Below are 72,089 nucleotides of genomic sequence, written 5' to 3'. Positions count from 1 at the left end.
AAGTACAAGAGAAGCATGTTGGAAGCATGAGGAAGAAATGAAAGCCAAATATCCGGAGTTATTCCTACCAATAATATAATAAATTTTGAGAAAGAAATTTGTTGAATGAGAGAAGATTGTAACACCCAAAAAAAAAATAAGGTGGAAAGGTAACACCCCCACTTTACTCCCCCCCCCCCCCTGCTGCACCAATAAAAGGTGTTATGAGATTCGGTAAAAAAGAAAACTTGAGTACCCATTATGTCGGACCATTTGAGATTTTGGAAAAAGTTGGTCCACTTGCACTACCACTCGCCTTGTCCAGGATATATAACGTCATTCATATTTCAATACTTAGGAAGTACATATATCCGAGCCCTCTCACATATTAGATTATGAATCATTGCAACTTAGAGGACATTTGTTCTATGAGGAAACTCCAATCAAAGTTGTAGATCGCAAAGAGCAAGTTTTACGCTCTAAGGTAATACATTTTGTTAAAGTCCTCTGGAAAAATCAAGTACAAAGAGAAGCATGTTGGAAGCATGAGAAGAAATGAAAGCCAAATATCTGGAATTATTCCTACCAATGATATGATAAATTTTGAGGAAGAAATTTGTTGAATGAGAGAAGATTGTAACACCCAAAAAAAAAATAAGGTGGAAAGGTAACACCCCCACTTTACTCCCCCCCCCCCCCCCCCCCCCTCCTGCTGCACCAATAAAAGGTGTTATGAGATTCGGTAAAAAAGAAAACTTGAGTACCCATTATGTCGGACCATTTGAGATTTTGGAAAAAGTTGGTCCACTTGCACTACCACTCGCCTTGTCCAGGATACATAACGTCATTCATATTTCAATACTTAGGAAATACATATATCCGAGCCCTCTCACATATTAGATTATGAATCATTGCAACTTAGAGGACATTTGTTCTATGAGGAAACTCCAATCAAAGTTGTAGATCGCAAAGAGCAAGTTTTACGCTCTAAGGTAATACCTTTTGTTAAAGTCCTCTGGAAAAATCAAGTACAAAGAGAAGCATGTTGGAAGCATAAGAAGAAATGAAAGCCAAATATCTGGAATTATTCCTACCAATGATATGATAAATTTTGAGGAAGAAATTTGTTGAATGAGAGAAGATTGTAACACCCAAAAAAAAAAAAGTACAACCGTAACTCCCCCACTTTACCCCCCTCCCCACTTTTCTCTCCCTCTCTCCCCATTTTTCTCTCTCTCTCTTGTAACACCTCTCACCCCACCTCTTCATACACACAACTCTCTCTCATTATCTCTCTTCTTCACCCATATGTTACACACGGATTCTCTCTCTCATTTGTTTCTCTTCTCCAACTCTTTATCAAAATCTCTCAAATTAAAACTTTGTACTAGGAAGCTCTCTCTCTCTCTCTCTCTCTCCGTTTTTTTTTTTAAATCAATAAAAATTTTATAGTTCAAATGGAATCAGAATTTATCATAACTAAAAATGTGGGACTTGAGCCGTGCCACTTACGCTGGACTAACTCGACGAGAACGTCAGAAATTTAGGAGGGATAGATTGTGATATCTCATATGATAAAGATAAGGGTAGGTAGTGTATGCAATCTCACATTATTTCGAAATGAGAAATTTTTACTCTTTATAATATTCTAATAAGACTCTAATTATATTATTGACTAATTATTTTAGAGTATACTATATAATTTGGGTCTTTGAGGAGTTATAGGAGAAGTGAAAACAATCTTGTGCACGGATTTCTATATTCGACTTTAGTGGAGTTGTATCCGTTTTGAATAAGTATTGTTTTTAAATGGAAATAATGAGTTTATGGCTAGGATCCTTAAAGAGTTCGAATTTTTTTTCTTTTACATCATAGGAATAATTTTCATTAAATAATTTTTATTTATATTACGAGACCCTAATTTTTTTTAAGATTAAGATTTTCGAAAGGGTTCCCATATATAATTTTCCCCTAATTATGTTGATGGGTATATTTACAAAAAAAAGAAGTTGTCATAATTAATTTTACAAATATTGTAGTAGGTGCAATGGTAGAAAGTTTCGCACCCACTCAAGTTAATGTGGCTCTTCCACTGACTCATGAATCATGGCTGCATGTGCATAGAGAAATTCATTTAAAAAAAATAACAATAAAAAAGAGTATATAAGGAACTTTGGCCCAGTCTTGTTTGTAGTATTTTGTACAGTGCTGAATATAGGCTACTCATGAGATCTTCAACTCATACTTTTGAGCAATCAAAAGAAAATATCGCAGATGAGATATTCAACTCTTATATTTTTAAGCAATCAAAACAAAAATGTAATTAACAATGAAAAATGGAGCATATATGCTAATGTTATGGCTGTACAAAATGTGATAATTTTATCACTTTTGAAAAGAAGCATCAAAGTGGAGAACCAGTACCTAAGATAATGATCTTCTTGGCATCTTCCTACATAATTTGGAGCAATGTTATGCATAGTCTCTAAATGAAAATTATAATGCAAGTCTGGATAATTTTATCTTTAAAATTTTTTAAAATTATAAAAATATCTCTTCTAAAATGATATTTTTTTCATTTAATGAAGGGTCTGTACATATAATCTTTAAGTGAAGACTGCAAATAGAATTTTTCTATAATTTACTTGATAGTTCAACAAACTCGGCAGTGGAATGAAGATGTCAACAGTTCAATCAATGAAAACCCTTGCTTTTTTACATTAAAGAAACAAAAAGCATTCTAAAAGAAATACCCACATTATGCGGCCAACAGAAGCCTCCCCCCATTCTAAAATCAGAAGCCTTACTATTTTTGAAGAAGAAAGGCATATATAATATGTTCCACACGAATTGTACCCATCGGTTCACAATGCATCCAGCAATAAAGTATTTTTGAAATGGTCAAAAAGGGTGATCGAGCTTATTTTATATATATATATATATATATATAATGGCTAGGTTCCTGAATTGACTTCAGAGCATATTAACAAGATTATTATTATGCTCTCCAACACTTTTTCATTCATTTGTTTTAAAATAATGGTAGAAGAGTTTTGCTATTTATAAGTTAAAAATGTCGTAAATTGCGAGTTTTATTTCAGTTTTAGAAAGAAAATGTCGTAAATTGTGAGTTTTATTTCAGTTTTAGAAAGTAAAAATATTAATATTTTTTATTCTAACATCAATAAATATGATTAAAAACAATAAAATTCAAGCATTGCTAACTTCTTCGAAGAAATTAAGGATTGATTCATGGAATTTGTGGATGTCCTGAGATCAGGGATATAAAGTTTCAAAGTAATTGACATACGAGAGAATTATGGGGTCCCACACAGGTAAGTGACCATTTAATTTACATTGGGAATTTGGGATCGGTTGAAACCATGAAATCCATTGAAAATTTGCATACTTGTTACCTCTCATCATGATAGCATGTCTCACACCACAAGTGGTGGTTGTGTTCTAAAAGGGTATGCGAATCTTTTTTTGTATTTTAACTTTGGTCGTACGAACATGACGTGATGCTTTTCTCTCCAAAGTGGGGTTCATTTAAATATGTCAAATTACGAAAGGAAAAAAAAAACCTTATAATTTTGATCTTTTTCTTCCTTTTTAAAATCTTGTCGCCCTTAATAATTTGTACTATTTGGGACCCCACGTGGCTTGAATTCCCAATAGAGTACATATATGCTTGTAGTATTTTTCTTTTTCTCTTTTGTCTTTATGTGATGATTGAGAGGTGATCGCGTCCAACCTCTCTAATTGTCGAATATAATTAGTTCTGTCTTCACTCAACTTTATCCTTTGATTTTATTGGCAAGCAGAGGGCCGCCACAAAACACCAACCACAACACAGGCATATATACCAAATCAGCTGAAACGAAACAGGTCAACCATCAACTTTCCATGCATGTTCTCCTTCTGTACTCAATGTTCCTCACCCAACACTCGTAAAGAGAATCTGTCCTCTCCTTTCTTTGTCCTGTTTTCAGGGAATTTGGAGAAGAGTCTATCACTTTTCTTCCTTTTTTTATCTTTTTTTATGCCCACGCCGAAGGCCCTGCGAATTAAGGTTCAATATTATGGGAAACTTTACTAATCATCGCCTCGAAGTTTTGTATTTGAGGTTAAGAAAATTTAAAATTAATACTTGTGGTAAACAAGTAATGATCAAATTTTCAAATGGTTCCGACGTCAAAATTCTGTTAATCTTAGTCAATCTCTGAAGAAAAATGCTAAAGTAGCATTTGGTTGCCACGTCACTCTCAATACGAGAAAGACGAGCCATTCATCATAGAGGAATATATTTTGGTCATGTTTTGAATTTAGATTGAACTAAAATTAATTTAGTTCAGTCTAATTTTAAGCTCAGTCTAATATTTAAACACATAACTCTCAAATCATTAAATTCATCTCAACTCAAAATCTTTTTATACACAAGACGTACAATTTTTTTCAACTCAACACCTCTTTACATGAGAGACTCACAACTTTTTTCTCAACTTCTTATAAATATATTTAAATTCATCTTAACATCCAAACACAACTTAGGTGGGCCTACACAAAACCCACTCCACCATCTCAATTCACTACTATTTATAAAGAACTGAACGCATCTTAGGTGTGCCCCTACAAAACTCACTCCACCATCTCAACTCACTACTATTCATAAAGAATTCGACTCGACTTCACATCTAAACAGGGCCTTTATACTTTCCTCCGAGCTAGGCCCAGGTTGCCTCTTCAAAGCCCAAGGACAGAATGTAACGAACTCAACCTACAATAAAGTGGGGAGCAGACCCAAACCGGTAAGCAATTTGACAATTGTCACACCAGCACCCCCATGTCCAAAAAATACAGTGAGAAGTCACACTGCATTAAATGCGACGTCATGGGATACAAGGAGGAGATCCTGCCCTGACAAGGGCTACTGCATTAAATGCGACAGCATGGCATCATGAACAAGGCGCAGGAATCCCAAGATTGGGAGATACAAAAGCCACCACAAAGATAAACAAGGAGCAAGTAATTATTTCACATCCAAAACACACACACACACACACACTCTCTCTCTCTCACTCTCTCTCTCTCTCTTTCTCTCTCTCTCTCCAAGGAATTATTGACTTAAACATTGGAGGTGTCCTGGACACACCCCAGCCCTCACACTTCTTCTTTTGTAGGTTCATTAAGTATGTCAGATGTGGTGGAGCAAAACACGTCCTCAACAATTGGTGTCGTATGTGGAGAAGGCTTCGGACCAAGAAACGCCAAATCTAGAGAAGGCTTCGGACCAAGTCAGAATGATCAAAACAAGGGCGAGTCACAAAGTGCAGGCAGGGTGGCTGCCAATGACAAGGAAAGAAAGAGGATGCACAACAAGTTGCACAACAAGTTGCACAGCCTTGTGGATAAATACGAGGAAATGACCAGAAGGATAGGAACATCATCCTCTGTTGACCAGTTGCTCAGTAGCACGAACATGCCTTATAGTGTCAAAGTGATGGCCACCCCCTCCCACCAAAGTTCAAGATTCTATAAATGGAGATATACGACGGACCCACTTGAGCACTTGGAGACATTTAAGGCTCATATGACATTCCACGGTTTGTCGAGCATTCCCCTTGACACTAAAAGGATCTGCTCAGGCATGGTTCGGGAGATTATAGCTAGGCACAATCTACAATTTTGAAGAACTGGGTAGACAGTTCTTTACACAATTTATGGCTAGAATGAGAAGGAGAAGACTAGCCTCCTACCTCCACATGATAAAACAATAAGAGGATGAGAATCTAAAAGCTTATCTCTCCCATTCAACAAGGAGCATATGACTGCAAATGATCAAGATGAGAAGATCACCCTAGCAGCATTCTTGGGCGACATCTGGCCATGGAGTCCCTTTATGGTGGAGCTAGCAAGGAAGACTCCTGCCACACTACGAGAATTCATGGATTAGGCCGATGACTTTGTTATCGCAGAGAACACCCTCTATGCCTTAACCACCAAAAGAGTTAGAGCTAAAGCAAGCAAAGAATAAGTCAAAGGGAACCACCGGAAACAGAAGTAGGGAGAAGGAGTCCAAAGCAAGAAGGGTACATTATGACAGAAGAACAGATCGAGGAACACTACACAAAAAAACCAAACTCGAGCATGAATCTGCAAACAAGAGCAGAGGGACGGCCCCAAAGTGAAGATGACCGCATGGAAAGGTTCTATAAATATTGCATGTATCATGACTCGAAAATACACCGAACAAAGGATTTTCACCATTTGAAAAGTCATATAGAAGAATTGCAAGAAAGTGGGGATCTCAAGTAACTGATTGCCCAACACTCCACATCACCTTGGTGAACGGGAGAGAGAATGCATGAAAAGGAGCAAAGGCCTCATAGGAACGAGAGCCCAAGAAGAAGAAGGACAACGAGGAGAAGTGTGGAGAACACCCTCCGCAGGATTCAAGACAATGTCCCCTTAGGCAAAATTCAAACCACAGGGGTATTTGTCGCGAGGCGCATCCACTTCCAGCCGAAAGGCATATACCAGGAAGGCAAGGTATGAGGAAGTCTTTAGCATCAAAAGGCTGGCCAAGCAATGTGGAGCCAAAAGGCCACAACAATATCCTTTGATGAGAGCTACCGCAAAGGGGTGTATATCCCTATGATGATGTTCTCGTGGTAACAACACTAGTGATCAACTACACCACTTGGAGGCTACTAATAGTCGATGTGAGTTCGACCGACATACTCTTTTGGAGAGCATTCACAAAAATAGGGATCAACCAAAGCCGATTGCATCCATTGCCAACAACCTTAAAAGGATTCATGGGGGAGGGTGTACAGCCTGTAGGTTCCATAACCCTACCGATGACAGTCTGGTTAGGCACATGCAAGGTTACCACCATGACGGACTTCTTGGTGGTCAAAACTCACTCCTTCTACAACATGATTATTGGCCAACCAACCTTGAACAACCTAAAGGTCGTGACCTCTATGTACCACCTGAGGATGAAGTTTTCGATCGAAGAAGGTGTTGGGGAAGTACACAGCGAGCAAGTCCTGTGAGAAAATGCTACATGTAGGAACATAAAGACGGGGGAAAGGAGGTGCGTGTGACAGAATCGCTCATAGCTTAGCAACGAACCCCGCCCCCGCCCCTGCCTCCTGAACTCATCAAGTGGGAAGTGGAAATCAAGGATGAACGAAAGCTGAAACAAGGAGAGGTCGATGAGCCCTTCGAGTTGGTTTCCCTGGATAATACACGCCTGGAAATGAGGGTGAGAATAGGCAGCAGGATGGAGCCTAAGATGAGATCACAGTTGATACAATTCCTCGCTGAGCACCAGGACATCTTCGCCTAGAGCCATGAAGACATGCCCAGAATCGATAAAGTGTGATTGAGCATCGTCTGAGCGTGAATCCTAATGCTAAGAAGATTTTGCAGAAAAAGAGGAATTTCAACACCGAGAAGTATGCCACAATAGTAGAAAAAGGTAGATCGATTGCTTGCATGGGGTTCATTAAAGAAGCCCATTTTCCGGAATGGCTCTCCAACATAGTCTTAGTCCAAAAATCGAATGGAAAGTAGAGGATGTACATCGACTTCACTAACTTGAACAAAGCATGCTCCAAAGACAGCTTCCCCTTACTGTGCATCGACTAATCATAAATTCAACAATTGAGCATAGGATACGGAGGTTCGTGGATGCTTACTCTGGATACAACCACCTCTGAATGAATACTGCTGATGAAGAAAAAAAAAACCTTCATAATAGACCAAGGACTGTATTGTTACCTGGTAATGCCCTTCAGGCTCAAAAATGTTGGTGTAACCTATCAAGGGTTGGTTAATTGGATGTTCAAAAACTAGATTGGGCGCAACGTGGAAGTCTACATCGACGACTTGCTCGTCAAAAGCAAGGAACTACAACAGCACATTGACGACTTGAGAGAAGCCTTTGTGATTCTCCAAAAATACAAAATGAAGCTTAACTTAACAAAGTGTACCTTCGGAGTAGGGTTGGGAAGATTCCTTTGCTTCATGGTCTCGAAAAGAGGTATTCAGACCAATCCAGAGAAGATACAGCCATAGTCAACACGAAATCTCCTCAGACCATCAACGAAGTGTAAAGACTGGCCGGAAGGATCGCGACACTCAACAGATATGTTTCAAAATCAACCAATAAATGCCTGTCATTTTTTCAAGTGTTGTGACAAAGTCCACAAGTGGAATGAAAAGTGCGAAGAAGCATTCATTCGGCTCAAGGAGTACTTGTCCAACCCGTCCCTGCTAAGCCAAACCATGTAGGGAGAGCTTTTATACCTATACTTATCTGTCACAATGGTGGTCGTGTTGGTAGCATTGGTACGGGAAGAGGACAAGACATAGAGGCCGGTTTACTATACCAGCCAGGCATTAAGGACAACTAATCAGATACCCGCCAATGGAGGATTTGGCATTTGCATTAATAGTGGTCGTCCGTCAACTAAGATCATACTTTCAAGCACATTCGACAAGGGTCCTAACAAAAGCCCCACTCAAGAAGGTCCTACAATGCCCAAACACATCCAGGTGCAGGGTGAATTGGTTGATCAAACTTAACAAATTTGACAACGACTATGTCCTTAGAACCACCATAAAGGAGCAAGCACTGGCGACCTTCATCTTTGAGTTGACAAATCTACCCAAAGATGTGGCCACCTCACCTGCCGATAGTAATTGGCATGTCTACGTTGATAGCTCAACTTGTCGATTAGGCAAGGGTGTGGGGGTACACGTAATATCAAAACCTGGAGAGGAAGCTTATTATTTGATAAGGCTCAAGTTCAAAACCACTAACAATGAAACAGAATATGAAGATTTACTAGCAAGACTCGCTGTGGTGAAAGCTCTAGGTAAGGTGAATGTAGAGGTGAAAGCGGACTCTCAAGTGATAGTGAAACAAGTAAAGGGGTATGTGGTGAAAAATGAAAAACTTTGGCTCTATCTACAACCAGTTTGGGAAGAACATGACTATTTCCAAAGTTTTACCATTGAATAGATTCCCCCAAAGGACAATTGGAAAGCAAACCGGTTAGCACTCGTCTCGTCAGGCATGGATTCTTATGGAAGTTCTTTAACCCTTCACGACAATAGTGGCCACTGGTGTCACCAGATTCTTATGGAAGGCCATAGTATGCCGGTTCAGCATACCTTAGATCATAATCGCAGATAATAGGCTACAATTTGATTCTGATCACTACCATTACAGAAATTGGTGCGCAGAGCTAGGCATAAAGGCCAAATATTCCTCTCCGAGTCATCTCCAAGCCAACGGAAAAGTTGAAGCAACTAATAAAACTCTAGTAGGAATCTTGAAAAAGAAGTTGGCGGTGAGGAAATGAGCATGGGTTAAAGAACTACCCAGGTTTTGTGCGCATACCAGACCACAATTAAAATCTTGACCGGGGAAACCCCTTTCACACTAGCATATGGGAGTGAGGCAGTAATCCCAATGGACATAAGGATGCCAAGCTACCGAGTCCAGTATTTCAATAAAGGAACAAATGAAAAGGAGCTGCATATGATTATGGGCAAAGTAGAAGTAAAGACAATGACCAGTAAGAGGAAAATAGAAAAATATTTCAACCGGAGAGTCAAGCTCCTTCAAAGAGGGCGACCTAGTACTAAAGGAAACATGGGTGATGATGAGTGTACGAGAGTGTACAAAAGTGTATCCTAAATACCCTATTATTGGACTAAAATGCTAAAATATGAATAGAAATAATAGGAATTAATATGTATTCTTGAATTGAGTTTCTATTTATTTTGGAATACTTCTGAGCAGATTTTTATATTTAATTACAGCGTCTATAAAAGAGCAAATCCAAACCCAGTCAAATTCAAAGGACTTTCAAGTGGGCAAGACGTTGGAACAACCTAAGAACTTTTAACGAGTGTAGGACTCTTCAAATAAGGATAATGATGGGGTTTGAGAGTAATTCGGATTAAGAGAAAAATCAGTTTGAAATTTGCTAGAAGACATAACCTGTACATACTTTAGTATTTTGATCATAATTTTCCGTTCAAATATCATATTGATACGATTCTTAATGCATTGGAAAGCTATCTTAAAGGGATACAAATTTGTCTCTAATAAGGATTTCCAAATTCGAACTCTTGAGGAACGTACATGGCTGCCAAGTTGAGTTCTAAAATTTAGACGATTTTGTATGCGAGAATATAAAAGACATTAGGATTTTTTTCCTACCCTATATAAGTATTTCTTTAGCATGAAATTGGAAGTGAAGAAATGAGAGACGACTCAATTCTAAAAAGGGGGAGACGAAATTAATTACCATGGCCACTGTTTGCTTTATTTTTCTCTTGAGATTTTTGTTGTCCATTATATTTATGAGTAAGTAAATTCTCATGAAGGGTTAGGGATAAACTTGCACATTAGATGGTATTTTTAATTTATGTATTTAACTTTTAATTATTAAAACTCTTTTATTTTATCATTCTCAATTCATTGTTGATATTTTCTTCTTCGAATAATCATAGAATTTATTTTGTTTACAAATTCAGTCATGCTTTTCTATTGAATGAATTGGTTCTTTGATTATATTTGGATCAATTATTTTTTATATTGATTTAATTCTTTGCTGGAATATTACTTCCTAAGTATATTGTCGTCATTAGATTTTCTCAATAGTGATAATAATTTACATATTTTAAAAGTGGTGAATGATTTTTCAAATAGTTACATTTGATTTAATCTTGGTTTATAAATCTATACATTCCGATTGAGAATTCTTAGAATTGAGTTATTTAATGAATTAAGAATAATTAAAATACCAGATTTGTGCAAGGGATTCTCGACGCTTTACTATTTGTCAAATTTGAGTACTTTTTTCATTAGTCACTTTATTTCACTTTAATTGCATTTAAAATAATCTATGTTCTCCATTAATCATTTAAAATTTTTCTTTAGTTTCTTTATTCCTTCTGCTATCTTTGAATTTGTCTCTCTATGGAGTAGATACTCCAAAGTTGTGCTACAACTATCGCGTTCTTCTTTTGGCGTAATCAGGTGATTACCCAAGAAGAAGAAAAGTTTAGACTGAGATGGGAAGGACCCTACATGTATAAGGCCTACCGTCAGCCCCGGAACCTACTGGCTACAAGATGTCGAGAGAAAAGAGCTGAGGCAACCATGGAATGCAAAACACCTTAAGAAGTATTTTGTATAAAACCCTCCGGGGGAATATCTAGATAGATCCTGTAAGCCAACATTTTTAAGAAAAATACTTCATGATCAATTATGTCTCTATGCTTATCATAATATAGGAAATTGCTCGATCGAAGTCGATCGCCACTTAAAGTTGTGCTCCATGCCCACCCGGCGACAAAGGAGGAAATAACTTCAATAAGCATTTTTGTCCTCATTTGGGGAAAGAGTCGTACCAAATCTTCTTTGGAGGAAATCAGCTTGTCCTCCAAGGTAGCTATCTGCAAACCCTGCGAGGTTACTTCTCCCCTTGCAGAAGCAATCTAGGACCTTAGAGTCACAATTCGTTGGTCCCGAGATTTGACCTCTTCCTATTCGTGCCAACAGGAATTGTTGAGTCTCGCAATTTGCCAATCTTGACCTCATCCTCCAACTGCCTTCGGTTCCCCCACACCAACGCATGTTGCATGCTCAGGGCTTCCTTCTCACCTCTGAGGTAGTCGCAATTCAAGCGCAGGTCTCGATAGGCTTCTTCGACCCTCTCTGCTGTGATGACGTGTTCCTGGCAGTGCTCCCTGATCTCCTCCAACTCTTTTTCTTAGCAGCTTAGCCTATCATTCCTAGTATCTTGCTCCTTCTCTATTAGTTTGGCCTCAAGGTAGCAGTGAGCTATCTCCTCCTTTGATTTTTCGAACTAGCCACATCGTAACACAGACGGGAGGCCTTCCTCTTCTTCCTGCGCCATTTGGCGTGTACATAGATAAAGGCCTCCTCAATCTTATATCTCTTGGCCCGTGCTCTGATGACCTCTTGATGGGCTTGAACCGCAAAGGATCGTAGCCCACAGACTTTCTCTTCCAACTCATCCCTCCCATCGACAATCCAGGCCACCAATTGATCAACCCCCTAACACATCAACAACGAATCGATAAGGAATAGAGAAAAGAAGTGAAAATCAAAGGCAGGCTACAAGAAAACTTACTGAGGTCAGGAACTTCCTAAGCTTGACAATCATGTCACAAACAAATTCCTCCCAAGCAGTGTTACTGGTCAAACCAGACTCAGAGGGATGGGTACTAGAAGGACTGGGTAACCCCAAAGAGTTTCGCCTTCCTCCATGTAGGGGACGCCGCATGTAACACCCCGCTCCTTCCTTCTGACGTAACGCTACTTCTTTCTGACGTAAACAAGTTCTGAGGACAGAAATTATGTAATACTCTACCCTTCTCTCCAGCGACTGCGAGGTCTCGTTATACATGCTGAATCTAGATGGCATGTTTTTAAAGATATTATGTAAATTCTAAAGTACGCTCAGTGTTTTAAATTCACTAGAAATTTTTATATGAGGTATTTCCTGTGTTATTGAACTAAACTTAATTTTAAATAAGACAATTATAATATTTTTGAAGAGCTCCATAAATATTATAATTGTCAGAAATCATTTTAATATCAATTATTAAAATGATTTCAATTATTTAAAATATTATGAGATTTGAATTATGTTGAAAACTCTAATTTATTTAAATGGTTTTATTCTTTTAAAGATATTAAATATGACTTCATCATTTTATTAATGATGAAGGAATATTATTTTATAAACTAAAGTTTAGTTTAAATAACATTCTACCTTAATTCCTCTCAGTGCTTTTAATTAAGTTAATGTTTAGCATTTTCAAATCAGTGTTTTAATCATCTACCGTTAGATCGTTTTGAAGATCCCAAGATGAGGAGTCTAGATTAAATACACAAGCCCTCTTTCTTCTCCCTCACTTCCCCCCCCCTCTCTCTCCTCCCTCTCTCGTACGTCGCACACCTCCCTCTCCATTTCACCCGATTCTTCCTCTTCCAGCCCGATACCGTCGCGCGCCACCCAACCTCACTGCCACCACCAATAGCCCCCGCTCACGCCGGTGACCTCCCCACCTTCGGAGCCAGCCTTCACCTCACAACCCTCTTTCTCTTCTCACGTAAATAACCGAAATGGGTAAAACCCATTTCTCCTCCTTGCGACGCCGTACGCGGCCAACCACGGCCACAGAGCACCACCATGAGCTTCCCCTTCCCTCCTCCCTTTCTCCTTTCCTTGACCCGAAGTCCATAGCCCTCTCTCATGCACGGGATCTTTCCCTCCCTCACGCACGGGTTTATTACCCTTGCGCCGCCATGCTCGGCTACCCAGGCCACCACACCACTACCGGAGCCTCCTCTAGCCACCGACGACCTCCCCATAGCCTCTCGATGCCCAATCGAGCCCCCTAGCCTTCACACGCTTCCTCACTCTCCCATGGCTTCTCCTCCACCTCGCGGCCACATCTGCCGCCGTAGGCCACTGTACCACCTCCCAAACGCCACCACTTGTCTCTCAGCACCTCCCTCAGACCCTCCATGCCCCACCATAGCTGGCCAATTTCCCTATCTATTTCCATAGTTGAGACCCACTGCCTCAACACTCGCCGTCATAAGCCGCCTTCAGCCACCACGAAACTGCCACCCCGAGATCACCACGATGCCACCTTAAGTTTCCCCTAGCCTAGCCCAATGCCCAAACAGCTCCCAAACACCCAAACAGCCACTGTACATGGGTTAGCCGCCACGTACGACCCTTCTAATGCCATCGACTATGACGGTCAGCAAGCAACGCACAGGTTATCCCATCGATGGTATAACCCTCTATCCCTCGTTATTTATGTTAGATGTTAATTAGTTGATTAGGTTGTGGATTGTACTGTTAGTATTGTGGAGTTCGCTGTATAGTATGGGGATGTGATGTGCTGTGTAATGGAGTGTTGGGCATTCTTTTTAGTAAAGTGTTGGGCGTAGTTGGCAAGTCTACTATATAGTGTTGTGGACTGTGTTGCAATAGTGGCATGGCGTCGTGTGGATTGGGAAGAGAAAGTGTGTACTTTCATGGCGTAGTGTGGGATAAGGAAAGTATATGTAAAATATACCCTCCTAGAGTAATGTGGAATGGGAAGAGTACATGCGGAGTGTACTCTGTGTGGCGTAGAGTGTGTGAAGGGAGTACACATGGAGTGTACTCCATGTGGTGGAGTGATGCACCATATGGCATGTATGTCGTAGTGGTGATGTGGCGTAGCGTGTATGAAGGGAGTATACGTGGAGTGTACTCCATGAGGTGCAGTGATACACCGTGTGGTATGTCGAAAAGATAAGGATGGTTGTGTGGTTGATAGGTGTAGAGCATGGTGAATAGTGTCAGGAACTGTGGAACAGTGTCTCGAAGTAACTGCAATGTGGCCTATAGTTTGAGGTGACAAGTGTCACCGTGATTAACTTATGGCTGGGAGTATATGTGAAGTAGCAGAACAAGTGTAAGAGTGCGTAGCGGAAGCATGACTGGAGAATGTCACAAAGTGACATTCGTGACATGGTTACTAGCAATCGTGCTTGTGATGGGTGAGGAGTTAGTATAGGAATGGCGTAGCAGGAACGTGATGAGATGTCACGATGTGATAGGAGTACGTGAGGGACCGTACTCATGATGAGTTAGGAGTTGGTGTAGAAATGACGTAACGGGATGTCAGGTGATGTGACACGGTCACGGTGTAGTTTGGGAGTAGTCTCGAGCTATATGACATGATGTAAGACATAATTGTGAATGGAGTCTTGTCGTGTTAAGTGTTGGGATAAACTATCAAAAGAGACAAGTAACATGAAAAGTCATGTTAGCCGGGTTAAGAGAAGGTTGGTATCGGAGTATGGCATTTGTCTCTATGAGCATGTGATCAACGTGTTATATGTGGATCTTAGGTGATAAAGGGGTAAAGTACATGTGTAATCTGGTGAGACACATGTGCCGGACGGATTCATCGTATGTAATGGGTAATTTGTCCTAAGCATGGTTACACAGTGCTTAAGCCTCAGAGTTGGCTTAGAGTTGTGTGGTGTGTATGGATGGAAATGAGGATTTAGTCTAAGCTAAAATGCATGGAGACTGTGACGGGTATATTGTCTAGGATTGGGATACGTGATTCCGTCGGTCGGAATCATGCGTCAAAATGTGGTCAACAAGAAGAGTAAGACGAAGGTCTTAGTGTCTTAATTTTAAGGTGAATTATGGGTTCACCTTAAGGATGAGCACTCGAAGTAGAACGTTGAGTTTGGAATAGGTAGTGACCGTAAGTAGATTCTAAAGGTTTTAGCATAGTAAAGGGCACGTAAGAGCAAGGAATAGAATGAGAGTGTTCCAAGTGATGTGTAACTCTATTTCTAGTTTAAGTTGCTTGTGCATTAGATAGAGAATGACATTAAAGTTATATGTATGCATGTAGGTTGTCATCTAACACGCACTGAATGGATTACATGATATGAAAGAAGCATGGAATCCAGGTAACTATTGCGTTCATACTCTTCTAGAGCTTTCTAAAATATAAGAACTGAAAAGGAAATGCTTTTCTTTAAGATACCTTACGAAACGACACAAAAGATGTTTTGCGAAAACATGCTAAGTGCTTAAAGATATAAGCATGTATGGCCCTTCCTTGGCAGCCCCTTTCTACGCACCCAAGGTATTAATTGTACGCATGTGAATAGATGACTATACGCAGTATCTATTATATGTATTTTCCACAAAAGGAAATGTCGAGGCTTATGCCTGATGCTTTAACTGATGCTTTAAACTAAAAGGTTCCTATAAACTGATGTTTTTATGGATGCCATGAACTAATGTTTTACGGATGCCATGAAAGATGATGTTTAAGCCATGATTTTAAACGATGTTTTTCCATGAATAAACTGAAAAGATAGAGCTAAAATGAACTGAAAAATGTCTGGAAGGACTGAACTGAAAGAAATGACTAAACGTTTAACGCATGAAAATACGTAACGACCACATGAATGAATGAAAAGGGTACCGAGTGCTACCCCCTGACTGAAAAGAGATTCTCAACCTGTGGCTGCGGGCGGAGTCCGGGTCCAAAGGAAGATCACTAATCCCAACACACGGGCGTAACAGTGTGTACTGACTAATGAAAGTGATAAGAAAGAATGTATAAATGTATGAATGCATCGCATTTTTTAAGAAGGCACTAATGGGAGAAACGTTTACGAAAAGAAAGCCCATTTTTAAAGAAAAACTCCGTCTAGTGATATTTTCAAACGAACGAACGCATGCATGCATGCATGTATAGTGTGTATAAAATGATGAATACATAAATGAAAACCTATATTATTATATTTTAACTATATGAAGTAATTCTTACGAGTCATTGACTCATTTTAGTTTTTATGCATGCCCCTCCTCCTTCAGGAACTGAATGAGCAGTACGCGTCAAGACGGACACTGCCCAAGGGGAAGAGCACGAAAGTCTAGACATAAGAGTTTTAACTATATGAGAGGCATTTTTATTGTTAAAATTGATGTTTTCCGTTGTAAACCTCTTTTATTATCAAAGCACATTTTATGTTATAATGTAGAGTCTTGCACCCTGGGTATAGAAGTAAAAAGTTTTAAATCGATTGGTAATTCCCGTCATCCTTTTCTAAAATCATTTTATAAAAAGTCCCACTACAAGGACGGGCATTACACTGCAAGCCTTCCAACGGGCCCAGTTGAAGGAGCCTGGGGAGGAGAGCCCACGTTCTAGGCCACATCAGTCACCACCTCACCTGGGGACTTTGTAGTACCCACGTCGACCGGTTGCTCGACCAAAACCTCTTCACCATCAAGGGGAAGAGTAAATGGCACGGGCTCCTCTAGTGTCCCCAACCAAACAACTTTTGGCTCAGATTAGGAATTGAATGGCGAGGATGGTATAGGGACCCTTTCCTCGCTCAAATCCATGACTAAAGGGTCGTCTTGGGAGAAACCCCTAGGATCGGGAGGAAAGGTAGGTATCTTAGCCAAAGTTTTGAATTTCGTTCCGGTTAAGGTATTGGAATGGAATATTTTGGTACTAGTCTGTTTCGGTGTACCATTTTGAGACAGTCGTTATATGAATAAATTATATATATAAACAATTATATATAGAGAAAAACTATATTCTAGAATAACATCAATACAAGTCTTAAAAACATACATATTTGAAAAACTTAATAATACTTCTAAGTTCTCAATCTAACCGTAAGAAAATCACACATCTTCATCGCAAAGACAGTAAGCGCACCTCATTGAAAGTCATCTATCATCACTAAAATGATTCAGGAATAAAATTAAGCATGCTAAAACAATAAGCTGGAATTTCAAATGGAAATCCAACTTTACGTCATCCTCAACATGTAATCTCAGAAAATTCCTGGCTATCACACATTTCATTAAAATCCAAACAGGGCTATCTGTATCAAGGATTTCACATACAATATGAAGTATTTGCTAAACTTTTTAGCATTCAATTCTTTTGACTTTTTCAATCCAAAGGAAGTTTTATTGTCAATTTGAACCCTTGGGGGAGGGTGTTAAGTTGCTAAATTCTAAGTGGCGTCAAACTGTTGGCCAGGAGATATTTTCTCCACTTCTTCTAGCCTTTGCCAAACAGGAATATATGCATAATTTCTTCCCTGAGACAACATACATACGTAAAATGTACAATATAAATTTTAGAAAATTTAACTTGCAAATTTAGAAAAAAGAAAACGATTATTCAGAGACTGAGGAATAGTCGAAATAGAGGGTAAACTCACTTTTGAAGTTTTGAGAACTAGAGATTCGACTTTGCCAGAAAGGGGGAGAAGTAAAAATGGACAAAAATGATAGCTTTGTCCCTCAATCTACAAAATAATTATGAGACTGACATGTATATAGATTTCGAACAAAAATAATTCGGTCGGTACGGACCGAAACCGATCGGAACGGACGAAATTTGACCAGGTATGGAATAGACACCTAAACTATGCTGAAAACTGTTTCAGCACGAAAAATCCCAACCGCTTTGGCACTGAATAGAACTCAAAACCTTGGTCTCAACCCTTGGAATCGTTGATGGAACAGAGCGTGATGAATGATCACTCCTGTCAACTTCACCTGGCGACATGCCTGCAACTGAGATTGGTGGCACCTCTTTGTCCTGCACGACAGGGTCAAAAGAAGCGACTCCAGGAAGGCCAAGAAAAGGGCTACATCAAGCTCCTCCTCATCCCGACTAAGGGCATTTGTTGGCCCTTGACCTCCTAGCGGTGTAGAAGATGGAACCATTAAGAGTGACGAGGCAGAGTGTGGTCTGGATGAAGGGAGATCAAGACCCATCGTCATAGGTTAGTCAACCTCTGCTGACGACAGACCTGACAAGGAATGACCCAGGTTGTCAAACTAGAGAGGAAACTCCTGTTCGAACTCTGAGCTGCTACTGCATCCCGATGGCTCATGAACCACCTCGGTGTGAGGCCTCTTCCCTTTTCCTTACACCAATGGGACAAGGGGCCTCTTATGACCACAAAAGGCAAACAACTCCCTCATAAAGTGGCATCCACTGACCCTCGATCGGTCTGACGTCATCAAGTATTAGTCAATGTTGGCTCTAGTCAGGGAATCTCGGTCTAAACCTCCTCCTGATGTCCCTCGACACAAGAGCAAACCTTCTTGAGACAACCATGCTTGAGGTCAAACATATTCAGGGAGAACTCCTTGTCATCAAGAATGACACCCCACACTACACGAGCTGAGAACTCCTAACAAGCCTCCTCACTGGCGAGAAACTCCTAACCATATCCCGACATGAAGAAGAATATTTTGAACCAATTCTTAACACAAGAAAACCAAGGCTCTAAGCGGGCTAACTGGTACTTGGCATGGGACCGGAAGCTGCACAAGTTGCCATCATGGCCCTGTATCCCGTTGGTGTATAAAAACTCTCTAGCCGTCAAGTCAGGTTACTCCTCTCCTTCCCCCCACCCCCCCCCCCCCCAAAAAAAAAAAAAAAACCATGCACCAAACGACATAACACGACAACAAGATCCTTCAGGTGTTGGGGTGGAGTTGCAATGGGGTCAATGCAAGGTAGTCCAGAACGTCCTGAGCGGGACAACAAAATGGAAGCTACAGGACATTTGAGAACATCAAGGGGTATAACGCGACCTTCTCTCTGTATCCCTCTTACCTTATCTACGTTTCCCAAACATACCCCAGCTCTCACACTTCTTCTTTGATAGGATCATTGAGTACGTCAGAGGTGGTGGTGTGAAGCATATCCTCAACACATCATTTAATTTTTTCTTAACAAAAATGCATAATCAGTATGAAAATGACATAAAATTAGATGAATAATAAATATTAGAAAAACTAGAAATATAAAACAATTTAAATAAATGCATAAAAAATAGAAAATGGCATTTTATGTTAAACTGATTCAAAGAATAATAATAGAAAAAAATATAAAACAAAATAAACTCACATAAAAAATATTAAAAAACTGAAAATTATAAACTGATTTAAGTAATAATAATAGAAAAGTAATATAAAACAAAATAAACTTAAAAATAATTAAAAAATCGACTAAATTAAAAATAAGTAAACATAAACATCAGAAAAATAACATTAATTTTTTTAAAGCGTATGAAACTGAAAGAAGTCGTGAATTTTATAAAAAAAAATTAAATTAGAATTAAATTAAGATAAAATGAAAATAGTAATAAGAAAAATATTGTAACAATATTTACTAAATGAGAAAAGAGGGACGAATTGACCACCCACGAGTGGTCGTGGGTGGCCTGCCGAGGCCACCAACCGAGATGGCTCAATTTTACCAAGAATCTCAATAGAGCTATCACTGTACCTAATGCTAGTTCAATAGTTATTCATTATTAATTATAGAATTATTGTAAGTGAATTTGGTGAATGATTATCTTAAAATTTTAATTCATCTATATACTAATTAATAAGATTTTTAAATTCATTAATGCTATTTCTTAATTCACGCACATATTTTCATATTATTTATCCTCTCATACCGATAAAGAGGCCTATAAAAAAAAATACTTTTTTCACATAAAGTGGTCATCGACGGTTGTCACCGAATTTTTTTAAATTTTTTTTACTTAAGTATTAATTAAGTGTTTTAAGATAAATATGTGATTTTTTTTTTATTTTTAAAAAATATCTAAATACTTTAAAAAAATGGTCAAAGTAAAAGTAAAAAAAAAATAAAAAAATATTTTTAACATTCGGTAGAAAATTTCGGTAAAACTTTTCTGTGAACGTTGCACCGTCTTATTTACAATATGCAAAAAATTTTAAAATGAATAATTTTGAACAGCTGGAAAACTAATTTCATATACTAAAATCTTTCAATTTCCTACCATTTATCTTTAATTTTACCACTACAACATAATTCTGATTGATTTCGTTTGTTTTTTTGGAATGAATGGTCCTCGCTGTTTTTGACTTTTTGTCCTTGAAATCGATTGGCCCAGAAAACGAGATAAATAAATAAAAAATGGTTTTTTTTGTGTTTTATATATCATATTATTATTTTATTTTTTTTATATTAATTGAGATGTGATAATTTATTATGATTGAATGATAATTTATTATATATTTATTTATCATCTGATAATAATACTTGCATACTATGATAAAGTAGGACGAGAGTGCGGCCGCTATACATCACTTTCAACGGCTGCTATCGACCACATTCCCGGCTGCAAACACACTCGCCGACTCGGCACTAAACCATAGCATCCGAGTGTTCACTCTGGCATCCCAGATAAAACCTCTCTTTCGCCGTCACTCTCATTCCCATTTTATCAGTCCTTTTTCCACGCTCAACGCTAACAAAAGCTCAAAATTTGGTATTGGATATTTAAGCCTTTCAGGCCCTGCAAAGCCCCCATAGGCACTCAGAAATAGAGCTTCTACAGATTGGTTTCTGAATATTTTCTTATTCTCTAAATTGGGTTTTTGACGAATATTTCTTCTTGGTTGCCTGTGTTCTGTGGAGAAGTAGAAGAAAATGATGAACTTCAAGGAGTTTTGGACCAAGAAGACGTTGATAGGTCTGGGGCTGGGACAGCTTCTCTCGTTTTTGATCACTTCCACTGGCTTCACGTCTTCTGAACTCGCCAAAAAAGGTGTAGTTGCTTTCGTATATGTTACATCTGTTATTATTTTCCGTCTTAACCTGAACTTATACTTCTATAATTCTACTGGTTAATCCCCTATAATTCCATTCTGTTCGTAATGACTCAAAGAGTAATCTTCTAATTATTTATTGCATGTTTGCAACTTACGTAAATGCCTGGAATAATTTTGTTACCTCTGTTGTTACATTTTGAAGTGTGCATTTGTCATTTGTTGTTTCAAGTATGCTATAGTTAACGTTTCTTGGAACATCCGATTAATAATGGGGATTTTAGTTTTTTTTTTAATAAAAAGGGATGAAGAATTTGTTAAAATTGTATTCCGTTTTTCACATTTTATGCTTTGAGGGATTGCATTATATTCATATGTAAATATGTGTTTAATTTTCTTATGCGCGTGTGTGTGTATAAATATGTGTGTTTGTCTCTTTTCACCCCACCATAAAAGAAAAACAAAGAACAGGCAGAATATAGATAGCATATATATATATATATATGTGTGTGTGTGTGTGTGTGTGTGTGTGTGTGTAGAGAGAGGGAGTGAGGGGGAGAGAGGGAGAGATTTCATTATTTATACAGGTTTCTGATATATAGTGTAGGATAACATACTGTTACTCTCTGTTTCTTGGAATTTATTCCTGAATCTTTCATGGTTTTGTAGGAATTAATGCCCCAACTTCACAGTCTTTTCTAAATTATGTGTTCTTGGCAATTATATATGGAAGTATTGTGCTTTACCGGAAGAAAGCACTCAAGGTAATCCTCTATGCTTTTATTTTTTATTTACTTTCATATCTATGTCCGAAACACCTACATTCAAATGATATCAAATCAGTAAGTGTGAAGTTTACACAGCCGATTGATGTGATAAGGAAGTAATATACTCAGTTGGATACACTTTGCTGGAAAGAGATGTTGAGATGGGTTTTCAAACGAGCAAGATGTTTACTGTTGAAATGGTTACATCCATAACTCTGGAAGTCACTCCTAAAACGACGTGGTTTAAATGTAAATCAGAAACCACGGGCCCTTACTTCTAAAGCAACTGTCTACTGGAATCCATGATTAAATAATTTTACATGTGTAGTTATCCAAGCTGTGGCCCTTCGGCTTAGAGAACATGCTTAGTTTAAAAGCATATAAAAACCGTCCTGGTGACGTCCTGGTGATGATTTCCTAGATGAGTGTAAAAATTACACATACCAAGAATCCTAACCTTCTTTATTAGTTTTGTGTGTCCCCAATTACAAATTAAAAAGACTAGTTGTGATTGCCAGAAGTCATGGTAATGGTTAATGTTATTTGGGCTGAAAGCCTTTATAGTTTAAACACCAAATATGGGTTTCATCTTAAAAAGGTATCTTGATCGAACCAGTTCAAAGGAATAAATTATTCTCCTGCAATTGTAATATTACTGGCGGATATACAAATAAAACGATATATGGTTCAATATGCATTACAAAATGTAGTATCAGTAAAAGAAACTTGATAAAAGAAAAAACAGCATCAAGATGCTAAAAAGTATTAAAAGACTATAACAGTCAGCTTTATATGTGTTGGTTTTGAAATTTGGTGTCATTATGTTGTTTCAATCTATTTGCTGCATCCGTTTTTTTTTTTAATAACGTAATGTGAAACAAACTGTAAAGTTTTAAAAAGAGACAACGGAATTATTCGTGGTAGTCAAGGTCCAGCAATGGGTGATACAGGCTGAAAAGACTGGGAAAGGAACATTTTTTATACCACCCTAATAAGGTCACTTCACACTTGGATTTATGATAGCTAAATATCATCGAATCAGATTTGGAGAGTTTGTGTGAATATGTGCTTTCTAATGCAAATATTCATGGCTGTAATTGAATTAATTCATCCGCAAATTTCTATTAAATTACCAAAACTTGAGCCTTGCTTTAGGGAGCAGCATTTTTTAACACTAAGGAATTACATAGTCATGACATAACTATTGTAGTTTTCACAATTTTTTTATAGTGGATGAGTAGAAGGAATCTTGATTAACCTGGATGATGAGGAAGTGAACTAGGTTAATAGTATTTGTGCGCATGAGATGTTTTAGGTTGAGGTGAAGAGAAAGGACCAAATAGCTCATTAATTAGTCCTCCTTTCATCGTTGTTTGTACTTGTTTTTTCTTATGTCAATATTTAAAGACTAGCACTTCAATCTCTTTTCTTTTTTTTTTTCTTTTTTTTTTTTTTTCATGCAGGCAAAATGGTATTACTACATACCTCTTGGATTGGTAGATGTAGAGGCCAATTTTCTTGGTGAGAATAACTAATATAGTTTCTCTATACTGGGTGTGTTTAGCCCGATCAGTTGTATGCATGTGTACTGCTCATTTTTTTTTTTTTTTTTATAAGAGATAAATTTTATTGATATGAATGAAATAGGCGTAGTCCGTATGCATAGGAAGTATACAAAAGAACACCTAAATACATTCTAGGATCGATAGATTAAGGCCGGGAAGTCATGACCATTGTTTTCATTAAGCACAATGGCTGAAAACCAAAGCAATAATGTGTATGCAAAAAATTCTAAAGCTCCTCCATTGTGTGCTCCCTATCTTCAAAGCACCGCTCAATCCTTTCCGACCAAGTACACCACATAATGCACAACGGAATCATCTTCAACACTGCTGCCACTTGAGGACAGCCTTGAATCTCCTTCCAACAAGTTAGAAATGAACCACCCTCAATGGCATTACCCAAGCAGCATCGACTCTTCTAAAGATATAATCTCACAACACCCTTGTCACCTCATAAAGAGATTTATTCTCACGATGAATATCAACTGTTCGAGACAAAGCTCAGAAGAAAAATCAGACTTTTCTATTCAGTGTTTTTCTTACATTCTATCAACTATTCAGTCTATATATAGACAAATATTACAGTGTATTATTCTAACAGATTTCCACAAGTCTAGGACTAGATGACACCTGTCCTTTACATTTAATTCTAAAAGAATCACTATGCTTCTGCTGTGCGTTCGAGTTCTCTGCTGTGGGAGTTATTCTCCTCTGTTTTGACAGATTGTATATTAGCCTTCTCTTCTTCCTTAATAGCCCCCCTCGATGCAAGCGGCATTTGTGAAACAGTGAGGCTTGATCGGAAGCAATAAAAACCAAGCTGTTGACAATGGTTTTGTAAGTATATCAGCCAGCTGAACTTTGCTGGAAACAAACAAAACAGTGAGTGTTTTGGCTACTACTCTATTCCAAACAAAATAGTAATCTAATTCTACATGTTTTGTACGAGCATGTAGAACTGGATTTACTGATAAGTATGTTGCACCCAAGTTGTCACACCAAAGTGTTGGAGGAGTTTGTAAAAAAGTGCCAAGTTCCATTAATAGATTTTGAATCCATAAAAGTTCACAAGTGGCATTAGCCATAGCTTTATATTCTGCTTCAGTAAACGATCGTGCAATAGTAGATTGCTTTTTGGAGCCCCAAGAAACAAGATGAGACCCAAAAAATACACAAAATCCACCCGTGGATTTTCTATCATCAGGACACACAGCTCAATCAGCATCAGAGAAGGCGGAAAGGATGAGTTTGGAAGATGGGTTGAAGTGTAGACCAAAGGTAGGAGTGTGTCTAGGGCTGTAATCGAGCCTAGCCGAGCCGGTCTTTGGCTTGCCGAGCTCGAGATTTTTTTTTATTCTTTGTTCGAGCTTGGCTTGATAAGTTAAACACTCAACTCGAGCTCGAGCTTGTCGCACAAATGAGTTCGAGTCGAGCTCGAACTATGTATTTTTTTTATTTTTTGAATAAGATTTAATAATTAATAAAATAAATAAATAATCTAATATTAAATTTATACAACTAACAAGTAGAACCTCTATTGAATTATAAAATTTTAAAAAATTTATAAGTAATTAATATCTAACTAGTTGATATTTATCCAAAATAATAATATATTATATGCCTACATATATTACTAATACATACACTTAATATGATAGCATATATGTATTTCATATATGGTTCCCACATACTAGTATATGAAATTATTAAATTTTATCTACTAATTATTATACAAATTATAAAATATACTTAAGAAGTATATTCACTATATAGACATAAGTAATTAGATTACATATTATATATTTAATTATAAAAGTGATATGCTTATATTATTAGTTACTACATATATATATATGTGTGTGTGTGTATATATGCATAGGTGTATGTATGTATGTATATATTTATCAATATATGAATGAGTTTTAATCGAGTCGAGCTAACGGGTCGACTCGAGCATAAACGAGCAAGCCTTAACGAGTCTTAGCCGAGTCGAGTCGAGTTTTGTCAGGTATGTGTCATTTACGATTCGAGCAGGTATCTGCTTTCACGAACGAGCTTTTTTTTTGCACGAGACGAGTTTGATTCGAGTTTAACCGAGTGAGTACTAAGTGGGTTATCGAACAAACTGGTTCATTTACAGCCCTAAGTGTGTCTTAAGGTATCTGAGAATTCTTTTGACAACTTGCCAGTGGGGAATTTTTGGACTATGCATATTCTGACACACTTTGTTGACAACAAACGAAATGTCAAGACGAGTGAAAGACAAATATTACAAGCTACCAACTATGCTACGATACAGGTGAGGATCCTCAAAGGAAGTTCCTTCAAAAGCTGAAAGTTTAAGAGATGAAGACATAGGTGTAGAAATTGGCTTTGCATTGTGCATGTTTGCTCGTTTAAGAAAATCCAACACATTTAGATTGACTTAGGTACAAATCTTGATTATTTCTAGTGATTTCAATCCCTAACAAATAATGAAGTTGTCCTAAATCTTTGACTGGAAATGGCATGCCAAGGTCAGAAATAAACTTAGAAATTAACTGAAAACTGGAACAAGTTACAATAATGTCATCTACATATATCAAAACAAAAATAATATGAGATGCATTACGGTAAATAAACAAGGAAGTATCTGATTTCGACTCTTGGAAACCCATTGAGAATAATTTGGCACTGAGTTTGGAAAACTAGACCCTAGGGGCCTGTTTTCGACCATAAATGGCCCTTTTCAGTTTACATATATGAGAAGGAAAGTCAGGGTGTACAAAAACCTTGGGGTTGTCGCATATAAATTGCTTCCTCCAGTCACCATGTAAGAAGGCATTCTGTATGTCTAACTATTGCAGTGGCCACTTGAGCGACACAACTAGGGAGAGTAAAATCCAAATGGTAGTGGGCTTGACTACAGGAGAGAAAGTCTCATTGTAGTCAGCCCTAGCTTGTTGACGGAATCCTTTAGCATCTAGACGTGCCTTACGTCTTTCCAGTGTGCCATCAGCTTTCTTTTTGTTTTAAAAATCCATTTAGGTCCTAAAATATGAAGGCAGGTGATGGGGAAACTAAGTCCCATGTGTGATTGTGTAGAAGTGCATGAAACTCAGATTGCATGGCTTCACGCCATTCAAAGAACCTAGATGCTTCTGTGAAATTAGTGGGTTCCTCAGGAACAGATGTGAGAGTAGATACTGTGAGTGATAGTGAGTGTTTCGTGAGGGCCATGGCACAGTGCCATCAGTGCGAACAAGAGGTCTAAGATTGTTTACCTTCGCACGAGTTACCATGGGATGAATGTTTTGATGTGAAGGCACGGCTGCAACAGTTGAGGGAGAAGACGACATTGAGAGTGGATGAGTCTCGGGACGAAGGGCTTCTAGGGATTGTGAGGTGATTGGATTTAGGGAAATTTGTTTTTCGGGAAGAGTAATGGGTGAGTGGGTAAGAGGCCGAAGTGCATGTGTAGGGGACATAGGCCTAGAGTTAGGAAAGTTGGGTTGAGATAGAGATGAAGGGCTGGTTGGAGTGGGCTGGAGTAGGTTGGTTATTGTGAGGAGCAAGCCCAGTTGGAATAAATGATGGTAACACTGTAGGTGGAAATGCAGTTGGACTTTGTGAGATCGGGTTGGGCTTAGAGTGAAAAGGGAAATGAGATTCATTAAAAATTACATCTCTAGAGGTGTAAATCCGACCCGATGGAAGATGAAGGCATTTATAGCCTTTGTGATCTGGGCTGTAGCCCATGAACACACAAAGATTGGATCTCAGATCCATTTTATGTTTATTATAAGGCCTTAAATTTGGCCAACAAGCAGCACCAAATGTGCGAAGAAAATTATAGTCAGGAATCTTTTTGAAAAGAATTTGAAATGGCAATTTATTTTTTAAAACAGGTGTAGGCATTCAATTTATGAGAAAAACTAATGTTTGAAAAGCATCCAACCAATATTGAGATGGCATTGATGCTTGAGTTAAAAGAGATAATCCAATTTCCACTATATGTCTATGGCGACACTCAATAGTGCCATTTTGTTCATGTGAGTAAAGACATGTAATGCAATAAACAATACCAAAAGATTGAAGAATTTTTTTAAGAGGTCGGAATTCACCGCCCCAATCAGATTGTATCACCATTACATTTGAAGAGAAGTAATTACTCACATATCGTAGAAAGGCAATAAAAATTGTGCAAACAACAGATTTTGATTAAATAGGAAAAAGGCACATGTATTTAGAATGATCATCAACAATCGGGAAGTAAAACCTACAATTATTTGTGGATAGAATTGGGGCCGGACCCCACACATCTAGAAAAAGTAATTCAAATTGTTGTGAGGATCGTGAAGGAGATAAGGGGTAGGGGTGGGGAAGTGCATGTGTTTTGGCTTGTAAACAAGTTGTGCAAGTGTGAATCGGTGCATGTGAACTAGTGGGGAGATTAAAACTACGGATAATGAAGGCAGTGGTACGTTGGGATGGATGTCCAAGCCGAAGATGCCATTGAAATGAAGACGTTCGTTCACCAATAAAGGCTTGAGGAAGAACCGATTGTGGCAATGAAATTGTGGCCTCTACAGGTAGGACATACAAGCCATCTTTAACGGTGCCCTGAAGGAGAACCCCCAAAGTTTGTAAATCCTTCACAAGAAAACAATCAGAGTAAAATTCAAAATAAACAGAATTATCATTGCAAAACTGACTAAACAAATAACAAATTTTTTGTGATGGAGGGAACATGCAAGAGTTTAGAAAGTAGAAAATTACCAGAAGGTGTACTGTATGGGCATGATTGAGCCATCTCCAATGCTCACATGATCGGAGCCTTGATATGATGAAGAATCCAAGTTAGGGTTACTGAAATCAGAAGTGAAATGGTGTGTGGTAGCAGTATCAGGAAACCAGGAATTGTTATAAGGTGGAGAAGGTGAAATTGGCAGATAACAACACAGGAGGGGTAGTTTGGTAACTATGATCAAACCTGTGATAACACGAAGTGGTTTGAGTGCCCAAGTTTGTTGCAAACCTAACAGTGAGATTGATTATCAGATCGAGTGGAGAAGAAGGTGGGATTCGGCCTACCTCCTCCACGTCGACCCAGAACACCACAAACTCCCCTACCACAAAGACCACGAGACCTAATAAAATGAGAAGGAGGTTTAGAAGTAGTGAGATTTGCAAAGAGGGGTGTCCCACTAAGAAGAGTACTGGTCTGATGTGAAAGTCGCGATTCATGATTTAGAAGGAAACTGTAGATTTGTTGTGGGGAAAGGGGATCAGCACGGGTAGTGAGAGAGGTTACCAAGGCATCATATTCAGTGCCCAAACCTTCAAGCAGGTATATCGAAAACTCGGAGTAGCAAAGCGGCTGACTAGCCGCACCCAAGGATGCAGCAAGGGTTTTAACTTTGTTGAAATACTCTGTAATGGACTCAGGACCTTTCTTTAAGGTGGCTAACTTGTATTGGGTCTACACAAAGTGTGCAACCGACTGAGAAACAAATAGTGTATTCAAGGTGTCCCAGGCGTCACGAGCAGAGGTGCATTCGAGTACCTGATAGAGTACGGGTTCAGATAGTGATGAGTTTATGGCTGAAAGAATCCGTTGGTCACAAAGGAGCCACTCTATATATTCTGGATTTGGACAGTCATCAATCATGGAGGATGGTATGGGAGTAGAACCATCCACATGACAGAATAGCTGATGGCCCTTGAGAAAGGGAACCATCCGTGCCTTCCATAAGAGAAAGTTCTCTATGGTGAGCTTGATCATGACAAAGCTACTGGCAGAGTTGAGAATCGGATGAGTAAGAGTGGGGGATGGATTCTGGGTGGTAGAAATGGTAGAAGAGTCATAAGAAGCCATGAGACTTTGTGAATCTAGAAGAAGAAAGAAAAAAATAAAATAAAATAAGGAAGAGGTTGGTCTTAAGGAGCTCTTGATAAAGAGATTTATTCTCAGGATGAATATCAATTGTTCGAGACAAAGCTCAGAAGAAAAATCAGACTTTTCTATTCAGTATTTTTCTTACATTCTATTGACTATTCACAGTCTATATATAGACAAATATTACAGTGTATTATTCTAACAGATTTCCACAAGTCTAGGACTAGATGACACCTGTCATTTACATTTAATTCTAGAAGAATCACTATGCCTCTGTTGTGCTTTCAAGTTCTTTACTGTGGGAGTTTTCTGCTGTGATTCTCTGCCGTGGGAGTTATTCTCCTCTGTTTTGACAAATTGTATATTAGCCTTCTCTTCTTCCTTAACACCTCACAATGCAATAATAAGTGATCCACTGATTCTCCATGCTTTTTACACAAATAACACCAATCCATCACAATGGCCCCCTCTTCCTCAAGTTGTCCGTGGTTAAAATCTTCCCAAAAGCAGCTGTCCTTACGAAAAAAGTTACTTTGGAAGGCACTCGAGACCTCCAAATATTCTTCCGCGGGATAGGAACATTACCTTGTGATGCCAATATTTTGTAATACGCCTTGACTGTACACTTCTTGTTGCCATAGGACCTCCATTGCATCCTTATCCCCTTGTGCCGTAGTGTTTCCCGTGGAGTATATCAATCTGAAAAATTCTAAAACGGTGTGCAATTCCGAATCATGAATATCCTTATTAAATAGGACATTCCATTGGTGAGAACCATGAGAAAATACACGCAAATCCGCCACAAAAGCATCCCTGTTAGCTGCAATATGATAGAGAGCTGGAAAGACCCTATCAAGAGCCCGATCTTCACACCAAATATCATGCCAAAACCTGATTTTGGTAGCCTCTCCAACAACAAAACAGATATGATTTTCGAAACTCTGTCATCCCCTCCTAATAAATTTCCATAAGCCCACGCCATACCCCCCCTCACTTCATTGGAGCACTAGTCCCCCAAGCACTTCCATGTCTAAAGTCAATAATTTCCTTCCACAGTGAATCCCCCTCCAAGTGGTACCTCCATATCTATTTCCCCAACAGAGTTTCAATGAAAGTCCTCAAGTTGCACACTCCCAAGTCACCATTCGAGATTGGGGAACAAACTTTATTCCAATTAACAAGATGAAATTTCGTTTCCTCCCCCCCTCCCCCTTCAACAAAAAAGCCCGAAATAACTTCTCAATCCTATTCGCCACCCCTGCAGGCAAAGGAAATAGATAATAAAAAATAGGTGGGGAGATTAGATAGTGCTATTAATTAATGTGAGTCAACCCCGTTTCGATAAATACAACCGTTTCCAACCAGTCAACATTTTTTCTTCTTTCTCCACAACCCCATCGCAAATAGCTCTAGTCTTAATAGTCGCCCCCAACGGGAGGCCCAAATATTTCATAGGCAAAGAAGACACTTTACATGCTGTTGATATTGGGCACCACGCCCACCACAACCATCTCGGACTTACCAAGATTCATCTTAAGCCCCAACACGGCTTCAAAGCATAACAAAAGTGCTCGTAAAGTTTGAATCTGGCCATGATCTGCTTCACAAAAAAGGAGGGTATCATCTGCAAATAAGAGAGAGTCTATCTGGTAAAGTGGTATATTTAAGGCTGTAAATTTACAGAAAATAGGTTACTAATGTAAACAAACTACTGAAATGTGGAAGTTCTGAAACAACCAATCATCTTAAAAAATATATGCGTTGCGTCGTTGTGTGGTTATCAAATTCAGAGTACACTTTAGAACTCAAATTACCTTTTTGGTGGACAATAAAGTCATTCTTAATGTATATTTTGCTGAATCATAATGAAATTAATGTCCTTAAAAAAAGAATAAACAAGAAACTAAAGATGAAGTTTTTAGTTTGGAAATTTTTAGTATTAATTAGTCCCCTTTTCATTATTTTTGCAGTCAATACAGGCTCTTGTTAGAGTCAATTTCTTCTTAGGCTCCTTTTTTTCAGAAATGTTTATTTTACTTATCAAAAACATTATTTTTTTTTTAAATGGTTGCATTAACTGTAAATGTTTCAATCTCTGTTTAATCTGCAGTGGTGAAGGCTTATCAGTACACATCTCTGACAAGCGTCATGCTTCTAGATTGTTGGTCAATACCCTCTGTCATGGTTCTTACCTGGATTTTCTTAAAAACAAAATATAGGTTTCGAAAGATAGTCGGTGTAGTTGTTTGTGTCGCTGGGCTTGTTGTTGTTGTTTTTTCAGATGTTCATGCTGGTGATCGAGCAGGTAAACATCATCTTCTGTAGCATCTACTTGATCTTTAGCATTGTCCTTTTTTTTTTTTTTTAATCTGGTGATGCTTGGGTCTATTTATGTAAATATCCAGCAAGCTAATGTTAATATATATATTTCTCTTATTAATTAGTTGTTCTGCTGCCATGTGCACTACTTGGTTTGTAGGAGGGAGCAACCCCCGTAAAGGAGATTCACTTGTTATTGCTGGTGCTATGCTATATGCTATCAGTAATGTCAGTGAGGTAGATAATGCAGACTTTTTCTTTTTCTGATGGCAGGCCATTCTAAAAGTAAAAAGAAAACAAAAAAGGTCTGTTTCTGTATGAACATGATAGTGCAGCATATTGTTATTTTGATGTTCATGGTTATTATTGGAAATCTTATCATTCTAGGAAACTCTGCCTTTATTGTCCCAAGTGGTAGACCTATCACCTTGTCCCCTCTCAATCATTACTTCTTCCTTCCCTTCCATCATCACTTTCTGCTGTATTATTAGTAGTGTAATATTACTGTCATTGCCAGTTTTTGGTCGTCTCTCTTTCCTGCTGCTCTTCTGGTTTTTATTATTGAAAACCCAAGGAAGAAGTTTCAATTTTGTCCCTCTCATCCCGTCTCTTTCTTTGTTCCAATCCCTATCTGCATTCTACCATGGGAGCCCTTGAACTGATGCTTTTTTCTTCCCTTTTATTGAAATTGTTCCTATTTGAAATTGCTTTAGCATCAAAAACGAAATTCCATAAGAGGAGTAAATTCTCCCTAATGCTTACCTTTTTATGTACTGCTCAGTCTTTCCCACACATGGGCGCACACATACAACTTTCCATTTCTATGAATTCCAAGGGGCCTTGGATTTTGTTTCCCAAAATCAGCATGAGATCTCCCTTGTTATGGGTTCAAAGAAGTGCTTTTTTGGTTAATAGGAAAATTCCTTTTATTTCTCGTTCCAAGTGAATTTGGCACCGCAAACTGGTAGACGCTCAAACAAGCACCAGATTAGGGGTGGATATTTTGTTCTTTTTCTATTTTTTTCCTTTTTCGTAGTGTGATTAGTTAACATTGCCTAGTCAAACCTTGATATTCTTTTCAATGCAGGAATTTCTTGTGAAGCACGCTGATAGAGTTGAGCTCATGGCACTGCTGGGCCTTTTTGGTGCCATTATCAGTGCTATCCAAATGTATCCTTGATTTCAGAGCTGATTATTATATACTTTGCCTTGTTGGTAGATTTTTGTCATTTTTACTAGTTCAGTTTGCTTTTTTTTCCCTCTTGAAGTGACAATTTCGCTAGACATAAATGCTTGTAGAAAGGTTTATTAATGGGGTCAAAGGAATTATATTGCATAGTAATACCAATGTTCTTGAGTTTTAGATGTTGTAGTGTAAAGAAATATACAAGCTCAAGGTGTTTTGTTGTATATATGTGATTCTTTTTTGAAGTGGTGGTCCTTAATGATCTCTGTAGAAGCATTCTTGAGCGCAATGAGCTCAAATCTATTCAATGGTCAGTAGGGGCAGTAAGTAATTCTCTCCCCCCTCGCAGGCACACACTCTCCCACACAATATCCCTCAATTGAAGTAAATCCACAGGCTTGGAGAGGCATCTAACTGTCATATATTTAAGACTTTGATTAAAAACAATGAAACACATTAGTTTAAGTGAAGATAGCTTGTAGAAAATGATAGGAAAATATGTTGAATATTGTAGCTTATCTTATTTATAATATATACATATATGATCAATATTGTATATTAAGCCCATATAAAGTTCTATGTGAAATATAAATTTCCTTTCCTTTTGGTTGACAAGGAAACATTGGAATGGAGGGAATAAAATTAATTTTGCATCTTAAAATTAATGCTTTAATGCTACACTTGATTTCTGAAAATTGAAAATTCAACCTTGACTAAGCCACTGATACTTCTGGCAGGTTCAGTTGAGTAGAGATTCGTGTTCTGTAGCATTGGCTCCTCATAAAAAGATCTTGCAGTTTTCTTTTTGTCACTCCTCTTGGTTTACCAATTAAATGGAATGAATTTTTGGTTGTGTCCTTAATGCTTCAATGACTTTCTTGTATCCCTTTCTAGTTCCTTTTTATGTAACTAAGTGTGTGCTGTTTGTATACCTCCTGTGTACTTGGGCTATGCCTATTTACTTCTATTAATAAAATGTTATCTTATAAAAAAATAAAAAAAATAAAAATTCAAAGAACTCTCTCCCTCCCACCCCCCACCCCACCCCAACCCGAAACAGGTGTATAACATTTTGACACATTAAAGAATATATCTAGTTGAGCTGTGTGACCAAAGAACAAGGCCTAATGTTTAGGTTTAAAACATTTCAAAAAAACATATGTAATGTTTGAAGCTGGCTCTGAACAAATATCCAGTCAACATACTCTCGATTAAATACACCACTAAATACTCAAGATTTAAGATTCCTTCAGGAGAAAGAGACTCGATATAAGATAGATGACAACATATAGGTTTTCCCTACACCTAATGGTTATTTAATAGAGCTATGGTTTTTATTATATTTTGTCTGTGTAGAGAAGTTTAGTCATTGTTTTTTACCTCATTTAATGTGACATTGTTTTGTTCATGTTCTGGTGTCAGGCACTTCCGTTTGTTGGATTTGCAGTGGCTATGTTTCTCTTTTACTCATTAGTCCCTATCTTGCTTAAGGTATGAGCTTAAGTATCCAAGACTTGTCTGTTTGATTTTGTACTTGTTCCCCTGTTGTATGCCTTATAATGGGATTGAGAGCCTTAGCTTGAAGTTGAAGGGTAATGATGATAAGAGCTATATTTGCTTTTGTGCTCATAGTTATAGTTATGCTTATTTTAATTTTTTTGTTGATGATTATTTAACCCATAGAGGACACTGCAACTTTCCTTTTTTGGTGTAGTTACATTTTATCTCTCTCCCGTGCATTATAAAGCTCTTTCTTATCTATTATGTGGGACTGCCAAGGGAATGGTACTAACATGTAGTACTGATAAGACCCGGCACCCGGTTCGAGAACCTTATCTCATAGATTCCCTTCACTACATGCGCATCTAGTGCAGTGGCTTCGAAGCAAGCTACATTGACCATCTTCCGAAGTTATAAATAATCTACTGATCAAAAGATAAATTTTCATTTTAGTTAAATGCTTCATATCATTTAGAGAACATTGGCTTTTAATTGATTTGGACAAAGAAATTTTGAAATTTTCTATTTATTGGATATAGAGATGTGTTGGCTTGAAGCAGGGATGTGAATTGGTTAATATCTTTGGTTCAAATTGCATACCAAAAGGAATTAAAAAGAAAACGAATTTTATGTTCAAGTATTGCATGGAAAATTGCAATGTTGAACATCTTGGGATATGCCACTAAAGAACTTTGTCTACTCTTGAGAAGCTATTTGAAGAGAATGAAGTCCTCAAACTTGTAAAAAGGATGGTTAGTGGCAAAGTGCCATGCCCATATGGATTACTATAGCCTTCTTTCGAGTTTGCTGGGAAGTGATTAAAGATGACATTATAAGTTTATTTTAAGAGTTTTATGCCAATAGAAGTTTAAAAGAAGCCTTGATGCAGGCGTGGGGTTTTGCAAGCTAGATATTGAGAAGGCTTACTATCATGTTAACCGGGACCTTCGTTATAATTTACTTGGGAGATGCAGTTTTGGGGGGAAATGGCAATCTTGGATTGCACATTATCACTTCGGTGAGTTTTTGGGTATTGGTAATTGACAGTCCAGCTGCTTTCTTCAATAGCTCTCGTGGTTTGAGACAAGGTGATCCATTGTCTCCGCTACTATTTGTTATTTTCATTGAGGCTCTTAGCAAAATGTTATTGGCTACTGTTGATGGAGGTTCTCTCTGGCTTTTCTATGGGTGCTAGTAATATTCAGTGTTCTTAAGATTTCCAAACTATTGTTTGCAGATGATACTTTAATATTTTGTGGGGCAAATCTAGGACATCCACTTTTTGAGGACTCTTTTTTATGCTTTGAAGTATTGGATTGAAGGTGAATTTGGCCAACAAGTCTGTGTCAGTTCCTGCGGGTATTGTTTCTAGTGTTGATAGTCTGGCTAGCATATTGGAAATTTGGAATAGAAGGTATCCTCTTTGTCTACGAAATACCTTGGCCTACCTTTAGGTGCTCTTTCCAGGCCAAGTCTATTTAGGATTGAACGATTGAGAAGATTAAACATTGATTGGCTGGTTGAAAGCAAGTGTATTTATCTGAGGGTGGCAGGATCACATTAATCAAGAGTACTCTCTCAAATTTGCGTACATATTTTCTGTCCTTGTTTCCCCTCCCAACTAGTGTGGCTAAGCAAAGAGAAGCTACAATGAGAGCTTTTATGAAGCGGGTTGGGTGGAGAGCTCAAACTCAAGTGAATCACGATGAGGTGTGCTCTCCAATTTCTGAGGGAGGTTTGGGAGGATGAAATTTTCTTTTGTTAAATCAGCCTCTGCTAGGAAAGTAGCTTTGGTGTTGCCAACATGAAAGGGGCACTTTGTGCAAAGTTGTAGTGGACTCTAAAATGGTTGTTTGTTGGGGTGAGTAATGGTCTAATGAGTGAATTGGACTGCATGGAGTGAGGTTGTGAAAGATATGAGAAGAGGTTGGAGGGTATGTTGTAGTCATACTAGACTTTGAGGATGGTGATGGCTCTCGGCATGAATTATGATGTGGAGACAGACTTCTCATGAAATCTTTCTCAAGAGAGTATATTGTTTTGCATGCAGCAGCTTTCAATGCCTGAGCTATTGGATGTATCCAATCGATCACTTAGTGGAATGCCAACTGATGTCTTCAGAGTTTTTCAATCTCTTGTATACTAGGTTATGTCATGGAGGTGTCGACAAGACCATTTGGAACCTTTCTAAGAAAAGGAAATTCATTGTTCATTCTTTCTATCTGGTCGTTATACCTCAATATGGTCATCTTTTCCAGAGTGGGGCAGCTCTAAGAGTAGCTCTCTTTGCTTGGACAGCCTCCTTAGGAAATATCCTCAACATGGATAATCTTAGCAAACATCATATAATTGTGACTTGTTGGTGCTCTATGTGCAAAAGGAGAGGGATTTGTAGACCACCTTTTACTCCATTATGAGTTCCAAAGCCTTGTGGAATGATTTCCTTGGTAGAGTTGGGTTGGCTTGGGTTATACCTAGAAGGATAGTAGATCTCTTTGCATGCTAGAGAGTGTTATTTGGAAAAATGCAAATCGCAGCAACGTGGAAGATGGTCCCTATTTATCTAGTGGTGTATTTGGAGGAGGAAATATAAAAATGTTGAAGATCACAATCAAACGATGGAAGAACTTAAATTCATTTCTTCAATACTCTGTTTCTTGTGCTGCCACTATAGACTTTAATGACTAAGTTTTCACAATTTTCTTGTATCTTTTGCTACTTCCAAATTGATGTTTCTCTTGTAAATTTCCTGTGCAGTTAGGCTATGCCTTTTGTGCTCTTCAATAACGTCTTAAATTAGTTATTAAAAAAGGTTTGTTTTTCCGTGCAGATTAATGGGTCTACAATGCTGAACTTGTCTTTGTTGACCTCGGACATGTGGTCTGTCTTGATTCGCATCTTCGCATACAATGAGAAGGTTTGTAAGCTCTGATATCAATCTTGTGATAAAATATCAAGTGTAAGATATATGTGCTAGAATCTGTAATTGACATCTAAAGCCAATCGTCCTTATCAGGTTGACTGGATGTACTTTGTAGCCTTTGCTGCTGTCACTGCCGGGCTTGTTATTTATTCAGGGTATGTAATTTTGGATTCTGTTTTGAAAATTTTCTCACTAGGTAGGGCTTGAAAAGAACATCATGAATGTCAACAATTGAATTGCGGAAACTGACTAATATTGGTTCAATTTAACTTGTTCAAGATGCTTCATTGAATATTTAAGCTTGCTTGGGCTTGAAAATATGCTTGAGATCAGTTAATGGCTATTATGTTAATTGCCAATGAGCTTGTTGGTCTTTATGACATGCTGAAGATAACTAACAGGTTAAATACTAAATTGGTTTTTGTGTTGTCTTAAAATCAATTTACTTTCTATGCTTTTAAATTGAACATTTTACTCTGCTTTTCAGGTTGAATCAAATTATTCAATCCATTAGAATTTGGTTAATAAACCATTAAACATACTAATGTGGAATTATAACATAAAAAAAAAAAAAAGTGAAGATAAAAAATCTAAAAAGATTTAATAGACATTCTAAAATTAAAGAATTATATAAAAAGAAATAATATTTAAATAAAATAAAATAAAAAAGCAAAACTAAAGGGGTTGCCACGCGACCACGCCTTTGGCTCTCCCAGTGGGGCAAGGAGGGGAGGGTCTCGCCTCCCACCAACCCAGTCATATATTGATATCTGAAAGACTTTTATTTTTATTGAGTAAACTTTTTCTTTTGCCAAAGCTCTACGAATCTTTATGAATATTTTGCTATTCAAAAGTATATTTTATCTGTTGACTTTAGAAAGTCAATAATTTTCCTTGAAATATTAAATTTTATATGAATGAGTTTCTGATTGTATCTTTAACGCTATGCATTAAAAGTAAAGTTATGGTGAAATTTATTAAAAATTCACTTATAGATGATTTCAGAATTTGAAAGGAAGTCGAATTCCATTTTGATAGTTAATTGAGTTAAAAATTTAAATATATTAAGAAAAAAATTATTGTGCTTTTTCTCTTTTGTTTTTACTTTATTAACACTTATGGATACAAGTTTATTTGCAATATATTAACTTAAAATCCTTATAAAAAATATACTAAATTAATATCAAATCTTAAAATCCTAATTCCCACCCTAGATAAGAGGGCAGAATAATGTAAACTTGGTTGCCTTGAATATGTAGCATAGGTACAGAGGTCTTTTCCAGCCTTTGTTGGCTTGGAACATAGACCTTCTTGCACACTTCCGATTATTGAAACTGTGAGTTGGTTGGAAGGGATTGCAGTAATTCTGGTTTTATACTACTTGGAATGGCTCTCTCATATTGAGAAATGTTTTCTAAGGCATTCGATCACAGAATCCATTGACAGCTGCATAAATGACTAGAATTTGTTTTTCAGTTGGAAGTGGTGCATATTGTAGTTGTTTCGGTACTTCTGTAAGTGTTGAACCTCTATTGAGCAATGCCTGAGTCGTAGCATCAATTGGTTAGGAACTCTGCAGTACTTAAGATCTGAAGAATTTTGTTGATAGAACACACTGTGAGCACCGACTTTCATTATTTTTTTTTAACAAGTGATCACCCACTTTGCAGAAGATCTTAAATGCTCATTGCAGTTCTAAAAAATGACTACTTTCTTGCACATGGATAACCTTTACCCACGCCACCCCCCACCCCCCCCCCCCCCCCCCCCCCCCCCCAAAAAAAAAAAAAAAAAACCACAAAAAAAAAAAACAATTCTTGCTTGCTTTTGCTGTGCAGTCTATCTAAGTCATGTGTGATAGTTCTCTTTCTTTTTGCTAGCAGACTGATATAGACATGTGTTCGACATTCTGATGGTTGATGCAGGGGTGACAAAGAGGATCAACGGCGTGCTGATGTTGCTGATGAAGATGCTGAACAAAGCAAGCATTTTGACGCGGAAGCTGGTTCAGGAAGTCACAACCAAGGAACTATAGCAGGGAGCTCGAAAACAGGGGAAAGCAGCAAGCATGATAATACTGCCATTAGTGTTGCAGGAAGGGAATATGTTGAGAGCAAGGCCATGGGAAAAGATGTGCAAGGGAAGAAATCATGATATGATTAGGAGTTTGCTTTATGGAAATCAGGGGAAGGCATCATCACATTCTTATTTGCGGAGGGAGAGGATGCAGTGCTGCTGCTATCAAATTGAAGGTAGCCTGTATATTGTCCTCGTTGGGATTGTCATTTGAACAATAACCATTTACCACGTTGAAGAAAGAAGTGTACATTATGGTTCTCAGTTTTTTCCTTTGTTGTTTACTTTTTTACCCCCTCCTGTTGACATTATTTTTGGAGGTTCTACGCGTTGGACCTATGAGTTGGTTACGTTACAGGCTTAAGCTTGATTTCTTGTAATTACATTTGTGTTCAACTGCGGGAACTCTCCTGGTTTGTTGACTTATATTGTTTAAATCTAATTACACGCAGAGTACAATCATGACAAAACGAAAATAACCAGCAGGCTCCATTCACGTATCAACACCAATTCAGCCCCATACAACCTAGTGTTTCTTGTCTTCTTAAACAACAATCCATTTTTAACCTCAAATGTTGGGTCCGTGGAAGAACGAGGGGTGTAACCAGTTCGGTTTAGTTTGGTTTTGGACAAATTTTGAAACCAAACCGGTATATACCGATTTTGCATTTTTAAGAACTGATACTATACTGGTTTCTCTCCTAAACCAATACTTCCGGTTTTACTGGTTCCGGTCCGGTTTTCTAGTTTTATTATTAGTATTACTAATGTATTTATCGAAATGAATATGTTGAGAATTTATTAGGTCATAAAATGTAATTAATATATACATATACACTTTATATTTAAAACATATGATCAAACAAACGTTCATGTTTAAAATTTAAATTTTATATTATAAATTATAATATAATATTATTTCATATATAATTATATATATTATATAAAATTATATATAATATAAAAAATATTATATATAATCTTAAAAATTAATTAATATATATATACGAACTGGTCTAGTCCGGTGCCGGAAAACCTAAAACTAGTTTTGACCGGTTTTTAAAATAGAGGAACCGGTCCCGGACCGAACTAACCGGTCTGGGTTAGTTCTTCGGTTCATCTTTATAGCCCTAGGAAGAACCTTGTTGCAGCTTCCTACAAATCTTAGAGATCTCTTTGTCATGCAAGTAAGAAGCCTTCAACCTTTCCAACCAAACTAGGTCAAGCACTATGATAGCAGACAAAGTACCTTCTTCTTCCAAACCCTCATCTTTTCTTGAAAGTGCATCTGTAGCCACATTCTCCTTGTCCCTTCTTATATTCAATAGTGAAATCATAACCCAAAAGTTTGTTAATCCATTTATGGTCTAATGGTGTCCCTATCTTCTGCTCCAATAGAAACTTCTAGCTTTGTTGGTTTGTTTTTATCACAAAGGCAGCCCTTAATAAATAAGGTCTCCACTTCTTAACAACAAGCACCAAAGCTAGTAATTCCTTCTCAAAGGTGGATAAGTCCAAGGCTTTCCCTTTTAAGGCCAGGATCAGAAAGGTCAAGGGTCTCTCATCTTGTACCAACACTGCACCAATTAGGCAAAGCTAAAACAGGCAGGTTGGTGATTGCCTGCTTTAATGCCTCAAATGCTTGTGAAGCTTCAAAACCCCATATAATGCATCCTTCCTTAGCAAATCAGTGAGTGGGGCAGATTTTAACCCATAATTCCTCATAAACATCCTATAATATCCGATCAGTCCAAGAAATCCTCTCAAGGACTTAATACACTTGGGCAAGGGCCAAACAATCATGGCCTTAATTTTAGATGGATCTGCTTTAACTCCACCAACATAAACTAAATATCCCAAGTAATCAATCTCCTCACAGCCAGACCTACACTTACTCTTAGCAAATAGTGTATTTTTTGCTAAGGTATCCAACACTATTTACAAGCATTGTAAGTGGTCCTCCTTAGTTTTCTTCAAGACCAATATATCACCCAAAAAAAAAAAAAAAAAAGCACTAACAAATTTGCATAGGAAATGTTGGAATATCTTATTCATCAAGCCTTGAAAAGTAGATGGAGTATTAGTTAGGCCAAAAAGCATAACCAAAAACTCATAGTGCCCTTGGTGTGTTCTGAATTTAGTTTTCTCAATGCCACATTCTCTCACTCTTATCTGGTGGTACCTAGATCTGAGGTTTAACTTAGAGAAGATTGTGGCCCCAAACAACTCATCCAGTAATTCATCAATAACAGGGATTGAAAACTTATCCTTCATTGTTTTCTTGTTCGGTGCCCTATAGTCAATACACATGCGCCAATTCCCATCAAATTTCCTCACCAAAAGTACAAGTGAAGAGAATGGAGATTGACTATCTCTAATTACCCCTGCATCCAACAGTTCTTGAATAATTTTTTAAATTTTTGCTTTTTGGTAGAATGGGTATTTGTATGGCCTCAGAGATACTAGTAATGTCCCTGCCTTGAGTTTGATCTGGTGGTCCTTACCCCTCTTGGGTGGTAACCCTTTAGGCTCTTCAAATACCCTTCCATACTTAAGCAACACAACTTCTATATTTGGATAAACTCTTCCTACTATCTTATTTTGATCTCATGACACAATCTATAAATTGGTAGATTTGTACATCCTCCATCAGCACAGACTTACTTGAACTTATACATCTCAAAACCATAGACTTCTTATTATTCTCAAAAGTCATAGTGAGACTATTAAAATCCCACAATATAGTCCCAAGATTCTCAACCACTGCATCCCTACTACCACATCAAACCCTCCCAGTGAAAGCAGAAAGAAATCAGCCACAAATTCTCTTGTATCTAAAATTCAACACCATCCACCATAACTTCACTCCTAATTCTATTTCCATTAGCCACTCTATCTTCAATTTACTCCTTACTATTTATTATCAACCCAACCCTTCTTGCCATCATAGGATCGAGAAAGTTATGAGTGCTCCCTCTATCTACAAGAACCACTACTAAACAATCCTAAAATCAACTATTGATTCTCAGGGTTTTGGACTCGAACTAGCAATGGCATGCAATAAAATCTCTAGAATTTCACACTCAAGATTAAGATCTCCAAACCTTTTAGTCTCTTCTAGCCCCTTACCATTCTCCACATCCCCATCCTAAAATAACTTTCATGCCCTCAATAATAAAGATTCTGGCCTTCTTGCATCTATGGCTTGGATTCCGCTTCTAATCACACAAGTCACCCCCCCACATCGCAGCTGGGCTCGATTTTTGAATAGGAGTTGTAGTTTTAGAATTATTGACTTTACTTCCAGGACCAAGCTCCTTCCTAATAGAATTATTGACTGTCACACTCCCTCCCAGAGGTGTTGACAAATAAGGAGCATGGTATCCCACTACTCTTGCCACCTCGAGTATTATTGATGTACTCCTCTAGGATCTTAGCCAATCCAAAGGCAGAATTCAAACTCTGAGGGTGTACCATTTTGACTAGAAGCCAAATTTCGTCTTTTAGTCCAGTTAAGAAATAACTTGTAATTTTTAGACAACCCTCTCAATTGATTTGAGATTACCTCAAATTGAGATTTGTAGGCTACTACTGATGTGGTCTACCTCAATCTTGTAATTGCTTTCATGGGATCATCATAAGGACTCCTAAACCTTAATTGCAAAGCCACTACAAAGGAATCCAAAGAGTTGAAATTTACTGTCTTCTCAGCATCCTGAAACTATATTAGTGCATTGCCTTCCATGTAAAATCAAGATCTTCTGCCCTCCAGGATGGGATGTAAGGCAAAGTAGTGATTTGCCTTATAAACCCACCCAGTTAGATTTTCCCCATCAAATCTTGAAAAATCCAATTTAATAGAATGAAACTGAATCCCTCCAGATACCTCAGAATGTTCAGTATTCATCCCTTCCTCATGTCTGCCATGCCCATTTTGAGAGACCATTCTTCCTCTATTCACGGCTTCCAACCAATGTTTTGAATACCATACCGGACGTCGTACCGATCAAGGCACTGGAACGAAATATTTCGATACCGGTACCGTTTCGGGATAACGTTTCGGGATAGTCGATATATAAATAAATTATATATAAATACATCTATATATATAAATTATAAATAGTCTAGTCTGAATTGGGGGTTAAAAAATAAATTTGTAGTTTGAAAAAAAAAACACAGGCCGAAATATAGGCCGGTACAGGCCGAAATTGAGGCCGGTACGGACGGCCGAAACGAAAAATTTCGGTCATACCGGCCGGTACGGTACGAAATTTAAACCAGTGCTTCCAACAGCAAATCCATTTTTGAATTCAATTCTTCCAAGGCCCCTTGATGATCCTCCACTCTTTTTTCTTATCTCAGCCCCAGCACCATCTTCTCTAACTCCTTGTACTGTGCCGTCAGCCATTCTTCCCAAGAACTCAAACTGCTCTGATACTACTTTGTAAAAGTACTGAACTCTGATCTTCAAGAGATCAGATCCTCCAAGAATAGGTTTTGTTCACATTCAAAATGAAAATGTCAGTCTCAGATTTTATACATTCAAGTGGCAGTTAAATTCGTTAAGCTGGGAAATGGCATAAACACAATCTCGCTACATTAAGTGAGGGCACCTCTGTATCCTACCCGAGTAATGAATCACCTGCCACACGTACGCTCACTTATCCCTCAGTTCCACAATTCAATCCTTCACCGCACTCTTCCACTGCACCTCATATACATATATGACACCCCATCTCCACTGCACACACATAACACCCCTATAACAAAATTCCAGATTATTATTTTGGTTTCCTATGGTTGTCTTGCCTGGAGAGGAAAAAATAGAGAAGAATATGTTATGCTTGGCTCTTGACTTGTAACACCCAATTCCCGTAGGCTGGGAGTGTCACGTATTTTTCATAAAATAAACCTGGCAAGAGATCTCATATTTAATAACTGAAATTAGGATTTATTTGTAGAAAATTGTCTAATAAAAATGTCTTCAAAAAATATTAAATGAATAACCAGAATAAAAATTTATGTCATCAAAGAAATTTTATTCTAGAAGGTCTGAAACTAAGGCCCCGTTTGTTTTCGAAGATACACCCAAAACTTTGAAAACCTTAAAACCAGTTTTCGTACGGTTAGATAGTTTCCGAAAACAAACACAATTTTATCCCAAGTTTTCATCTTAGTAGTTCTCTCCCTTCACTCAACACTGTTCGCTGCTTTCCACCGTGCGAATCTTGCAATTTGTCTCCTCTCTCCCTAAGTCCCATTTCGACTTGGCAAGTAGTGCAAATCTTCTTTCACCAGGCCATCCCATCTCACAAGATTTCGATTCCATCTCTCTCGGGAAGATTTGATTCTGGTGCATCCCTCCGTTGTCATCTTACACCTCGCCATTCAGATTTCCTTCCAAACAACATCCCGAGAAAAGCTCATCTTGAATTGATATCGAACTTTGTCCAGAACCTATGTGGTTCTTGCAGTGCGAATCTCCCTTGTTCCCCTACCCATCACGATTGTGATTGCTGTGAAGTCTTCTTCTCCCCTTCAAATTTCTCGAAGCAGCCTACATATACGAAAATGCCGAAAGCTGCCGAAACCCCCCGCTCATCCACCACGGTTAGGTGCTGTAACCCCGGTTTATCTCTCAAAAACAACTACCATAAACGCTCCCTCACCATCCTCTCCAAGGGCAGCACGGGTCCGACAACGAGGTCATACCAGGTATTGTTTTAGGAACCCTCTAATATTTGTTTTTTTATATGAATAATTTTTGTAAATATCAAAATTATTGTTGGTGATTAATGCATTGGACTGATTTGTCTGTGGTTGTGGATCGATTAGTGGTTGTTGGATGTTTTGGGTTTGAATGGACTCTGTTGTGTGTTTGAATTTAGAAAGGTCTAACACATATCACTGACCAACTGATGGGTAGATAAAAACCCTATTACCAATCGGCTTGTCTTTAATATTTGCATTAAAAAACTTGATGACCACCAAATACCAAAATAATTTAGCGAAGTTACAGTTATTGGCAGATTAAAGGACCAGGAATTGGAAAAAAAATATTATTGGTTGGTGGGATTGGAGCGGAGGGAGGTGTGAAGTTAATTGGAATCCTCTAGATTCTGCTTTCATGAGCCTGTTTTGATGAGAATTTGGTGATCCCTATGAATTTGTTTTCCTCTGGAGGAAAACAAATTCATAGGAGAAGGAAGAATGGAAGTATAGTTGTGAAAGGTTATTTGGTTTTGATTTTTTAAGAAGTATAATCATTCATAGGTCATCAAAATTATGGGGCAATATGTAAGCGGATTGATCATATTTGTATCATTGAGAGCTGAATAGCTGAAATTCATAAGGTTTTGTAGTTGAGTTTTCATCCATCTGGTTTATCTGAGAAGAATTTTCGGTGGATTTGGGATTTACTTAAGATATTCATATTAGATGCAAAAAGTGAAGGTAACTTGCATCAACTAGTTTCTAGATGAAACTCACATTGACAAAAATTTCTAGTGGAGAAAGGAAATTGAAGAGCTAGAAACTTGTAACAAACTACAAGTATGAACCCAGCTTTTAATTGAAAGTTTGGCTGTCATTTAATCATTGTGAATGATTGATTGGGACTTAAATGGGTGCATATAGGCCTGGAATCCGTCCTTGTACATACCCATTTCGGAAAGCATAAAAAAAAAGGCTGAAACTTTATCACATCTAAGTGTGTATTATATTATCCAAATCTGATCATCTTTGAGTAAAAAACCTATAGTATTGCGGTTAAGAGTACAAAATTACAATGGAATTATACAAAATGAAAGGTTGATTTGTCAAATAAGCACAAACAAAGATCTGATCCAGTACTGCCTGAATGTAAAGTCTAAAATTTAGCACCTTCTTGTCCTTCACTAATAATTCCCCTTCACTCAACTGGTCCTCTACGTCCCAACTGGTCAATCAAGTTTCCAGCTCCTTTCCCAGCATCCACCTATAAGATTAGAGAGATATATATAGGAGTAGGAACTAAAGGAAAAAAAAAAAAATAACAGAGGTTATTGCTCTAGGAAAGTCTTTGGATACCATGAAAGTTAACATCACCAATTGAATGAGCTTCTTTTTTTCATTTATTTGCTTCGGTTCCCTTGTTCTATGCAAATGATAAATTCAAAGGTTTCTAGCATAGCACTTGAACAATCTCATATCTTAGATTATTAGGCAATCAAATAAATAAATAATAATAAAAATAACTTACATATATCCCAAATCCAGCTTCACTAATTCGTCCTTCAGTGCATTCATGCCTATCTTGTACTTGTTATATTTTGTGTAAAAGGTTGAAAATTTTTTAATAATTAAATGAAATGAGTTGAGATGTTATTTTTTATCCAAATAACCCCTCGTGTTCCCTTCAATTGGAACTGGGCTGCCAAGCCCTTACATAAAGATGTGTACGGGGAAAACCCAATCCATCCCAGACATCTCACAGCCCACCATATATATACAAGCGAAATGGTTGGTTTTTTTTTCAAACATTTATGATCTGTGGTATGATTTACGAAGCAGTGGACAACGATTGGTCAGTTAATTTTCAGACTATAATTCTTTGCTTTTCACTTCCTTGCAATTTCAACCCCCCACATGACACTTTTACAAATTAATTGCATGTCTTGCATATATGCAGTTTGTGCCATTTATGTTTGCTAATAATTACTAAGTCTCTGCCCAGAAAAATAACATCATACAACATCTTCATTGATGATGTAGGTAATTAATCTCACACTGGTATGTGATCACGAGAAAAATTTTACAACACAGATTTATTTGGATTTCATGTTGCCAACAAACTGTTTTTAACAATATTTTTTATTTGTTAGCGTTACTACCTACGCTCCTCTCAAGTACCATACCCTCGGCAGGTATGGCCCACTTCTAAATAAAAGAATTTGGATTTCATTTATCATTTATTTAGCCACGTATGATATAAACATCTTTGGATTTCATATCATATTATTAGCATTTTCACATAGACCCCAATGCCGATATTTCACACGTTGATCGGGAAATATGGGTGGATGGAATGGAGGACGTCTTCATTGACATGATGTTAGCTGACACCCTTAATGGTGCACTGAGGGCTGGGAGGATCACTTCTAGGGACCATGCTTCCTATGTTGCACGTCTTACGGCTGTGGGCGTAAAGACGTACGATGCGAGTCAAATCAAGAGGAAAATACATCGGCTTAAGATGATGCAACGACTTTTCACAGACCTCATGCACCAAACTGGTATGGAATGGGACCCCGATACCAAAACGGTTCTAGGGAGTGATGAACACTGGGCAAATGCCATTAGGGTAACGAATCTCTAACGACGCCATATTTTCTCCAGAGCAATAGTCACTTTATTCATTATCACTTTTTCCTGCCTTAATCCCTCCCTAATATATTGAATTTAAATTTCTTTGTCTAAGCCAAGCCACAAGTAAAGAAGTTTCGTACCTCAGGTTGCCCACGATATGCAGACCTCTGTACCATTTTTGGTGCTGCTGTAGCCACGGGCACACTCCACCACGCGTCCACCCAACCACCACCATCTTCGAATGAGGAGGAGCGTCTTGACGCTGAGATGCGGGATTTTGTACTTGGCACCCAAGCCAGTCGGGATTTTGTCTTTGATGGCCCGTCGCAATTTCCCATGGACATGGGGACACCATCGAGTTGCTCTTCCCGAAGGCGTCAGAAGGGAGGGCAAAAGAACCAGCACGACGAGAAGATATCGAACATGGTTGATGCGATCACGCGTTCCTATGAGGCACGCCGAAAGTGTTATGAGGGCAGAGGGGAAGCGTCAGGGGAAAAACGTAGTAGAGGAACCACACATTGCATGGATAGTGATGACGGTTTCGATTCTTTTTCACACTGTGTGGCCTTGTTACAGGCACTTCAGCCCCCACTGCCTGACGATATTTTCTCCCGTGCGTTTGATAGGTTAATGAACCCCCTTGCACAACGAGGATTTTTGGTAATGGATGATGTCCATAGGCGAGCGTGGGATATGCATAGTTGATTAGAGCGTGGGCTATGCATAGTTGATTGGACACTAGCTTGTGCATTAGAACTTGATTAGTTGCTTTGCTGAGTTGTAATTTTTCATTGGCGTTATGTAATATGTTTTTCTATGTGTCCTTCGTTGTTGTTAACATTTGTAGGTTTCATGGACATCTTTGGAAGATGATTGGTTTTTATTATTTCATTCCAGTTGTGATGTCTCGGAAACCATCTTTTTATATTAAGAGTATTGTGTTATGTGTTAGTTAGATCCACAAAATTCTGAATCTATTTGTTAATGTTATTAGAGTTTGTTTATATCTTGTTATTTCATGCATCTTGAATTGATTTCTGAAATACATAGTGAGAACTTGGCTTAGATGACATGTACATTTTGGTATCTGACTTTTCTGGTTCTCTGCCCAACGGGCAGCTGTAGGTTTTGAACGTCATCAACACTTCTCAAAGGCATAAAATTACATCAAGGGTAGAGGTTGCCTTCCAAAAAAGGTTATTGTTCTTCTCCAAAATGCTTTGTTTCTGTTGTTTATTGTATCAACCCTTTGATATTCATTTGAAAGAATCGATGGAAGGTGACCCCAAACAGTTCTGATGTTAAATATGAGAAACATCAATATCGTGGTTAAGCCAGACAGTTTTGATGTTAATAACTGAAATAAATATATATATATTTATTTATTTATAAGCAAAAGTAACTTTATTGAAGATAATGAAGATGTATCTTATTAAAGTAAAAGTAAATGTATTAAAGTAATGGTATACTTTAGAGATTCCCAAGCTCCAATGCAGATGTATCTTTAATGATCTTTAGAACTTGTATTATACACTTTACAGGTGAAAATATAGGACCTGATATTGCCCCATGGAGTACATAAATTATGAGGGTAGTTCTTCATATCAAAAGCATATAATTTGATATAAAAGCCATTACCTTGTACCACTGAAGCACGAAATAGAATCACCAGCAAATCCATCTAATATAAACAGAATTAATACCTAGAAAACTATGAACTTCAGGAGAACCTTAAGTGCCAAACTTATGCACAATGTTGTTGTAGTTATTAGCATGTACCATGTCCAGTCCTACATACACTCGGCAGAGTCAAGCTATGAATAAATCAACTCTAAACATCAGGATAGAATATAGTAAGATACAAACATGAAACATTGATAAAGTTCTCCTAAAAAATAGTAGTAACATCTGGTTTAAATGGCCATGCATAGGACCACGGAAAGTACCATATGAACAAGAATAGTGAAAAGAAAAACCATTAGCTATTGAAATAATTATTTGGACTGAAGCGGACCTCCCAATTACTTGGGCCTTCAATTTAAAATAGTTTATAACTCTGCCGTCTATTCTAGTTCTGTCATGGCAGTTACTATTTGGACTGAAGAGGACCTCCCAATACTTGGGACTTTCTGAATACTGGAAACTTTGGATTCCATATAATTATTTTTTTTTCATTTTTTCTCTTTTAAAGCTTGCACAACAAGGATTGGGCTACCTTTTTAAAGCTCACACAAGATGATTCCTTCTATCTTGATTTTGATTTGGGTAGTGATTTGGTCCAACGAATGTTATCTCTAAAAAAGGATTGCATATTTTGTGTGAAACACTGCTCCAAAGCTCCAATCTGCTCTATGTAATTTAATATGGTGAAGATGCCATATCAAAATGAATTTCAAATAATTTGGTCATGGGGTTAGATGCATGCCAGCGGTACAAGAAAACTGACCATGATGTTTATCTGAATAGTAGAGACAAACTATATTCTCACATGTCTTTGCTGCACTGATAAATATATAAAATATATGTATATATAAAAATATATATATATTCATAAGAATTTATAAGTATATTTTAAGTGATATATGAAATAATTTTTGCTGAAATTATTTCATTTCCATTTGCTTGGAAATGAAAGATACGGGATATGGCCAAGAATCCCAAAGGTTTGCATGATTCTTTGCATATATTGAGATTGCTTATTCTTGTCTAGAATGGAAACGTACACTCATGTAAACTACTTCCCAATGCTATAGGTCAGTCCTATTGGTCTATTCCCCAACTTGTCTTGAGTTTTTAACGTAGTTCCACATCATATAGTAGAGAATGGAGCATAACAATTTTTGGACTGACGGGACTGATAGTGATGATCCGGTGGAGCCCATAGATATCATCAACGTTATTAGGATACTGTCCCACGGACAGAGAAGGAATCACCCAAGGCCACAACATAATATAGGCCTCCGAGGGCATCAATATATTTTGGAATTTTAAATGGTCATCCAGATAACTGCAAGATTATGTTTCGTATGGAGGTACGTACATTCCACTGTTTATGCACATTGTTACGTAACAATCATTTGGTACATGATTCTAGAAGAGAAGTGACGGTGGAGGAAGCTGTGGGTATGTTTTGCCTTCTTGTGGGCCACGCAGAAGGCCAGCGAATTGTTGGGGACAGGTTTCAACATTCGACACAAACAATCAATAAAAATGTTAGAAAAGTGATTAATGCATTATGTGAGGTTGGGAGACATTTGATTGTGCCAACTCCAACGGACAACGTGCACCCTTTTATTTCAAGCAACCATCGTAATTATCCTTGGTTTCAGGTAACAATTCGAATTGAAACTTTCTTGTACAACATACAACGTAACAATCACATCATGCATTAGTTGGTTGTGTACGCCAGTCAGGATTTATTTATTGAGTTGATAGGGATGCATTGGCGCGATGGACGATATGATGATACCAGTTGTCGTCCCAACTGAGTTGCGCGAGGCATATCGAAATAGGTTGGGCCGAGTTGCCCAAAATGTGTTGGCAATAGTTGATTTCGATATGAAATTTATATTTGTTTACACTGGATGGGAGGGATCCGCGCATGATGCACGTGTGTTCCACCATGCTGCAAGTGATCCAGAAGCCCATTTTCCATGGCCACCAGAGGGTAATTTTCTTTTTTATTAACTTTGTCAAATATTTATAACTTGTAACTTGATTTGTTTTTGCCTTTATATTAATTGAAGTTTGTGTTTTGAAAATAAATGGATTCTCAGGTCAGTATTATCTTGTGGATTCAGCTTATCCATGCACTACGGGATTGATGCCCCCTATCCAAGAGAACGTTATCACCGGAGTGATCGTCACAATCAGAGGGGTTTTCATGGGTATAAAGATTATTTTAATTATCGTCACTCAACAGTTCGTAATATTGTAGAACGAACATTTGGTGTTATAAAAGAACGATTCACCATTCTCTCCAACATGCCTCCATATTCGGTTCGGCGGCAATGACTGATTATTACAGCGTATTGTGCACTGCACAACTTTATTAGAACGGTCACCCCCGATGACTGGATATTTTAGACATGGAGTACGATGCATCTACCAGTTATTGAGCCTGCGGTTGGTGATGGGGCATCCTCATCTACTCATGTAGACTTGTCAATTGAAGCCCAAAACAATATGGCTGCGATTAGAGATGAGATTGCCATTTCTATGTGGGAAGCAAGGGGTGGCCATTGATGGTGTTATTTAAAAATTATGCGTGTATTTAATACTGATATTTTATTGTTGGCATTGAAATAACAACAAATTTTCTACAACTGATGTATTTTATGCGAGCAATGAATTTAAGCAAGCAGTACGATTGTCGATGTGGATTGCTCAATTGTTCATCATGCTAGACAGATTATTTATTTAATGACAAATGGTAGATGAATTACGTTATTGGATTTGGTTATTTACTTATTTATTTATTTTTACTTGTTGGGTTTAATGGTTGGTATTTTTAATTTTTTTCAAATTGTTATAGGTTTAACAATAATGGGTTTATTAACACATTAATTTATGTATAGCAAATCTCACGCGAATAATTTTAAATATAAAAAAAAAAATTATTCCTCATCCATGCATCACATTTATTTTAATATTTTTTTCTCTTTTTTTTAATGAGTGTCTGCTTTAATAATAATAAATAGCAAAAATCATTACAAAATATTCTGAATGACTCAAACAAATATTTGATAAAAAGATTATAGATAGAAAAGATTTTTAGCATAATATATTGTGAATGAGGTTGTGGTTTTTTTTTTTTTAGTTTATAAAAATTTCTAATGACTCACTGAAATATATAATAAAAAGAAAAAATAATTACACATGAAAGAAACATAAAGGAAGCATGAAATAAAAACAGGAATTTAACAAATTATCCGAAAAATAAGAGAGAGAGAGAGAGGCGTGCATGCAGTGGAAACGAAAATATATCGTGTGGAACGTGGAGTATGATACAAGATCTCACGGCTTGAGCTTTTTAATCCAATAAAAAAAATAATTTAGATCCAATAAAATTATAAGATTATTAGGCCGGGTCGTTAAATGACTAGTGGCAAATATTTAAGATTTGGGATGCTGGTCTCCTCTATATGTGCCTGCTCTCTGCTTGCACTCTTATCTGTCTTTTCTCTAGTTAGGATTCAAACTTATGTGACACTTTTCAACATGTTGGCAACAATCCGAGTCTCTTAGGGGTAATAATAACTTCCTTAATACAAAGTCAATCATTGCTATTCCCTAGTCAACCTGTACCATATAATTTCCACTTTTTAGAGAGAGAGAAGGCTCAGCCAGCCATCATTTATTGATATACTGCAATCAGTCCGTATAATAGGACTTGGAAAAAGAAAGGAATAAAATTCTTATTCTGACAGATAAAACTGATGGAGGATTTGGTGGGGAACAAAGAGGAGGGGGGGAGGGGGCACAACCGTTCTGTACATTACAAACTCAATATGCAAAAGCATTAGTCCAAGAAACAAAAAGAAAATTAAGTTTTCAGGGCACAGGCTACGGTTAGAGAGAGAGCTCCTAGATAAGTTAAGCCTGACATTATCTTAAAGACTGATCCTAAAAACAGCTGAATTTAATATGAATCCACATCCCGAAGTCCAACCCCATGATTTCTTAATTTTTTGCGGCGAGAACGGGGAAACAGAAGTTGCTGAATCTGCTTCTCGGCTGCAACTTCAGAAGTTGCCTGAAAAATACAATATGAACACCAAAACTGTCAATAAGCCACATGGTTGTGTAAAATGTATAGATCATTCCATCTTTCAATGAGTTTTCGACACTAAAAAGGGATTTTTTTTTTTTTTTTTGATAAGTAAAAAGGGATATTCCCCACATGTACACGGTTGATTCTTGTTGAATGAGAACTGAGGTGAAACAGTTATTAATCACAATGTCTAAACCTTTTCCATAAATTCCTGCAAAGATGTTAGTTAATTTTAGTGGTACAAAGAAAACCATTTAGACGCTATCTTGCATTTTGGTAGAAAGGATTTTGAAAGAAATTATGTGTTTCAGTCAGGTTGAAATAGGCGATAAAAAAAAGGTCTCAAAGATCAGACCTTACACGGTAAATCACTCTTACTATCCTGGTCGAAACCTATTAACCTCATGAAGTTTTAGGTAGGGTCAGGTCTGGCAATATCTGAATCAAGATTGACAGCATGTCTGGCAAACCCTCATTTGCAATTCAAAACAACATACCAGACACACAATATGCTCTCAAAGAAGGGAAAAAATACTCTTTCTCGGTCCGATAGTTTTTCAGGTATTGGCCATGGAGGCATTGCAGCCATCAGTGAAGGATACCCATGATACAACTAAACAGCATGGAGATGAAAACACAATATTAGTCTGGACAGCTGCAAGGGATGGAGGTGGAGAAGTATTAATAATAGCTAAGTCATTGATCAGCAGCCATGGAAAATTATTGCATTCAAGGACCAACGAAGGTGACTGACCAGTTTACCTGTCTCCGCAACTGGAAAAAAAAAAATAATGAACAAAAAAAGAGGTTTGCAATGCACTTAACGGAAAGAATTTTGCAAGCGAATAAGCAAGGAAACGATAATCTAACAAATACTATCAAAAAGGGTTTGGCAGAAACAGAACAGGTCAACGATTGCATTATCTAGTTGGCCAAAGACAAAGGACTGCAGATTGATCTGGAAGAATTATGAGCAGATCAACTATAGAATCATCTTCAAACTTCATCATGCCCAATTAACCATTAATGGCCCAATAGATTCATATTCAGCATTGCATGCACCCATGATGCAAAATCTCAACGAAGTGCAGGTTAATTTGGGCAATGCAGCTGGTAATAACCCTATCAGATTCCTCATATTCTGGGCAGATGAAGCTATTGTCCAAGTTGTCAAGAAGATCTGGAGAGTAAAGGATGTCGATGTCATGGTGGTCATAAAACAAATACCCTAAGGCCAAGATGGATGAATTAAATACTTTCTCGGTAAAAAAGAAGAAAAAAAACTACAGAAAAAGTACTGTGAAGATCTAGGGAGGCTGCGAAGGGAAAATCCAAAATTCAGATAAAAGCAACTGGCTCTAACTTGTCTTCATCACAGGCTATACAAATTGCAAACTACCTTATTGAAGCAAAACACATCCGGAAAAATCATTAGTCACAATGGTAATCAGATAATTGCTAAAGCCATTTGAATAAGCTTTTATTTCATACTGTTCACATTCTTCTCTCTATTAAACTATTTGACGTTCACTATCATATTTTCCAATAGACTTATACTGCAGTGGATTTCATAATTGACACTGCCTGAAACAGAGTACATTCTCAAGATGCAACTAAATAGCTTACCTTGACTTTGAAAGGAAAACGATGTGTTTGTACCTCCACCCCAGAGAAAACCCTAACATCCATGCCCAGGCTGTCAATCCCAATCAAATGAGCTGACTATCAAATCAGAAAAAGTGATCAGCAATGAACTAATCAACTCTAATTATTAAATGTCAAATGCGATAAACTATATAATATTTACAAGCTAGAAGAGAAGTGTGGGTTATATGTTGGATGAGTAAACATGTGATAAAACTAAAAAAATAGTTCATATAGAACATGCCATCAACTTTTGCCCATCTCCCTAGCTTTCTTTTTTAACCAAATAGCCACCACAACTGATATTCTATATAAGCACTTTCTGTTTACATAAAATTTGAAAAGCTTAAAGCTCTTTTCCTATATGGGTAAGCTTCTCAATATGTTTCATCAAAGTTCATCCTAAACAAACCAGAAACTTGCAACTATAATCCCTTGAAGCTAGAGGGGGGACTCTAGGAGCTTGCTTCCTGGGGTTCATGTTCAATACACAAGCTTCATAGATAAATTTGTCATTGTTTTTCGTATAACAACACAACTTTCAAGAATGCATGCCTTTGTCCTGTTCAAAGTCTATAGCTTGCATCATTCTGGTGCTTCACAATCGGGCTACAAAATGCAATTATGAATTTGCATATCAAGCTTATCACTTTTTTTTTTTTATCAGTAATCAACAATTTTATTGATGAAAACCAAAGGCATAGCCTACGTACATGGGACGTCCACATAAGAGACACCTAAGTATGATTATTAACAAATACAAGAAAATCATAGAAACTTGTCCACTAGAATCTATTACAGTTGCCCAAACGAACAAAGTGTTGAAGTAGAAGACTTTAGGTTTTTCCATTGACCATTCACGATTGTCAGAATTTCTATTGTTCCTCCCCTCCACATGCACCACAATAAGCATATGGGAGCCATCTTCCATATCACTGCAATTTGTGGACTGCCAAGTAAACCCCTCCACTTTACTAGAAAGCATATCAACCTTCTAGGTATAACAAACCTGACTCCATCAAAGTCATTCAATAGAGCCCTGGCTACCTCATAGTGTAGTAGTAGATGATCTGCAGTTTCCTTGTTCTATTTACATATACAGCACCAGCTAACACCAAACTCATGCAAGCTATGTTTGTTCTGGAGATATCTCAATGTTAATCTTACTAATCTGTGATTGTTCAAAAAGGCCCTTTTGGGGAAGTGGCTTTGAGTTGTTAAAGAGGCCCTCCATGGCTTGGGTCATGCCTAGAAGTATTGAGGAGTCTTTTTATCCTTGGAGAATACTAGGCCGCAGCCCACAAATTGCAGCAATATGGAAGATGATCCCTATTTGCCTCATTTGGTGTATTTGGAAGGTGAGAAATAATAGAACCTTCAAGGATCATAAGCAAACAATGGAGCATTAATCTACAATCTGGACATCATCGTAGGCCTTCTCCAGATCCAATTTGCATACGAGAGACCCAGATTTCTAGATTGTAATCTACTATCTAGACATTCATTGGCGATGAGTACTGAGTCCAATAGTTGTCTTCCCCATACAAATGCGTTTTGGGGTTTCGTAATGATCCGCCCCAAAACTTCTCCTAGACGATTTGCAAGCACCTTGGAGATAATCTTATACACCCCGCTCACAAGGCTAATGGGCCGATAATCCTTAACCTCCGATGCCCCAATCTTCTTGGGAATAAGTGCAATAAAAGTGGCATTTAGACTTTTCCCAAATTTCCCAACCTAAAAAAATTCCTAGAATACCTTCATTAAGTCCTCCTTCACCACTTCCCAACAAGATTGGAAGACCCATAGAAAATCCATCTGGACCAAGTGCTTTGTCTTTGACCATCTTCCTCACCACTTCATGAACCTCGGTAAGGGGGTATAACCGGTCTGGTTTTGGGCGTATTTTAAAACCGAACCGATATACACCAATTTTGATAATTGAAAAACCGATATTCACCCTTGAAACCGGTACTTCTGGTTTTACCGGTTTTCCTGATGAACTAGCAAGGTCGAGCACTTAGGAAGTCGAGCTTGGAACAACAAACCAATAAATTTTAAAAAAATTGTCTAAATATAAAAATGAAATGCAACAAAAGATAAGAATTATGTTAAAACTATTATAGTATACGTACATTATTTATAAGAATCATATTATCATATATGTTGGTGATAAAATGATGGTTACTTAAAATTAAAATTAAAAGATTTTATGTTATAGTAATTAGATGTTATAAAATTAAAATTTATATATTATATCAAATAATATAATAAGATTTATAAGATTAATTTTTATTTTATGTTATATCAATGTTATCTTAATTTTATGTTATTAGATTATTATTCATGAATTTTAAGATTTTAAAATTTCATGTTATATTAATTAAGAATTTAGGAAAAAATATAAATAAATCATATAAAAAATTATTTATATATAATAAAAATAAAATATATATATGAACTGGACCGGTGTAAAAAAAATCAAAAGCAGAACCAGACCTGTTTGGAACCGGTTTTGAAAAAATGAAATCGTTACTGGACCGAACCGGTTTTGCATCGGACCGAATACACCGGTCCGGTCCGGTCCGGTTCGGGCGGTTTACCGGTTTACTAGTTTTTATTTTCAGTCCTAAACCTCAGTCTCCTCAAACGGCCTCTCCAGCCAAGAGACATTCTGCTGCTCAATGAACTCAAAAGCTCTCAAAAGCTAGCACATCAATCTTCGGCCTCCACCCCACTGGCTCAGTAAGAAACTATTCAAAAAACCTACGACATGTTCTTGAATCACAAGAATCTCCGTGCAAGCATCTCTGTCAATATTCATCATCTCAATGGCATTAGTTCTTTTATGGGAGTTGGTCACTCTAAAAAAAACTATGTGCTTCCATCACCTTATTTCAACCACAAAGCTCGAGATTTTTGCCTCCACGAGATTCCCTCCAATAGGATAACCCTCTCTAGTTCAAAAACTAGTTTTGTACTCCGAGAAGGTTCCTCCAAAGAAAGGGTCCGTCCCTCCTATGCCCACTCTACCTAATGAAGCTCATCCAATAGTGACTTCTTGTGGTTGCCTATATCTCCAAAATATTGCATATTCCAAAACTTTAAATCTTTCTCTAAAGCTTTCAATTTGCCTACAATAATAAAGCTAGTGGTGCCTTGGATCTGAAAGGAGGACCACCATTGCCTAACCCGTTCCACGAAGCCATCAGTTTTTAGCCACATATTCTCTAACTTCAAGTATCTTCGTCCTCCTTGAATACCCCCACAATCCAACAAGATGGGAAAATGATCGGAACATAGGCGAGATAGTCTTTCCTAACATAACTCCAAATAATGAGTTTCCCACTCCTATACACAAGGTAGGTCCCACCAGCTATGTACCCCGGCTATCTCCTCCCATAGAATGTTTCTACTGCTGTCCAAAATCGGCCCGCAATTCCATTAAAAGCCCACCTGAAATTGTCCTCCACATTCTGAAAGGAACAAGCCACTGTGTACTCCCCAATATGCTCCTCCATTTTATCCACCACCCTTCTATCCCACATAACAATTACTCCACCTGAGGCCCCAACTGATGAAAGAAAAAACAGCCGACATATGAACAACTCGACAAACTTCTAACGGTACTTCTTGAAATAAATTCCATCTTAGTTTCCTGCAAGCACACAATGTCCGGCTTCCACTCACAGAGCAAATTTGTTATCCGCAAGCGCTTATTAACCTCATTAAGCCCTCGAACATTCCAAGATTATAATGTCGACCCCCTTTGGATCTTTCTCTGCTTGAGCAGCCCTCATAACTGATAGACCAAGTCAATCTGTTGAGCTCCCTCTGTTTTTTAGAACCAGATTTCTTGAGCTAAGCATTTCCTACTTCAATGGCAGTAAGCAAATCCATGAACTGTTCTTCAAAACCTTCACACTTAATACCCACACAATGTTGGATTTCCTGCACCTTATGAATAACCTAGTCAAAGGCAATAGGTTGACACAGTGATAGAGACTTCAAAGGTATAGGCTTGCCGCACATCTCAACCCCTTCCCTGGTTGCCCATTGCAATTCCATTAGCATCCTTGTCTCCTCCTCGGCAAAGGGAGACCTGCATTCCCACTCAAGAATGTCACTCGTAGGAACTAGCATCTGTAAAACCCTTCATTGACGTCCCTGACACCCCCCCACCTCTATACACATCTCATTATCGGTAGCCACTGTCTGAAAAGCCTTTGCCGGAGGGGGTACCACCGGAAACTCCACATCCCCGTCATCTCGACTTCCCATCGTCCTTTTCTATCCATACGGTGTCGAAAAACTGCAAGTCGACGGTGGGAGATGTTGGTAGCCTGTGTCTGGTACTAATTATGTCGCTCCACCACTACTATATCCTACATCTCAGCCGCCGTTAATGGTACCTCGGCCTTCCACAAGACTAAAGGGATCACCTCCGGTTAAACACCCTTTCAAGCCTTGATTTCAAAGAAGGGAGGGTTGGGAGGGACCAGTATGGTGGTTTAACACCTTGGCTGACTGTTTCACAAAGACTAAAAATTGATACAAGGCAGGTCTACAATTACACATATCACATTGATATCAGAGGGACTGAAGGTATGGCACCTATGATACCATACCAAAACTCCACCCAATGTGAAACCTTAGCAAAATGATTAAAAAGTGGGACCAAATATGACATGAATATCTAATGAAGCAAATAGCAATACATTCATGTCCCAAACGTTGTTTATTAAAATATTGGTTGTAATGCAATTGCCGAAATTAAAGGAAAAACACTAAGGTCAAAAGTGTCCAAGTTAAATTCTCAATAGTAAAAGGTGTACTATAACATAGCAAATAAGTAAGCCACATTAGAACTTCATGTTAAATAAGAATATATATAATGAAGCAATAGAGTTTTGCTTATTCTTTACCTCAACATCCAGACCCTTCTTTTTGCAAAGAGCTTTAAGAGCAACATTGCAACTAATACCCATCTCGCCAAACCGCTCTACAATTGCTGGAGTAGAATGTGCAAGAACATCAGGCTCAGCATCTAGAAAATCTTGCAAGCTAACTTCAGACTGCAAACATTCAAAGGAGCAAAAAATAGATTAGCCTAAAGAGGTTTAACGGACTCCTCTTTTTTCTAAACTAAATGTGTGTATAGAAACAAAAGCTACTTTTTTACACCATTCATCTTTATTTGAGTCAAAGCACAATATTCTTCACAGCAGTAGGTATTAGCAGTCATTGTTATGAAACTTCATTTATTTCAGGTAAGGCAGGACAATAATAGTCAAACTTACAACTACGACCATGTAAAGCCTAATACACATGCCTGGACACCATACACAGAGAATAGCTCTATTCTCATCATCTCCAGCCTGTACAAAGTTGAGCCAGTGTTGACTTGATCACTTTCAGAATTCAAGCTCGAGAATTCTTCATCTAAAGACAAACAAAGACATGTCAAATGATCATGCAATAGACATATATGCTGGTGACTCTTATCCGCAACCAAAAATATTGAAACGGTAACGGTATTCATGCATACAGTTTTCAGACATTGCAGGTATGTTTAGTTTCAAAAAAATTTCAGAAATTTTTAGAAAAATCTTTCAATTTCAATCCAAACATCTTTTGGGCACAAAAGAAATTTTATATATCAACAATATTTTTCATTTTTTTTAGAAGTAAAAAAAAAAATATTTTATATATATCAAAAAATATTTTCATACAATCATTTGGCCGAGCTTTTGTGAAAAATAAAACCTAAAAACCACAACTTTCATGAAAACCCAAAAAACATATCTCAAAAAAATTTTATCCAGGCTTTTAAATTTTACCTACCCACTTTCACAAACTCCAGTACAAGGTAATTTGCAAAAAATTATAATCCATAAAACTTTTTATTCTAACTACACATATAACAAGACCATATAGAAAACACATCTCAAATTGTTCTTAAGATTTCTCTAAAATTAGAGAGAGTTTTACTCACCAAGCATGCGGGCACTTACCCATCTGTGATGTTGGTTGAATTCAAACAGCCAATATTGTTTTCAAACAGCCAAAACTGTTTAAAAAAGTTTCGCTTTGCCCACATGAGCTTTAACTTGCATTTGGTTTGTGAGTTTAATGCATTCAAATTAGAATCAAATTATTATGCTGTTTTTTGGGCTCGCTTTTTGAAGCAGGAGATTCAAACATCTTAATTTTAGTAATTTGGGACTGAAAATCTAAAGAGATATAACCTTTAATAAGTAAAATTTAACCCACAAATTGGCAACCCAAACCATAGGTGGATGAAAGGAAGGCTGGGAGTCACCTGGGCATGGGATTTGTTAGTCAGTTGATTCTACAGGTTTCCCCCCACAGACCCAGTTATCATGCCATTTCCATTTCTCCAATCGCCACCCGATCCCTTCCTTCCATCACACTCCATAAAGAAAAGGCTCCATTCTTTCTAATGCAGAAAAACTAAATAGTGGGGTGTTTGCAAGACAGTATGACTTGTTTGCATGATGTGGCAAAATCATCACTTTAATGGGAACCTAGAAGCTGGACATGTCAACCCCAGATAGCCAAAAAAATTCATTCAGAACTTTTACTGAAAAGTATTCACAGGGCAGATGAGAACACTTTTTTTCTCTTCCTTTAATGGTTCAACCACAGTACATTGGCAGTCTGTAGGGGAAATCTCTAGAAAGAAAAGCTAACATTTAAACTTAAACAATCTAGAAAATAACATTTAAACTTAAACAATCTAGAAAATTCAAGAAGGGTGGGGGAAGGGAAAAAAAGAAATCCAAACTAAGAGAGACCAAAAAGACATGAACTTCAGTATAATTGTACCTCAAAGATAAAAAATTTCCCTATTTATAGAGATGACACCATAACCAATATTAAAGACAGAATATATGCATGCACGCATACTCAAAACCAAAGATATAATGCACCTGTAGAATCTGATAAACACAGAAATGAAAAAACATTCATGGGGTTTTAAAATTATAATCAACAATTTTAAAGTTTATTATTCCTAATGATTCACCCAATTCATCACTCACACACACACTCACAGGCACCCATCCACCCACCCACACCAAACAAACTCTCTGTGAGATGTAGTGCACTAATTCAAATGAGCAACAGCAGAGGGGACGAAAAATGAGATACCTTTCCAGTCTGAGCTGTATCCATCACTATCTACACAATGAAACAGCGTTCTAATATATGATTCTTCATCAGCAAAAGCAGGTCTGAGGCAGCCCACAATGGAAACACCATTTGACGGATCATCTATTTTTTTATTGTACTCCATATTAGAGGCCTACATGAAACATATACTCGGTAAATCACTATCATAAGAAGGAACGAAAAAATGAAAAAATAAATAAATGGCTCACCTATCGAAATAGTTAATTTACAGTTACATCAACTTTCAACTTGAATAGACAGAATATAAAGAATCAGGACTCATTATATAAAATGTGCGATACGTAAAGTAAACATCACCCAAGAGAAGATCAATCATATATCTGCCATAGCTCACAAGTGTTTCAATTGGAAAATAGATTGACACTAGGCAAATAACTTTGACAACAATTGAACATCGAGGATAGTTCAGAATTCACCTCTTAACTAACTAGGTGTTACCTCTTGCATACTCCCTGTGTACTTGGGCTATGCCTATTCTTATTAATATAATCTTTTACTTATAAAAGAACAATAGTTCAGAATTCAGATATGTTGCCGAGCATGACTTCAATAATCTATATATGCACTAGCAACCAAAACCTAAAGGTGCATCTAAACAGTCGAATATGCCATTCCACTTAATTTACAAAAAATGTAAGATGAGTATGTGACTATTTTATGAAGGTCAAAACTTGGTCCATTAGGATTGAGGATATTAAGCATAAAAAAGATGGAATGGTTTAAAGGTTGAATGAAATCATCCCATTTAGTTCACACTGAATAAGGTGTCAATCCTAAAAAATCATTTCTTATGCCCTGCAACAAGTTCAAATTAGAGGGTAGACGTCATGCCTATCGATCCCATGAAAAAAATAAGAAATCCAAAGGTAGAACACTTGCACTCTTTGATCCTACCCTAACTGCCACAAGACAATGCCACATAATCCTTTTCATCTGCCAAGACATTTCAACTAACTTTTCCACCAATGGATGACTCAGGAGTTCTATAACTGAGAAATTTGTTGCATAAAAGCTCATGAATAAATTGAATGTATAATAACATCATCTCACTTATTCTTTCCATTTAAAAATGTTAGTCAGAAATACTTACCAAAAAATAAGAAAATTTTGGTCGGAAATATTTTTGGATGAAAGATGAACGGTAACCACGCATACTGTAATTGAATATTTAAAACAGTCGCCATGCTATGAGTGCTAGTATATTTAGTCTCATGGTCCATTATATTAATTCGCCAAAAATTATTTTGTTCTTAGGTCACAACTTACTAGCACAATTAAATGAATTCTAGCAGATACATGCGACTGCATTTAAACTATTGCAACTTAATAAGCATATATTTGGTAAAACCCATGTCCTAAACAAAATGAGCGCTAGTGTATGCAAACGCTCGCTATTGAGACTAAGCATCCCCCTTTTTCTTTTTTGGACAAGGAGATAGATTACTATAGTATCTTACTGTTAAATGAAAAATTATTATATGAGCAACGTAAACTCATTCACACAATTAGAGATGGCTCAGATAAAGATAGCATCTGACTTAGAAGTTGTCAAGCCGATTAGTGATTACCATCGTCAAGCATTTAGCAAAATAAATAGGGTGGACCAAGCTAGAAGTATCTAGCATTCCCCAGTCCACTGAAATATCAGGCCCTTCAGAATCCCCAACCTATTTAATCCCAAAACAGAAAGTGATAAGGTAACAATGAAACAAAAGGATACAGAAGTTTACCAAATTCATTATAGAAGTAAATGATAAGTGATAGCTAACCTCATCGTCAAAAAAGCCTTCTTCAATAGAAATGTTGCGTGCAGCAGCTTTGTTTCTGTTCTTATATATTGGAATCTCCATTCCAATCAACACATTCTGATAAATCATAAATCCAATGATACCAAAGCCCACCATGCAACTTGTACCATATAAAGAAGTCTAGAAAAGGACAAATAACCAGAACTGGTACAATGATGGCAGAACAATTATTGTGATTCTACTTATCAAAAAACAATTATTGTGATTCTATGAGTTTACCACCCAAACACCACTTTAAACATCTTGATCTGGTTGTTTTAGGTATCATTAATAACTCCCAGTTCATGATAGCCATGTTAAGGTGAGTATAAAGTTCTCTTGAAGTGACTAATAACTATAGATGTAATTCAAACAAAATTCTATCTCTTTGCGTGTTTGTGTAGATTCTCAAAAAGTGCAGAGATTCATTTGTATATACACTGTAAAACTTATAATTCTCGCCCAAACCATCAATGTATGTTACACGTCTCTTGCTCCCATAAGCCTTTTGTTACCATGATCTATCCTTTGGTCCTAGAAGAAATAATTTTATTGCATTTATATGATTTATACAGCTTCCCAACATGTTCTTGCCACCACCTAAACACTTTTAATGCAATATTATATGTTATAAATAACCACTAGACATCTCTTTGATAACTTTCCAGAGCTTTATTAAGTTGCATGGCTGACATCTAGTTTCCATGATAAGTTCCATTGTTTAATACTTATTTTCCAAGTATTTCAAATCATGGATCTTTTGACATGATATCATAGATTCACATATTTTTGACATAAAAATAAAATCAATCATTGAAACATTTGCTCTGACATAAAACTTAAACCAAAAATAATACAAAAGTACAAGTTCTGAATTCTGATTCATAGAATGGGCCAGTTAAGGGTTGCAGGATAACTATATTTAATACATTAGTGTATAGCACTGTTAATGCAATATTATATATTATAACTACCCATTAAACGTCTCTTTGATAACTTTCCAGAGCTTTATTAAGTTGCATGGCTGACAGCTAGTTTCCATGATAAGTTCAATTGTTTAAAGGGGTTGTTTGGGAATAGGTTTCATCCCATCCCATCCCATCTCATTTCATTTCCTTCCCAAACATCACTCAAACAAAAACACTTTTCAATTTCAAATTTTCAACTTTTTCATCTAATCATCACAACTTTCCCAAACTTCCAAACAAAACACAACATACAATTTAACTTTTTCAAAACAAAAATAATATTAAAAAATTGTATTCTACCAATATTTTAACTTTATAATATTTTTATTCAACTTTTTCTCTCCTTTCCCAAAACCCAATAAAACATCATAACTCAAACCATTTCACTACTATTCACAAGCCATTTCACTATATCCACAGATTTATCATCTCATCTCATTCCTCAAGCATCCCCTTATTTTCCAAGTATTACAAATCATGCATCTTTTGATATGATATCATAGATTCACATCTTTTTGACATACAAATAAAATTAATCATTGAAACATTTGCTCTGACATAAAACTTAAAACATAAAATAAAACAAAAGTACGAGTTCTGAATTCTGATTTAAGGGTTGCAGGATAACTATATTTAATACAATAGTATGTAGCTATATTAATGCAATATTATATATTATAATTACCCATTAAACTATATTCTAAACACTTTTAATGCAATATTATATATTATAACTACCCATTAAATGTCTCTTTGATAACTTTCCAGAGCTTTTTTAAGTTGCATGGTTGACAGGTAGTTTCCATGATAAGTTCCATTGTTTAATACTTATTTTCCAAGTATTTCAATCATGCATCTTTTGATATGATAGCATAGATTCACGTCTTTATGACATACAGCTGAAATCAGTCATTAAAACATTTGTTGTGACATAAAGCTTAAACAAAAAGTAAAGCAAACATACAATTTCTGAATTCTAATTCATAGAATGGGCCAGTTAAGGGTTGCAGGATAACTATATTTAATACATTAGTCTATAGAATTCCTCTTAAAACAAACACCTTGTGTGCACTTACTTGCAAAAAATATATCGTGCAAACATCTTAAATGAATAAAAAATAAAGACAGTGAAAGGAAAAACTAAATGTCAAAGCACATAATCATTGAGAAAGAAAGAAACAGTGAGAGGCAGAGATAGAAACACAGACAGACAGAAAACTTGACAATGAAAAAACTTTTTTTTATTGGCAGCGGGTGTCCAAGAACAAAGTCTCAACCAATCCCGGGGGTGCACAGGCCCTCAGAAAGAAATAAGTAGCAGCTATTAAATTTTTACCAAAAATATCACATAAACTGACCTACGTTTTTAAATTTAATTAACAATATGTATGATTTTAATTTAAAGATTTTCCTCCTAAATTTTCCCCAAGTGAGTTGTCCCATTATGAATCTTCCAAGCTGCAGAGTTTTCATTTGAAAAAGAAGATAATTTATATCGAATCACAAAAATGCTCACCACAGGGTTACTTGCTCCACGATCTTCTAAGATGTTTGCATCATCAAAAATTTCAAAATATATATCTAAATAAATAAAGGGAATAAATCAGGTTGAATCATAATCAAGCTGGTATAAAAATATGAATGTATCCACTCAAAATCTGACTCAAAAAATAAATAAGAAAGCAAACCTCCGTAGTCATCGATAACATACTGAAATTCAGCCCATGAAATTTGTTCATGCGGTTCACAATGTACCATCCCAGGAAAGACCAGCAAAGCAAAGTTGTTAGCCTAAGACAAAAGGAAAATTCAGATCATGAATAGCAATACCGAAAGTGCCTTAATTTTTTCCACAGAGAGAATTATTAGGGCACATCATTAGCATGCAGGTTAACATCCTTTTCTAGTCCTAAAACATAAAATGATTAGAATTAGTGCATAGGAGCATTAACAGGCACATACCTCGACTGTGGTTCTTGCAGTTTCAGCTGAACTAAGTTTAGTGTAGCGGATTCTTCTGGAAACTTTTAGATCTTCAAGAGGATGGTAAGCTCTGTGACTGGTGTAACTAGAAGAATCAGGAACAGAATCTGGGTAGTCAGCAGCAACTGAAACTTTTGAAAGACAAAGATCATGTCCCGAAGACAGCCAATGGAATTGAGTTGATCCAAAAAATGGAATCTTGCATCTGAAAATTGACAGAGGAAAATAAAAATTTTCTCTAGCCAGAATAAGGATAAATTTAATTTGAAATATTTGGAAAGGCAGTACAAAAAAGTCTATAAACAGCAATTGAGATGAAGAGGCCAAGTAAAAGAGAAGAAACCATGGGATCGTTTTTCCTTTTCTCAGAATTGAATGTGCATAAAAAGATTCAAAAGCTTTATGCCTTCGGAAAAAAATAAACAAATAAATAATCCTCTTGGCTCTAGATTCTAACTGCCAAACAAAAAAAAAAAAAATTGTTTGCATGCATCTTAAACGAAACATTTTCCAGGAAACCAAACCAAGTGATAAAGCTATTAGAACCAAATCTAGTCTGCAAGGAATGCCCTAACGGTGTCATACATATTTAACAAGATGCAACCATCAAGTTAGATTTATGAATTACACGATTATCAACTAAAATACACCTTATGCCAGCAGGACCGGGAACTCTACGACGATCAAAAGAAGGTATGAGGCAGCTGTTTGTTATCCAATATGATGTTGAGCAACAGACCCCCTCTGCATGACATGCACCACAATAAGGAACTGAAGACACAATAGTCAAACAAAGAAAGGGATTATTATGTGAAATCCGTAAAAAACGAAAGCATGAATACGGCATGTTAAAAGGGGGGAATGAAATTAAAAAACATCAATTCAGATTCTTTTTCAATGTTTCCTCAGCATCAAACAGATGAATAACAACTGTAAATAGCCCTTGCAATCAACTATTGCATGGCGGCCTTTCGTCAACAACTAAATAACAGTATTGGAGTGCTCACTAGCATTCAAAGTAAGCTCTATATTGGCATTGCAGTTGAAATTTTGCAGAAAGTCAAAATGGGTTTCTACTAAAACATGCAAATCCGAAGGGGTATTCGACAAGGTGGAAGTTATGCTACTGTCGGTATCATTCTCAAGCATAACAAAAAGACATGCAAAATAATATAAAAAGGGGCATCCGCGATTACCGAGGGGGAGTGGAGTAGCAGCTGCTATCGCCATTAGAGAGGGACGGAGAGATCAGAAGGAGAGCAGACAAAAGAGCTGTATCGTTGTCTGCGAGAAGCTTGTACCAGTCTGCTTAGCTCATCGCGATCGCTTTGGTCAGATGAGAACACTGACACTAAAGGGGTTCTTTCGTGTCTTGGCGTGCCAAATAATAATTCGTTTTAATTTTCCTTTGTAAAGAACCACAAGTGGAGAGCAGTCTTCGACTCTCCATTAGTTACTCCTATGATCCTATCCGGCTCCTGGGACCCACTAAAACCTATTTCAGTTTGAGTCGGTGTAGCTCGTTCTACTTGACCGCACGTTATATTTGAATTTTTTTTTATTTATATTTTTTAATATATTTAAATATTTTAAAAAACTAAAAAAATATATTAATATATTTAAAATCACTTCTTTAATCGTTAAGTAAAAAAATAAAAAAAAATTCCCGAGCAGTTCACTTGTGCGTATTATTGAGGTGGCAAAATAGCTTTTCTGTTTCCATTTTGTTCTAGAAATGAGAAATATATTTCTAGAATCATGAATATCAAATTAAGGCATTGTTTGATTATGCAGTTCGGATGAGAATATATGAAATATTTTATTGAGAGTTGAATAAAGTATTGTTATAATATACTTTTTTAATATAATTTTTATTTTGAAATTTGAAAATTTTGAATTGTTTATTACATTTTGTGTGAGAAAGGGGATGGTGTGAATGCACATTTTAGACACGTGGCTTCGAGGGGGTGGGGCATATGGGGCGGGCAAGTCACGAGTTGAAGAGAAGAAAAGAGAAATATAGGGGCTAGGTTGTGCAACGCACAGGAGAGAAGTGAGGGAAGAGAAGAAAAGAAGAAGGAAAAAGATTAAGGATTTTAACCCTAGACCAAAAACAACGTCGTTTAGGTAAGGGGCTGGACTTCTCAGCTAGGCTTCTCAGTTGGGCTTTCACACGGGCTGGGCCCATTGCACACACACTAAAAAGAAAACCAACTTAACCATCAGACTTGAGCTCCACATCACTAAAAGAAAAATACTTAAAAATTCCAAACTTAGCTTTACAAAATCTACTTACAAAGGCTTCAAACAATTCAAGCAAGAATAGTTAGAAAAACTGTCTAAAATCTCTTCTAGAGTTATCTCCAAGAAAGTAAAGTGAAAATGACCAAAACATGAAGAACAAACCATGGACGACTTATATAGTGCCGGGGGTTGAGAGGGGATGTGTGAACAACCACTTGATTGTGGTTTTTTCAGCCAAAACCATGGACAGCAGCACATGGTTTTTCAACTAAGGAAGCTTCCATGCGAATGGTGGTGGTGATGTGCCTGATTGACCTCCCATCAACCACTATTTGGGACTGACAAGGGTAGTGAAAGTACACTCATGGTAGTGGAGAAACTTCCTCAAGATGACATGCATAGGTGGAGATTTCTAGTGGGCCTTAATAGGCCTAAACTAATATGACCTCATTTGGAGTTTCAATAGGGTTTGGTTTGGGGTTTCATTATCTAACAAGCCCAAATCTAATTTTTATTGGTCCAATAAAATTACCAATGTATAAAAGAATAAATAAGGGTGTAATGACATGACTTTGAGTGGTTAATAGCATGTGAAATTGAATTAATTAAGTGGTTAAACACTAAGCTAAAACCAACCAACACATAAGGTCTAGAGTAACCATTTAAGGTTTGGAAAAACGTTTAGGGTTTCAGTTTTCATTAATGTTTTGGAATTTCAATCGGATTTCAAATATTTGGGGTTTCACTAGGTTTGAAATCCTCTTTGGTTTGGAACAAAAATAAATAGTTGGATCAAATAGTGTTTAATTGGCTTAGGTGGCATGATCACAATGCTTGATTTTTCATCATTTTCTTCATATTTTCATCTCATGGTTCATCTTAGTGTCAAGTGTGGCTAAGATCTTGCCATGTGTCCAAATGAAATTTCTCCAGATTGATTTGGATAATCCACACTACGATTTGAAAACGAATGGACTGAATGTTAACATAGGTGTTACTATTCACTCTGAAAATGGCGAAAATAACTTTACACCATAAAATGCTAAATAATCCTATGAAACTAGTAGTGCAATTCGTTTCTCGAATTTCGACTCTTAAGTGCCTCGAATAAATCAAAATGTGTTTTAGAACAACAATCATCAGAAAAATGAGAATTGTATTAGTGTGCCGTAAATCTTAAATATTCATCTTAGACTAATGGCGCAAATTGTTTCTCAATCCTATACTCCTAAGTATCTTAAATAAATAAAATCGCATTTCTGTCACCAAAGTGGGTAAGAAACTGACTAAGCTGACAAACTAAAATCTACACGAATAATCGAATCGTAAGACCTTTCCGTGGTTTTCATAATGTTTCTAAAGCCTAAAGAAATTCATCCATTGAATTTTTGGCGGGCTCTTACAAGCTCAATTCGTTGAGAAGTGCTCCACATGTAGACAGGTAAAAGAGAAATATAAAAAACCCGTTGGGAACTTGCAACCCCTTCCCATCCCAGAATATAAATAGGACTATATGCCAATGGATCTCGTGGTTGGGCTGCCAAGGACTCTAAGTGGAAAGAACTCAGTGTGGATGATCATGGACAGGCTAACCAAGAGTGTCCATTTCCTTCCAGTTACCAACACAGACACCCTAGGAAGTTGACCCCCAATGTATGTTAAAGAGATAGTTAGGCTACATGGAGTGACTAAGACTGTAGTATCAGATTGGGACCCAATATTTACTTTGCATTTTTTGAAGCATTTACAAGCTGTTATGGGCACGAGATTGAGATTCAGTAGAGCCTATCATCCACAAACGGATGGCCAATCGAAACGGACCATACAAACATTGGAAGACATGCCAAGGGCATGTGCTCTGGAATTTGGGAGTACTTGGGAGAATCATATACTCGTCATCGAGTTTGACTATAAAAATAGTTCTAAGCAACTATTCAAATGGCGACTTATGAAGCCATGTATAGAAGGAAGTGCAGGTCGCCCCTATGTTGGGTTGACATTGGAGAAGACAAGCTCATTAGACAAGAGTTAATTCAAAAAATGAAGTATTAAGGTCCCGTTTAGATACAGAAATACTATCAACCCATCTCATCTCATCTCATAATTACAACTTTCTCAAATTTCTACACAAAATATAATAAACAATTCAACTTTTTCAAATCTCAAAACAATAATAATATTCTAACAATATTTTATCCAACTCATCTAAAATCATCTCATCTCACTATCCAAATGAGCCCTAAGTCAAAATCATATGAGAAAAGATGGCGGCGGCACAAAGTTAATAGAAGAGTTATGCCGATATGCAAAGAAGAGACTTGTCCTTTGAAGAGGGAGATTGGAAGTATAGTAAGGTGTCACCCATGAAGGATATAAAAGGATTCAAGAGGAAAGGAAAATTGAGCTCAAGGTATGTCGGACCTTATGAAGTAATAGAAAAGATAGACCTAGTGGCCTATAGAGTTTACCTATGGGTCAAATATAAAGATGTGCATGAATTGTTCCACATCTCTAGAAAAGTTTTCAGAAGCAAGAACCTTGAATAGTTAACTAAGGTGAAATTCAACAACTTCAACCGAATCTTAATTATGGCAAAGTGCGGTACAAATTCTGGATTAGAAAGAGTAAAAGTTGAGGTCCAAGACAATACTCTTGGTAAAGGTATTGTGGGGAAGTTTGGAAACCCAAGAGATCACATAGGAAAGCAAAAGC

General features: G+C 37.2%; 4 protein-coding genes across 14 annotated transcripts; 3 read left to right on the top strand and 1 right to left on the bottom strand.

The window, feature by feature from the left end:
- The first annotated feature begins 20,702 nt into the window (after positions 1-20,702).
- Positions 20,703-39,859, top strand: LOC121234112 (solute carrier family 35 member F1-like). 2 transcript variants are annotated; one of them, XM_041129939.1, is made up of 12 exons: positions 20,703-21,202; positions 21,873-21,967; positions 23,434-23,491; positions 31,521-31,536; positions 31,630-31,715; positions 31,890-31,966; positions 32,817-32,899; positions 33,187-33,238; positions 34,338-34,406; positions 37,246-37,332; positions 37,432-37,493; positions 39,264-39,859. In XM_041129939.1, exons 1-12 carry the CDS (start codon positions 21,085-21,087, stop codon positions 39,490-39,492), a joined length of 1,032 nt encoding a protein of 343 aa, XP_040985873.1. In that variant the 5' UTR covers positions 20,703-21,084; the 3' UTR covers positions 39,493-39,859. The 2 variants fall into 2 exon arrangements, with proteins under 2 accessions (XP_040985873.1, XP_040985867.1); XM_041129933.1 differs by having other exon boundaries at positions 20,704-21,202; positions 31,521-31,715.
- Positions 39,860-44,985: 5,126 nt separating this feature from the next.
- Positions 44,986-48,468, top strand: LOC121245964. Its single transcript, XM_041143903.1, has 3 exons — positions 44,986-45,129; positions 47,417-47,755; positions 47,878-48,468. Exons 1-3 carry the CDS (start codon positions 44,986-44,988, stop codon positions 48,466-48,468), a joined length of 1,074 nt encoding a protein of 357 aa, XP_040999837.1.
- A 2,745-nt stretch (positions 48,469-51,213) lies between these two features.
- LOC121245953 lies at positions 51,214-52,008 on the top strand. Its single transcript, XM_041143893.1, has 3 exons — positions 51,214-51,430; positions 51,540-51,650; positions 51,875-52,008. The coding sequence occupies exons 1-3, from the start codon at positions 51,214-51,216 to the stop codon at positions 52,006-52,008; spliced, it is 462 nt and encodes a 153-aa protein (XP_040999827.1).
- Positions 52,009-53,093: 1,085 nt separating this feature from the next.
- Positions 53,094-68,536, bottom strand: LOC121256068 (uncharacterized protein At3g49140). 10 transcript variants are annotated; one of them, XM_041156741.1, is made up of 12 exons: positions 68,330-68,534; positions 67,784-67,904; positions 67,113-67,209; positions 66,839-66,941; positions 66,667-66,731; positions 64,165-64,260; positions 63,964-64,062; positions 62,354-62,507; positions 60,513-60,622; positions 60,106-60,255; positions 55,163-55,258; positions 53,094-53,518 (listed from the first exon to the last, which is right to left on the bottom strand). In XM_041156741.1, the coding sequence occupies exons 1-12, from the start codon at positions 68,361-68,363 to the stop codon at positions 53,405-53,407; spliced, it is 1,239 nt and encodes a 412-aa protein (XP_041012675.1). In that variant the 5' UTR covers positions 68,364-68,534; the 3' UTR covers positions 53,094-53,404. The 10 variants fall into 10 exon arrangements, with proteins under 10 accessions (XP_041012675.1, XP_041012684.1, XP_041012633.1 ...); XM_041156750.1 differs by having other exon boundaries at positions 67,784-67,877; XM_041156699.1 differs by having other exon boundaries at positions 67,113-67,338; positions 68,330-68,533.
- Positions 68,537-72,089: the final 3,553 nt, after the last annotated feature.

The sequence above is a fragment of the Juglans microcarpa x Juglans regia genome, chromosome 1D (assembly GCF_004785595.1).
Source record: "Juglans microcarpa x Juglans regia isolate MS1-56 chromosome 1D, Jm3101_v1.0, whole genome shotgun sequence".
Classification (NCBI taxonomy): domain Eukaryota; kingdom Viridiplantae; phylum Streptophyta; class Magnoliopsida; order Fagales; family Juglandaceae; genus Juglans; species Juglans microcarpa x Juglans regia.
Note: the sequence above shows the minus strand (reverse complement) of the source record. Positions and strands in the feature narration are given on the sequence as shown.

What these genes read in the sequence shown, in the direction of transcription:
- LOC121234112 (XM_041129933.1), top strand. Translation starts at nt 21,085, where the DNA reads ATGATGAACTTCAAGGAGTTTTGGACCAAGAAGACGTTGATAGGTCTG. An exon ending in ATTATCAGTGCTATCCAAAT is followed by an intron (nt 32,900 to 33,186) that starts GTATCCTTGATT and finishes TGATCTCTGTAG; the next exon opens with AAGCATTCTTGAGCGCAATG. An exon ending in GGGCTTGTTATTTATTCAGG is followed by an intron (nt 37,494 to 39,263) that starts GTATGTAATTTT and finishes TGGTTGATGCAG; the next exon opens with GGGTGACAAAGAGGATCAAC.
- LOC121245964 (XM_041143903.1), top strand. Translation starts at nt 44,986, where the DNA reads ATGCCGAAAGCTGCCGAAACCCCCCGCTCATCCACCACGGTTAGGTGC. An exon ending in CGACAACGAGGTCATACCAG is followed by an intron (nt 45,130 to 47,416) that starts GTATTGTTTTAG and finishes TCATATTATTAG; the next exon opens with CATTTTCACATAGACCCCAA. An exon ending in ACTGGGCAAATGCCATTAGG is followed by an intron (nt 47,756 to 47,877) that starts GTAACGAATCTC and finishes GTCTAAGCCAAG; the next exon opens with CCACAAGTAAAGAAGTTTCG.
- LOC121245953 (XM_041143893.1), top strand. Translation starts at nt 51,214, where the DNA reads ATGGACGATATGATGATACCAGTTGTCGTCCCAACTGAGTTGCGCGAG. An exon ending in TTTTCCATGGCCACCAGAGG is followed by an intron (nt 51,431 to 51,539) that starts GTAATTTTCTTT and finishes ATGGATTCTCAG; the next exon opens with GTCAGTATTATCTTGTGGAT. An exon ending in AATCAGAGGGGTTTTCATGG is followed by an intron (nt 51,651 to 51,874) that starts GTATAAAGATTA and finishes TGCATCTACCAG; the next exon opens with TTATTGAGCCTGCGGTTGGT.
- LOC121256068 (XM_041156691.1), bottom strand. Translation starts at nt 67,980, where the DNA reads ATGCCGTATTCATGCTTTCGTTTTTTACGGATTTCACATAATAATCCC. An exon ending in AAGGCTTTTTTGACGATGAG is followed by an intron (nt 64,063 to 64,164) that starts GTTAGCTATCAC and finishes GGGATTAAATAG; the next exon opens with GTTGGGGATTCTGAAGGGCC. An exon ending in TTGCTAAATGCTTGACGATG is followed by an intron (nt 62,508 to 63,963) that starts GTAATCACTAAT and finishes TGTTTCATGTAG; the next exon opens with GCCTCTAATATGGAGTACAA.